The 72,089-nt window shown below is 36.7% G+C and overlaps 2 pseudogenes; both read left to right on the top strand.

Moving 5' to 3' along the window:
* LOC106794776 (kinesin-like protein KIN-14M) overlaps positions 1-3,360 on the top strand; it is a 10,378-nt pseudogene extending 7,018 nt beyond the window's left edge.
* Positions 3,361-47,404: 44,044 nt separating this feature from the next.
* LOC100784328 (kinesin-like protein KIN-14M) lies at positions 47,405-65,206 on the top strand (annotated as a pseudogene).
* Positions 65,207-72,089: the final 6,883 nt, after the last annotated feature.

Raw genomic sequence — 72,089 nt, 5'->3', positions numbered from 1 at the left:
TCAAAGAAGCTACAGAATACGACATAACTGTTCAATATCCTCTACAAAATCAAGAGTCCACTAAAAGAAACTGACAACAGCAACATTCAAACCCCCTATTTTATCCCCACCCATAACAAAAAAAAAACTCCACCCAAGTAAATTGAAATAAGCTCATAACTGAGAAATGCAAACATAAGCAAGAGGAAAATCATGAATAATCCATCATATACAATCCACTTTCTTGCTTTATTTATTTTGACAGAAAGAAAATATTCATTTTTATAAAAGCAAAAGGCAGTTCTTCCAACAAAACCTATGGATCCTCAATGGCAATAACACTTGGTTGTCCTATGTTTAAAAACCCTGAGAAATGACAATGGGAAAAGTTTAATAACCTATAGGGGATAAATTATACAGCATAACTGAAAATAACATTATTTCACAACCAACAATTTCATTAATTCATCCAGTACGCCTTTCTTGTAAAATTTTGCTTGTCATTCCAGTTAATGTCATGCTGTATTTGAATATATAATTGGATTTTAAGTTTTTTTGTCTTAATCACATGTATCTTCCACTTGAGACAATCTTTAATTTCCAACTCAGATGACCATTATTGACAGTAAAACTCTCCCTTCAAGTATTTAAGACAACTATGTACTAGGATTCGAACAAAGTAATTGGATTTTAAGTTGAAGCAATATGTTTGACAATGTTTGCATTGTTGGATAAAATATTGAATTTTACTACTAACAAAACATAAATGATACATCACTTCAAAATTAGTTTTAACCAAGATTGATTTCAAAAAAACCATTTTATCCAAATCATTTTAAAACTTTTATTAATAAACATACAAACACGAGCAAGAATTTAATAACACTTTTCATATATTAAAGAAATTGGAATATTAGTGAAAATAACAGAGAGTAACAAGATGTTACTCCTACAAGACCTGATGCTTTTGGTCTTTCTGCATTATTTTTAGTAGTGGAAAGTGGAAACTATATGATCTTAAGGTATATATGCCCTAAAGATCTCATAAGAATCCTTGTTAAGAAGGATCAAAGAACTGAAAGTGCTAATATCCTGCCAAGTTTAGTTGATTGCAGAGTTTTAAGAGTTGTTGTAATACTTTATTTTATATTGTTTTATCTTAATTTTAGGCACATGTAATTTTTGGTTTTAGATTTAAGATAACTATCTTAATCTTTCAAAACAATTCCGATGACCCCAGTTATTGAACTTGTTTTGCTGTCTTTTTTGTTCTCTTTTATTTCTTACTTATCATGCAGCTGGTATATTACCTAGTTTCCTTGGTTCTTTTATTAGTCTTCTCAAGAGGAGGCTATAAAACAGAAGGATGTCCTGGCTACAGAAGTTTCCTCTCTTAGAGGAGAGTTGCAACAAGTAAGAGATGAGCGAGACTGACAATTATCTCAAGTACAAACTTTAAGTTCTGAATTAGAGAAAGTTAAAGAATCTAGGAAGCACTCCTCCACTGAATTGGACAGCTTGACCTTAAAAGCTAATGATCTGGAGGTAGGTTTGTATACCCTATTTATTTTAATTAAATATCACACCATTCTGTTATTGTGGAGTCATGAGAGGATGAGCTTCCTTCCTCCAGGAAAAATGTTCTTTGAAAGATAATCAGATAAAGGCATTGGAAGAGCAACTAGCAACTGCAGAGAAGAAACTGCAGGTAATCAAGAATTTTTTTTAATAGTTGTATACTACTAGGTATAGAACCATTTGATATATTTGTTAGATAAAGAATGTGAAATTTTACCTAATTGCTTAATTCTTTAGTTGGTCCTTGACATATACATTATGATGATTATTTATCTTATTCATAGATTTTGTTCCTTGTTAGGTGTCTAATATATCTACATACGAGACAAGGACAGAGTACAAAGGACAACAAAAATTTGTGAATGAGTAGCAAAGACGCTTAGCAGATGCAGAATATAAACTTATAGAAGAGGAGAGGCTGAGGAAAAAATTACATAATACCATTTTGGTAATTCCCTGAACCAAAACGTTGATAATAATAATTGACACCTTAATAATCTTCATATTAACAGGAGTAAATAGGGAACATTCATGTATTCTGTCGAGTGAGGCCTTTATTAGCTGATGAAAGTTGTAGCACAGAAGGCAAGATTTTCAGTTATCCAACATCAATGGAAACTTCTGGACGAGCCATTGACCTAGCCCAAAATGGTATATCTGTTGTGATCATGTATTTTAAACAATTCTTATTTCATTTTCCTTGAATTAGATTGTGCTGTAAAAATATCAACTCATGTTGCTCTTGTTTTGTTCTTAGGCCAAAAACATTCTTTTACATTTGATAAAGTTTTTACACCAGAGGCATCACAAGAAGAAGTTTTTGTAGAAATTTCACAGCTTGTACCAAGTGCTCTTGATGGTTACAAGGTAATTTCAAAGTTCTTCTGTCATCTCTAAAGCACTATTCATTTAAAATCGTATATACATATGGATCAACCATTTAATGCACTATTACTAGTCAATTTTGGAAAAGCAGAATTCTAAAACCCTTTATTTTCTATACTCACTTTCATGTTGTATTGTATTTTTTTCCTTCTTTGCCCTATTATTCTTTGGTTCTGACATATTAGTGTTGTGAGACAAATGTCTATCTGTTAGATTTGGTGTTGGATGTTGCCTTTCTAGCATGAATGTTTGTAAATCAATATATATACTATATACATTGATGTCTAATAATATGGTGATGTTTTATCTTTTCCAGGTTTGCATCTTTGCCTGTGGTCAGACAGGGTCAGGGAAAACCTATACAATGATGGGAAGGCCTGGACATCTAGAGGAGAAGGGCTTGATACCTCGTTCATTAGAGCAAATATTTCAAACAAAGCAGTCTCAACAACCTCAAGGCTGGAAATATGAAATGTAGGTAACAGAGTATTTTTCTTAATTTTTCACCATTGCAATGTGTATAAAATTTTAAATATGACACAGAATTGCTGATAAGGTTTTCCTTGCAAAATTTACAGGTGTCAATGTTGGAAATATACAATGAAAGGATCCGTGATCTGATATCTACAACAACACGTATGGAAAATGGTACTCCTGGAAAACAATATACAATCAAACATGACGCAAATGGAAATACACAAGTTTCTGATCTCAAAGTAGTGGATGTTCATAGTGCTAAAGAGGTTGCATTTCTTTTAAATCAACCTGCAAATAGCAGGTAACTAATTTCTAGTGTTTATTCTATTGTCTTGTAAGGTGTAACAAACTAATTTCTAGTGTTTATTCTATTGTCTTGTAAGGTGTAACAAACTATTGCATCTTTTAGCTATATATGAAGGTGATGCTATGCTGTCCTAATTAAGGAGATAATAAATTTTACACTCTTCACAATTTTTCAAGTTGCACACAGAGGCAAATCGCATGCACTAATATAAGATGCCGTTGCCCATTCTCTATGGCTTTCTCTCCCTATTCCAAATTTCCAATAGTTTTTTTGGTCTAGATTAAAGTTATCATTCACTAAGACAATCTTATTGGAATCTAATAAAATGAGTACAAAACCAAATTTCCAATAGCTAACAAGCCACAGTTAACAATGACAGAATCAACATCCAGAATTCTGGATCTATGTTGACACATCTATCATAAAAATACAATATATATTTAAAATTAAAAATATATGAAGATTGGTTTTATTATTAGGAATTGCATACCATAATTTTAATATTATGCAGGCGCTGAAGAACAAAATAACATTATTTCTATGAGTTGACAATTTGAACTAAACACAGGTATGAAATATGAGAATACGAAAAAGTCTGAAGAGAGCCCATATAATAACAACATGGAACCAATAGAAACAGATGCAAAACTGTATTTCAGATTCAGAAGATACGCACCTTTTTGTACTTAGTTTCTATGAGTGACCTTTTCGTACTTAGTTCCAAATAGCAGCCTGCAATTGATAGATGTATACTATAGTAACCTTTTTCACACAATTTATTTTTTTCAAAGGATGGTTATAACAATACATTTTTCCCGAGCAGAGTTTCCCCACGATAAGTGTGAACAACACTAGTACAGTAACATGAACAATGAGTGGAAAGGGATTGCAGCATGTTCGAAAATCACTTTCTCAATATCAGCGTCTTAGAGCATGTTTGGAAATCAAATGGGATACCAATTGGGAAAGAGGGTTTGTAGTTTATGTAAAGGTACAACCACAAACAATTCAAATACTAACAATTAAACACAAAAGGGCACGATTTTCACTTATTTTGCTTCAAATCCTTTTTGCATATTGAACGATGACATTGTCAGGGCAAGTGAACAAGTCGATAATCAGATATTCAAGCATTACCAAAGAACAACTCAAAAACCCTTAATACTATAACATATTGAACCATTACCAAAACAGAACTCAAAAACTTCGACATCCTTACCTTCAGGAACACTCGAAAGGTGGCAACGCCACTCAAAAAGGCACGACTTCGGCTACATGGCGGTGGTGGGAGCAGCAGGTCCACTTCAGCTTCAAGTACTTCACGGCGGGAAACAAAACGTCAGGGTGGTAGCGGGATGGAGTTCACGGCGGGATGAAGTAGTTCAGGCAATAGCGGGGGCGCTAGGTTTTTGGAGGGTACGAGAGAGGGTGTTTACCGCGAGACTATATAAACTACAAAATTTACGACGGTGTTTAATGACATCGACTTTGTATGTGACTATTTCTAGGACGGTGTACCTACAAGCACCGTCTTTTATGACTTCCATCAAAACTACAACGACGGGGTTATAGACAAATGTCATTGTACAACAAACGTGCCACATAAAAACTTATATAATTACGTAAATGCCACCGTGTTGACAACTACGACAGGTTCTTCAACACTGACGTAGAATGTGCGTCGTCAAATCATATTTTTCTAGTAGTGTTGGTTCCTTTATTTTTTCATTGACACTTTTCCCTTCTTTTAAATGGGTGTCATTTTGAAGTGGCAAACTTTGCTTTATCTACTTGTGTGTAGGAATTATTTTAATAACATAGATGCATGTCTTAGCCCCATTTGCAGAACTGTTTGGATAGGGATTCAAGCATTAAGAAGAAAGAAATAATCTTTAAAGGATCTTCAAAATTAATAACGGAGAACTCTCTACTCTGCCCTTGTACAGTTTAGTTGGTGCTATATTTCTGTTTTCATGATTTTTTTTTCTATGTAGTTCTAGACTTCTAGTGATATCTTTTGCCATTATTTTTATTTTAGAATTCTTTTTCTTTATGTTTTTCCCTTTTTGTCAAATGCATGACCATCAGTATCCACCCATTGGATATGTTATTTGTAGTGGTGTAGCTCTTCTCATTCATCAGTATCTACCCAATGAACATTGGCTTAACTTCTTTATGAATCTACAATGCTACCTGGAATTCAGCCTGACTGGCCTGCTAGACTATCACAATGATAAATCAAAAGTTCAATCACAAATAGGTTTTGAGAGCAGCATGTGCATGCACACTTGTGCATGATAAAAAGTAATTTGATAAAGTAAACAACAACAAAATGATATACAGTTAAATGTCTCCTTTTTTCATGGGGCAATAGAAAGTTAACCTGTATTGCCAGCAGTCTAATCAAATGAAACCAATTAGGACTCATTTTTTATGCACTTCATACAACAAGAAGGTACTTGTCAGATCAAACCACAATCATATGCCATGTACTCATGCTTTTCCAAGATTAACATTTTGATTTATAAATAATCAATGCTTACATAATATCAAAACTTTCCAAAGCTCAATTTCAAAGCCATCCATAACTTTCTCTATTTCTCTTACATACACACTCTCTCTCTAAAAATTCTTTAGTGCAATTATTTGTTCTTAAATTCATTAGAAGAGATTTTCTATTGACATCATCGAATAGGCACACATCAAATTGACATTTCATCAAGCAATAATGGACAACAAAGGTGATTTCAGATTCAAGCATTAAATCCTAATTCCAACAAGTTCATGTGATTTATACACAAGAATGAGAGTCAAATAGAAAAGAGGAACAAAAAACTGATATAACAAATCTGAAATAATGAGCGTCGTAATTATGCTTCGCAAACCATGACCATCTTATGTGCGTGCTTTATTACACAATCATGATTACCTAAACGGAAAAGGAAAAAATGATCAAATCAAAATGAAATAAAAAATAACTGAGATCGTGGCAAAGAAAACCCAAATTTCAAACTCGAAATCCAAAATGACAAAAATGCGAGCCATGCAAACGAAATCCAGCAAGCAAAACAACAAACTGTCAAGTAATTATCCAAAAACCGATGATTTTTTTTTTGAAAACTACAATATCAAGAGACAAACATTAAATAAGATATGGGACCCAATAAATTTTTTTTATTTCAAATAACAAAACTTACAAAAGTTTGTGTTTTACATGAGTAGAATTTTTTACCTATTTAATACAAAAGAATGACCCAAATAATACAAGTATAAAATTTTTTAAACAAATGATATATAAAATAATGTACACGTTAAAAAATCTAAACAATGTTTTTTGTTTTTTTTAATACTTTTTTCTACATCTTTAGAAATCTGGGAATCAATTATTTGTATAAGTTTGTTTCTATTTGAAAATATTTCTCTTCGTCAAATACTTAAAAGGTGGATGTACACTCCAACACAATGCAAGCTTATGAATGATATGAGTCGAACTCATTTGTTATATTCAATTTCTAATTATAATTATTATCCATACTTTATTTATTTATTTATTTTATAAAAAAACATTTAATGTGAATTTAATTAATTAAAACACATCACTTAATAAATCATTAAAATTTATACCTGAATTATATTTTTGTATTAAATTAAATAATCTAATAATGAAGGAAAAATCCCTCGAGAAAAACATAATTTGTAGAAATGAACCACTCCTCTCACATTAAAGTTCTACCAACACATGTATGGGGCGTGTACAGATATTGTTTTTATCAAGCGTATGAGAATGGTTCTATAGTACCCTTTTGAGATCCTATCCATTGTTATCCATATTGATGATCCATTTTTGTGTTCAAGAGCTACTCATATTTTTTATACTAGTAATAGGTATAATTTTATTTGTAATAAAATACCCATACAATGTTAAATGGTTTTTTAGAATACTTTTTAATGTTATTAATATAATATTTATAAATAGGTACATCTGTCTTGTTTGTTATTTTATTAAAAAAATAATAAATAAGCTATTTAGAAAAACTAAAAGTCAAACACATATTTAAGAAAGTTAGATTTGAAGAAATGTATTAGTATAATAAAATCTATGGTATGAGCCAATTTTTTTTATTTAATTAAAAATGTAAATGTGTATTTTTTAAAAACATTTTGAAAAACAAAAGTCAAATGTATAAATAAGAATGTTAGATTTGAAAAAATTATTATTAGTATAACAAAATGTATGGTATGACACAATTTTTTTATTTACTTAAATTTAAAGAAATTTAGCTTTAAATCATTTTGAATAAGAAAAATTCAAACATATATAAAATAAATTACATTTAAAAATTATGATTATAACATTTAATTATGTTAGTATAATATATTTAATAACATTGGAGCTAATTTAATCCATCTTTTTCTTCTTTTTCTACATTATACTTGATAATTTATTTTAATTCTTATAGGTACATAGTGAATTTATTGTGATAGATTTTAAAAATTAATCAAATGTTACGGTGGTAACACTACAAGAAAAGGGGCTTATACCGACAATCATAACAAATTGGCTTAAAAATCTTAATTGGACACATATTTTAAAAGTTTTAAGCTGTTTTTAAACTTTTAAATATTTTTCTCTTGCTCTTGTGACCATTGGCCATCGCAAGTAGAAAACAATAAATTGAGACCGATGGTAATGCCACCATGAGCACCGCCACGGACAAGGAATGAAATAGGTTGATATCCTCTACGTAAATTGGTGACAGAAGCATTAACAAGGTACAAAAAAATTCCATCAACTTTCTCCTCTAAACCTTATCCTGATTTTTTTATTTCTCTTCACTTGCTAAAGAATGCAAACACAAGTTACTGTGTTGATTTGATAAAAAAAAATAATGAATTGGGAACTAATCTTTTGCTATCAACTTAATTACTAGAAACATTTAAATTGCTTAAACTAAGAGCAGCATGACAGATTTTTTTTGTTTTGAGCTTTTATTGTTGATAGCTAACAATATTTATTTATGGTTGCAATGTATTTTCATGCTAGATCATTAAATATGTTTCACAATGCAGAATAATTTATTCTTCATAAGAATTGTGATTTTTAAATCACAATTAGATCTAGATTGGTCTCGATTTAGGCACAAATTACGATATTTTCAGGATCAACAAAAATGTTGTTGTTTGGACATTTTTTCTCTGTACATAATATTAATTTATGTATATCTAATTTTTAATATTTATATTCTTTATTGTTATTGTATTTTTCTAATTATCATGTGATGTCTTGGATTTCATTTGTTAGGTTTTTTATCATTCTAATCACATTGATAATGATGTTGATTCAACTATGTTATTTTTTTCTGACCTTTCTCTTAAACAATAGTCAAGATGTACATGTGATTGATAACACCAATTCAATATATACCCTATATTGTATATAAGATTATATTTATTAGACAATATTTGCCTTCATGAAATACTTGATGTTAAATATAAAGTATCCAAAACTACAAATAAAAATAAAAATCCTAACAAAATCGTTGATGTTTTTCTCTCAATCCCTCTTCATCTCCAAAACCACCTTCTCTTTCAACCCTTCTTCATCCCTAACTTCTCATTTTTCCTTGTCAAGATCATTAAAATACCCTTTGCACACTTTTCCATTAAAGCCCTTTGTTTGTTTTATTGTTTGATCCGAAAAACAAAACACTACCTTCTGTAGTTCCTGGGGCTATTGTCCATCGCAAGTTAAAAACAATAAATCATGACTGATGATAATGCCACCTCTAGCACCACCATGGACAAGGTATGAAAAAGGTTGACATCCTCTACTTGAATTGATGATAGGGGTGTTAGCAAGATACAAAAACTATTTCATCATCTTTCTCCTCTAAACCATAACTTGATTTTTTTTTATTTCTCTTCTTTTTGCAAAGGAACACAAGCATGAGTTACTGTGTTGATTTGATAAAATAAATATTGAATTGGGAACAAATCTTCTACTATTAGCTTACCAAAATCATTGAAATTTCTTAAATTAAGAGAAAGTTAACGGTTTCTTTTGTTTTTAGCTTTTATTGTTGATAGCTAACATTTTTTTATCGATGATACCATTGTATTTTTGGGCTAGATCAATGACAATATTTCACCATGCAGAATAATTTCTTCTTTTACAGCTTTGTGATTTTTCAATCACATTTGGATTTAGATAGGTTCTGATTTTGACACAAATTATGATATTTTCTTGATCAACTAAAAGGTTGTTGTTTGTACATCTTTTTGTCTGTATATGATATTAATTTATGTATATCTAATTTTTAATATTTCTATTCTTTATTGTTATTGCATTTTTTTAATTATCATGTGATGTCTTTGATTTCATTTTTTAGGTTTTTTTTATCATTCTAATCACATGGGTAATGATGTTGATTCAACTATGTAATTTTTTTCTGACCTTTCTCTTAAACAATAGTTAAGATGTACTTGTGATTGATACCCACCAATTCAATATATACCCTATATTGTATGTAAGATTGTATTTATTAGACAATATTTGTCTTCATGTTAATTTAACTATGTGATTTTTCTCCTGACATTGTGAAACGATAGTCAAGGGAACCTATGATTGATATGGTTGAATTCAATACATATCCTTTATATATTGTGTATAAGATTGTTTGCATTAGACACTATTTGTCTTCATGAAATACTTGAGTGGTAGATGTACACCTCATCACAATTGTAGCTTATGAATGAGATCCGTTCAGATTGATAGCTATATTCAATTTATAGCTATAATTATTTTACATACTCTTTTATTTACTTATTTAATGTGAAATTTGTTAGAATTTAATTATATGAATTGAATAATATAAAATATATCATTTACTAAATCATTAAATTGTATACATTAATTGTATTTTTGTATTAAATTAAATAATACATTAATGAAGGAAGAGTCCCTAGAGCAAAACGTATCTTTTTGAAATCAACCACTCCTCTCATATTACAAATGCGGGTATGAGGGCGGTTACGTGTATTGCTTATAATGCGAGTATGAGGATGTTTACTATTATACTTTTCCTACCCTACCTATTGATGACCCATTTATGTGTTGTTGCTCATGATGATGATTTCTTTATACTAGTAATGAACATAATTTAGATTTGTAATAAAATACTCATATAGTGTTAAATGATTTTTTTAGAATAGTTTATAAAGTCATTAATATAATACTTGTCTTGGTTATGATTTTATCAAAATTTTAGAAACATTAGTAAATATGTTATTCTGAAAAAGTAAAAGTCAAACAAATATTTAAGAAATTAGATTTGATGAAAGGTATTACTCTAATAAAATCTATGGTATAAAGCCAATTTGTTGTTTGATTAAAATTTTAAATAAATTATTTTATAAAACATTATGAAGAATAAATTTCAAATATACACACACATATATATATATATGAAAAATTTATTTGAAAAAGTATTGGTACGATAAAATGTATGGTATGACACAATTTTGTTATATAATTAAGTTTTTAAGAAAATTAGTTTTAAAATATCAACCATATATAAAAGAAACTTACATTTAGAAATTAAGAATATAATATTTGATACTGGTAATAAAATATATTGAATACTATCATAGCTAATTTAATCTCTCTTTCCCTTTTTTGTACATCATTCTTGATAATTTCATTTACTTCTTATATGAACGTAGTGAGTCTATTCAGAGAGATTTTAAAAAATAATCAAATGTTTTGGTGGTAATACAACAAAAGGGGGCTTGAATCTTTTAAGTGATTTTCTTTTTCTTTTTTGACACATGTCCCAACATTAATGTGAAATTAATTAAAATTAATTATATGAATTTATTAATTAAAATATATCATTAAATTTTATACATTAATTGTGTTTTGTATTAAATTAAATAATACATGAATGGTGGAAAAGTCCTTAGAGCAAAATGTATCTGATTGAAATAAACCATTATAGTCATATATATTTATGTTGAAGGTTACAGGTGTCTGTTGGTGGAGAATCACGCTTTCTAACCTTTTGCTAAAGCTTCTATCGCAACACTTAAGCAAGGTAGGATGGCCAAGAGGTGAATCTAGATAGAATTTTGAAATTATGTTTTCCTTGATTCAAATTCTCATATTTTCTTTTTTGCTTGTTGACCATATCTCTATCTGTCCAAGTAATCTATTTTTGATTTTGTAATTCTTGGTTGGATTTGATAAAGGGTTTTCAAGAGCATCAATCTGAAAATGAGAATGAGAATACCCAAAACTTGGACATTGTAGGTGAGTTAGTCCTTAGCCTCTAATATATAATTATGATGTTTAACTAGCATATTTTAAATATGGTTCTTAGATATAATATGTTGATTTACTTAATTATTTTATGTCATCTTTCCTCTCTTGATATGATTCTTATGCATAATGGAAATCATGAATATGTATATGTTCAAGAAAAAGTGTTCCATATAATTTTTGGCAAGAGGATGTGAAGGAAGAGTAGAAAAATTAAATTTACGATACAAAGAATAGCATAAATTTTGAAATTACATGATTAAAGATGTTGGAATGTCCAGGGAACACTCAATAAAGTGAAAAAAAATATTCAGCCATTCATTTTAAAATGAGTAAATCTACCTGTTACAATAATGCTATGCACAATGGGATACTAGTTAGGCTAAAGGGAAAAACAAAGGTAGGAAATGTTTTGCTTACTCATTTCTTTGTGAAAATATGAAACATGGTAGCATGAAAAGTTCATGTAAAATTGTTTTGACAGTAGAATTCAAATAAAAAAAAATATTTGTTGATTTGAATTCTACTGTCATTGGAGCAAGTGATGCAATTCACAAGAGAATCCTTAATCTAGGTGAATGCTCAAACACTAACATGGATATTGATTCGTATAGAGAAACAATCTTTGGTAGGTAATTAATTGATTTTGATGGACAAACAATGCACCCTAATGATACCTCTAAAAGTTATTGTGGGTTCCATAGAAATCTAGTTGAATTCACTATAAAAGAACTAGGGAATCCCTACATGTTATCCAAATCTTAATCCAAACATTCTCACATATTCCACAGAGCTATTCATGATACTGTTTTTCTTTGTTGCTGTCAAATGTCACCTTTTCTTTCAAGGTACCTTTTTTGTGCGACTCCTATTACGATTCATACTTTCTCTCTCTTCATCTTACATGTCTTATGACTAAAGATGGATAAACCTCCTACAAAGTATACAACCAGAATTTTTCATATATTTTTTTAATGTCTTTCCATTTCTAGGAAATGTTACAAAGAATTTTGGCCATTCTTGCTTTGCACAAAGTATGCTCTCTTTTAGAAGAAGTTGGGTTGGAGATTAGATTTGGTCTTGGTTATCATCTATAACTTAACTGGTCAGGGTTTTAATCTTGCTTCTCCTATGGATCTTATCTTGGTTGTTGGCAAATTAGTTGTTCACCTGCAAGCTAAAGATGTTGTTCTTGCTAGTTTTATCTTTGTGGTTTGGGCGATCTTAAGTTGCCACAATCAAGCCTGCTTTCATAATCTTTTTGTCTCATAGCAGCAAGCAATGATCCTTATGTTTGCTCATATTTTTCTTGTGGGCCGGTTATCTTACTTCAAGCTGTTAGAGATCCTCTTTGAGTGAGTTTCAGGTCATCAAAGCTTTTAACATCAATATTCATGCACCCAAGGCTGGTAAAATCATTTCATGGTTCCCTTCGCTATGGTAGGTTATTTCATTATTACTCTGGTGCTTTCTTAGGAGGATATGTTTTATATGTGGGTATCTTTCTTTCTTTACAACTGAACTAGAGGGAGTTGTTTTGGCTATTTCTATAGCTCATTCCAAAGGTTAGGGCAAGCTTTGGCTGGAGGTGGATTCTCTTTTAGTCCTCAAGGCTTTTAGTGTTATCAATATGGCTCCTTAGGATTTAAGAAATGTCTGGATGAATACTTTATTCTATTGTGGCCCAAATGGAGTTTCGTGTCTCCCATATTTTCTGAGATAGTAATGTATGCGCTAACTATGGTGTAGAATTACTCTATTATGTTGGAAGATAAACTTTGAATTTGGTAGAGGTGTACAAGGGGAGATACTTGGTATTGCAAGGACAGAAAAATAAAGGTAACCTTTGTTATTTGGATGGACAAGCCTTGAAGAGAAACCATGATTGCAAAGTGAAGAAGAAAATGAAGTTTTCTAATATTGTAGAAGTGTTGGGAGATACTTCCGTTGGAGGAGGAGTTTGTTCACTTTCAAATTGATCGAAGGATATTTCTCTTTTGGCTTGAGGGGGAGAATTGTAGTGTTTCAAGCGAAAAAGATAAGGTGCATTTAATACATAGTGGGAATTGAATTTTTATCACAAAGGTTTAGCTGGTTTAAATACAAAGTGAAAGATTGCATTTTACTAGATGAAACGTATTTGATTGGATGAATTGGAAGTTGTTTTTGTTTCAACTTCCTAGAGAACTTATTTATTATAGTCAGTGTCAATCTTCACTATAAATAGAGAAGAGAATTAATGGAGAAGATACGCATCCAGAGAGTGTGTGTGAAAAGAGAGATTGTGAAACAAAGTCACTTTGTTGAGAGAAAAGTGTCTTTGTGTGAGAGTGTTATCATTTCTCGTAACCGTTGAGTGTGGTACTCAGGTTTGTAAAGTGATACACTATTTGAGGTGGATTACAATCTTCTAATCAATTATGTGATAGGAAAATATTGTTGAGACAGTTTCGTGGACGTAGATAAGAGGTGCCGAACCATGTTAAATTATTGTGTTTGTTATTATTTTTCTTCCAATGTAATCATTGTTGTGTTCTCATGATCCTTTGTAGGTGTGAGTAATTTGAGGGAGCGTTGATTATAGAACAAATGTATACCATCCTTTATACATGTTATTTCCCAAATTGTTAATTAAGATAACATCCACATTCCTTTTATATTGGTCTTGCTAAATATTGCTCCTTATTCTAGATAAATTATGATCCTTACAAATTCAATGAATATGGGACCATAATTGATTACTATCTTATAAAGTTTTTATGATATTGAATGTATTACACTTTTAGAATGAGTTAATTTGCTCAGTGAAAATTATTTGGATGTTTTGAATTTGAAGATTTGGAGAAAGATGAGGTTTCAAAAAACAAGGCAAAACAAACAGACATAAACGAGGTTCAAGAAGCATTAAAAACAAGGTATAATTTTTTTTAATAATCCTCCTATTCATTTACTAAGTACTACAAATAAATTTAGTCATTTTTATACTTTTTAGTGTATATTTAATTTCTGATCAACTATATATCTTTAACTTTTGCATTAATAGTTGCAAGAAGACTACTTCAGTAAAAAAGAAAGAGACAGTAGCGGGAGAGAGTTCAACATCTACAACGAAGAAAAGAAAAACTTTACTAATTAGAGCTTCTAATGACATTAATGTATGATAAGCTACTTTTTTATTCTTAATTAGTGTATATTTACTTTTCTATAACCTGAACTTATACTTTACTTCTGAGTTTTAGATACCATGTAATAAATTGTTAATATATCTTGTTTGTAACCAGTGGTCTTGTTTGCTTGTATCCAGGTCATTATGGAGCTGCGTAAGAAACAACGTACGACAAATAAAAGCTCTGGAACTAATTAATATTGACCAATGACGAGACAATCTAAAACTATATAATGGGATGCCTTTAATTGTTGTTTAATTATTATGCCATTTTGATTTTGTTGTTGCCTCAAATTTCTTGTTAAACTTTTCCATATTTTTCAATTCCTCAATTTACAACTAGAATGAGAATCAAACATGTCATAAATGCTTGAACTTTAGATGATAATTTGCAACTACACATTTAGTTGGAATTGGTAATAATTTTTTATTTCAATATTCAATATTCAATTTTGCTATTTCTTTTATCACTAATTGTGAAAGTTTGTTTATAAAATGTGAGATCAACACTTGTAATCATTCTCGCATCATTTTACCAACAATTACATAATGGAGAAAAATTTTATCTGTTAATTTTTACGATTATTGGTATTAATATGGTATTAGTAGTATCATTCACCATATTGACTTGATCTGTTTGTGTCAATTCACTCTCAATCTGCTTCTTCTCTTCAAAGGAAGACTTGAAAGTCATTTTTTCTATATCCTTTCTGTAAACATGGCTTGGTTCTTGCTTCTTAGTCATTGATTAGTGTGAACTACAAGTCTTAACCTGGGATTACATAAATTGGAGCTTTTCCATCCTTCATACATTGTGCTCATTATATAGATCCTTATCTATTCCCAGAACAATGAGGAGCATGCCAACCATTTTCGTTCAAGTCTTCCATTTTCAATGAAGATGCTCATACGAAATTCTAAGATGGTGTTACACCTTTGAGTTGCTCGCTTGGAAGGACTGTGCATTTACACCTTTAAGCCACTTGTTCAAATTAAAGGTGGTCTTACAAAACTTATATCAAACATTGGGAGACTCAATTTTGTAGCTTTACCTTATCGCTGGAAAAGGAAGAAAAGTTAGAGAAGGCAACACAATCCTTGGAAGACTCATCCAAAAAGTGTGTTGAGAATTAAGATTGCATGTGTAAAATTGACAATTTCAACTAAAAATGATGAGTTACAAGCTTACCAGAAGCGCCAATCAGTGGACTTTGTTGTTGGTGATTTTGTCTGAGCTATCATGAATAAAGATCGTTTACCCACTCATTAATACAACTAGCTTATTGCTAGCAAAATCGAGTCATATTCATAGTCCTGATGCTTTCAATGTTAATTTCCTTATTGTGGTAATGCTTCTTCTGATGTTGAGATGGCTTTTGATCTGAGGATGAATCTTCTTCACCCTGAAAAGGATCCTGCAGTGCAAGATTGACCAAAGTTGACCAAAAAAAGTCATCCGTGTCCATTTTTTTACAAAGGAGTACACTTTTTCGAATGGAAACGACCTTCTAAGGAGACTGCATTCCCTACTAGCAATGTGTTGATTGATATTTTAGCCAAATTCTATTGTTAAAGGGTAAAATTTGCAATTTTATCTTTATTGCTTTTTTGGTCAAATTCTATCGTTTAAGAGACCATGAAAATACCCTTTGCACATTGTTCCATTAAAGCCCTCTACTTATTATATTTTTTGATCTGAAAAACAAGACCATACCTTCTCCTACTCTTGTGACTATTGGCCATAATAATTCAAAAACAATAAATCCGGATTGACGACAATGCCACCTTGAGCACCGTCATGTACAAGGTATGAAATAGGTTGATATCTTCTAACTGAATTGGTGACAGGGGTATTAGCAAGGTACAAAATATTTTCCATCATCTTTCTCCTCTAAACCCTAACCTGATTTTTTTTATTTCAATTCACTTGTAAAGGAACACAAACACGAGTTACTTATGAATGTACACCCATCACAATTGAAGATTATGAATGAGATCCATTTATATCAATAGCTATATTCAATCTCTAATTATAATTATTTTACATACTTTTGTATTTACTTATTTTATATAAAAAGTGATTAATGTGAAATTAATAAGAATTTAATTATATGAATTTAATAATATAAAATATATCATTTAATAAATCATTAAAAGAAAACTACATTTGAAAAACTGATTACAATAATTAATACTATTAATATAATATATTTAATACCATTAGAGCTAATTTAATCCCTTTTTTTCCTTTTTTCTACATCATACTTGATAACTCCTTTTAGTGCTTATATGTACGTAGCAAATCTATTGTGAGAGATTTTCAAAATTAATCAAATGTTTTTGTAGTGACACTACAAAAAAGTGGTCCTTTACTTGCAATCACAACCATCTGCCTTAAAAATCTTAATATGAAATATATATTTCAGCAGTTCTATACTATTTGAACATTTTAAATGTTTTTCTTTTTCTTTTTTGACACTTGTCCCAGCTTGTCACTTATGATTCTTATTCTGGTGGCATGTTTTTGTTTATCGTGTCACCTTCATAAATATTAAATATAAAGTATTTGAACTACAAATAAAAATAAAACCCAAAATAAATCCTTGAAAACCGATGTTAATGTATGATAAGTTAACATCGGTTTCTTCTAGAAAACCGATGTTAACGTTAACATCATTTTGTTAACATCGGTTTTTTTTTTATTGAAAACCGATGTTGGACTTACATTTTAAAATATATCAGACGCGAGCCCTAAGATTTTTTCTTCTCTATCTAACCTTCTTCTTCTCCACCAAGGTACATTTCATGACTCTTTCTTCTCTGTAACATGTTCTATTGAATACCTAGGTCTGTTTAGGGAACTTGTTCTCACTGCAAGGTCCTTTGTTTGTTTCTACTGCAAGGATTTGGTTTGTGGAACTAGTGCTCACTTTGCAGTTTCTTTGGGGTGTTCACTCGTGCTCACAGGGTCTCATTTTGATTGAGGTAAGTCGTGCTCACTTTGTAGACCTTTGAATGCTTAATGTCTATTGTAATGTGTATAGCACCATGGCGGCCACTTCTCACTTTGAGTGCGATGTTCCAATACTTGTGACCACTACAGTTTTGGCAGAGTTTCCAAAAGTAGAATAATGGGTAGCATAGTGTAGTGTAGTGTTGTTCATTTTGATTGAGGTAGCGTAGTGCTCCAATAGTTGTGATCAGTGTACTTGGTCTCATTTTGATTGAGGTAGCATAGTGTTTTTCATTGGGGCAGGGCATGAGGAGATTGAATAATGGGTACGTAGTGTTATCACAAAACCCCTAAATACTTCCCTAGATCAGAAGTGAGCAGAAAACCTGATAAATGACTAAGATGTCTTGCTACATGATGGTTCAAGTTATGCATTGTATCTTCTTGAGTCAAAACAATGTTGTGAGTGCATGATTTGTCTCCCAGTGACAAAACTACACTTGCAGGGATCAACCAAGCTTCCTATGTGCACCAGCAAATTAAAAAGGCTATGTGGGTTGGTTGACTGATTAATTATAAGCAACAACTTGTATTCTGAACTTAATTATATATATGTTTTGGTAACATACTATCTTGTTTCATACTAGTAAGTTTTTTTCTTAATTTGTCGCATTTGAAACATAAATACTTTGATGATAAGAGAACAAAAGTTCACTGCTTAATTGACCTCATGTAAATTTGATTTAACAAATCCATATGATCAGTCCCTCCAACTCATTTGTCCATTAGTACTCATTCGATCATTTGAGACTAAATATGTTGATTGTTGAAGAGTGAATGTACTACTTACTTCTGAATAAATGATTTTTCAAACTTCCTTTCTGCATAACTCACAAAGTAGAAGCTTGTTTTTACAATCGGTGCAGTAAACAATAAGTTTGACCATATTTTCATGGTGAAGCTAACCAATCTGTTGGATAAACAGGGAGCTGTAGGATCAGCAAAACCTGCAGATAGGCCCGATCATGAGGTCGATGATCCCCTATATCTAATGACATTAACCATCCCACAGCTTTTTCTGAAGCCATTGCAGGTTATGTGGGATGCTACCGTGTTTGGGGTGTTTAATGAACACTTCCCCTTGTACATAAAGAATGAATATCTGTCTGAAATAGCACACGATGGTCAATGTCTCAGCATATCTATTATACAGTTGTAGATTCTGTAAGTCAATTTAGATTATTGTTAATTACCTAAATTATTGTTTTAAATTCATACATAATTTACTTTGCGTTAACAACAATAGGCATATGACTGAGACAAGTATGCGAGCAGGAAATGACGATGTGTATGGATTCCTTGAGCCACAGTCCATTCAGAGATCTAGGCAATCGTAATTTGAATCAAAAAGTTACATGAAGAACTGGATGTCTACCTAAGAGCCTACCTGAATGGGTAAGTTAAACTGAACAAACGAATTTAAATAATGTATAATACTATAATAACCTATATTGGTATCCACTGCAGTGCACATTGGCAAATGGTCATCATTTTGCCTAAGGAAAATCTTTTCGTTTGGTTTTGTTTATTGCATAATAGGCCAGACAACTACCTGAAAGGAATAATTAACAGGTCAGTGTTATTTTTCAATACATTTGCATTAGCATTAGTCAGGAACATCAATATTTTAATTGTACAATAAGAATCCTTGTTTGTAATCAACAGTGCTTTGAAAGGACTTGACGATACTCCACAACCTAAATCCAAGGCTGGTGCTAGGTGGATTGTTGTTAAAGTAACAATGCTTCTACTTATATTTTATGTATGTGTAGACTAATTTGTAGTTAACGTTGAATATCTAAATTTCATTATGTATTTAGTGTAATAGACAAAAAGGAAGCACTGAGTGTGGATATTCTGGATGTCAATTATAATCTTAGGAAGTTTCAAGAATAATTGGGAAACGATAATTATTTATTTCAAACAAATTTGATTTTGTTATGATTGGTATTATATTATTAACTTATGTTTTATTTTATCATGCAATATTTCAACGATGCTAGACCATTGGAATCATAGAAATTGAAGGTGCTTTGCATCTAGAGGGCAAAGTATTATCTGAAAGTTAGAAATGAAACTTAGGATGTTAGGCAAATTTGTAATTTTAGTTTACTTAGTTTACTAGCTTGCTTTAAATTTTTTACAATCCATGTCTCCTTTTAACATTGAACATTTTTTATTCATAGTTATTAATAAATTTGTCATGGAGTTTTTCTACTAAAAACTGTTTCAAAATATAATTCAAATTATATATGTTATGCTATGTGGTATGATTTAAAATTTGCAAGTTAATTTTTGGGTTTATTGAAAAAATAAACAATATATTAAAAAAAAATTCTTAATAACAACATCGGTTTTTTTTTTTTTAAAAAAAAACCAATGTTAACCTACACAAACAACATCGGTTTTTTAAAAACCCGATGTTTAAACGTTAACATCGGTTATTTAAATAACCGATGTTAACAATAATACTTTCAGCGTTGGTACTTTCAACATGGGTTAGTAACCGATGTTAAAAGCTTACTTTACTGAAAGTTAGCTTACATTGTTTGCTGTACATTTTTACAAAACAACTTACACACAATCTAAATCAACATCTTGAGGAATATGAAGACTTTGGGAGGAGTGGATGACATCTACTATGCCGCCCTCATCAACAAAGTTCTTTTGGAATACTAAGTCTTCCATGTCTTCAAAGGAATGGATGATGACTCCTAGCAGTCCATTATCAACAAGGGCAGCTTCATCACTAGATAACAACACTTCAGTGTTGTAAACCTGAAGGTAATGAAGGTTGACATCAAGAGGAACATACTTATTCCTCTAGTGAACTAGGATGACATTCAGCAAAAGAGGCAGAAGAAACTGGCCAAGGCTATTGCTAATAAAGACAAGGCTTTGGAAACTTTTGGCCTTGCTATGAAGGTTAAAAGGATCCTTAGGGAGTAGAAGGGAAAGGTCCAAACCAAAAAGCCTGCCCATCAACAAAAGGAGGAGGAAAAAATTGTTATAGAGGAGCAACGGATGAAGAAGAAACATGAAGTGCCCAGACCCTCTCTTCCAGAGTAGACTCAGAATTCTACTATGGTTTGGGTCACAAAGATTTTGAATGAACATTAAGAATTTCAATCTCTCTACATTCTACAGCCACTTGAATACAAATGCATGAGATTAGGGAGAGACAACATGGATAGATGGAGCCTACACAAGCTTTCACAAGAACCAAGATTTACTCTTTCAAGTTTTTCTGTATTTGATAAGTCTAGGATCTCAAATTAAGTCTTGGAAGCAATAAAGATCAATTGCCATTCAACATGGAAGGTTTTGTAACAGAAAAAATACATCAGAATACTAAAAAATCATTAAATTCTTACTCGTTACTTTTCTTGAAAAGAGAAACCTAAGCATACAAAAAGCACATCATCCTAGCCACTAGGTGTGGATTTTGTGAATGAGCTACCAGCTACCACATAGAACTCTTTGTCGTACTTTAGACACCAAAATAAAAATGTATTATGTATAGCCCCTTTATATTAAACAAAAATACCGCACCACAAATAAGGTTAGTGTCTGATCTTAGTTGAAAATTGAAAAGAAACACACTATTAAATTGTCAAGGGTGGGAAACATTCATATTAAACAAAAATAATCAATCCACAATAAGTCTATAACCAAATTTGTATTCCTATAAAGAGGGAAAAATCAGAAGAAGAAATAGACAAGTGTTCTGCTTTTTTATTCTTTAATTTGAACATAAAAAGAAAAGCAAATGTGTGCATATTTGACTTGGTTGCGTCATGATTGAAGTGGTATCTTTTTTAATCTTTAATTTAGACCAAGAAAGGTTGTTATCTCTTTATATTGTAGTGCTACTCTAGAGTTGCTAGCTCTGGAAAGTCTGACAAAGAAATTAAGAAGTAAAAAACATGCAGAAGTTTGCTACACATAGTCCCAATCAGCATAAGCATGCATCGATGATACTATATTATATAAAAAAAGGAAGATATGCTAAACCAACCTGGATGTAATCAAGTACATCAATTGTTCCAACCCGTGATCCTCCTTCTTGTTGAAATGATTATCAACTAATAAAGTTTTTCCTGAAATAAGAACACCTCAAAACATCCATGTTAAACTCAATGTTGTTAATTTGATGCAGCAATCAAAATAGTTGACAGTGGTCTTCTCGTAATATTAGCTCAAAGATTTCGATTCACAACTCTAAATTTAAAAATTTAGAAGCAGGGGCTTACAACATTGATAATTTGGTATGAATGGATTTAAAGGAATAACTTCACTCATGACTAAGGCCTATCAAAAAAGTTCAGCACAAGTTCAAAATTAACAGCACAAAAGTAGAATTGTAGTTACGATATACCCCTTAAAGTATTATCTACACCTTTCTCCTGTTTGAAGCAATATTTTCATTGAAACTAATGGCTCCTTGACAAATCTTTTATTAATCAAGCATGGAACCTAAATTATAAGGGTTGGACATGAATCATCTCTAGACCCTAGGCGGCAACAAGGAGAGAGAAAGACACGTGACCTACACTCCATGCCTTTCTCTTTCCTTGTCGTTACACCGTGCAAATGGAGATTAGGGGGTTCAGTTAGTTTATTTTAGAGAATAAGTATATTTTTCTTTTACTAATTTTCTGATATTTGTATATATAATTTTATGATATATCTACACAAAATGAGAAAAGACTTTGTAAATTCTAAATTAGTAAAACCCAAAAATGAATAAAAAAAGACTAAAACTAGATAGTTGGATCACACTATAGAAGTTATGTTACGACACATCATGTTGTTTCATGAATTCTGAAATGTACAAAGCAAAGCAACACTACATCAGTAAAGGCAAATTGTTGTTTCCAAAAGGGGTAAACCTGATCCATCATTCCTACTTAACATATAAGCCTAGCATATTTAGTAATAAGCCTAATTTGAGCCATCCATTCGTTATTTGTTCGTTTCTATAGTATATAATTTTTTTATGTCCATAGTATATATACTCTTTTTTATGGCCAAAGTATTTGTTAGAGTAGAGACATAAATAATCCTCATCCAAAATTATACTTCACATGACATTAATAAATCAAGGCGTAATAGTGGTAGCTGAAAATGGTAGTATGATTTTTTAATAGGTCAATGCAAAAAATTCATTCTCGGTCATATATATTAGAAAAATCCACAAAGGACAAAACTATTAATTATGAAAGCAAAGAATGAACTAAATGAATAGAGGAAAAACAACATTCATAATAGAGGAAAAAAGAGTAAGTTTAGAAAGGAGATCATCCAAAGGGAAATAGTTCTCAGCATCTACCTAGTCTTTTCCTCCATCTATAAGCTAATAAATCCTACTATTAAGTTCAGAGCCATCATTCTCAGCCTACATGATCATTTTCACTTTTTAGCTATGTCTACAATTTGCCTTGAGTTGAAACTATTTTATTAGAGTTATCCACTAAAATTTAGCTTGTTACAAGAAAATTATCATACAAAATTGGTCAAGCTTTTACATCCATTAATCAACAATTTAACACGTATATGAGATCAAATTTCCTTTTCAGAGCTATACTTACTAAAATCTAGAGTTGTCCCTTGTCAGGGTGGACGTGGCCAAGGTAGGCTCTAAGATCTCGCACGTCGAACTGAGAGTAGCCTTTGTTAAAAGGACAAGAGGGGGGACCTGCAAAATAAAGGACTTCGACACTGAAGTAAGTACGAGAGTTAGGTGAGAATAAATTTTGTAAAAGGGTGAGATAGAACCTGGTACTTATAGAGTGGAGTGGAAGCTGCGGGTCCTTATTGGTTGGGATTGTTACGGTGTTGTAACAACCCTTGCAGATAATGACTAGCTTGTAGATAATTGTAGCTTACAGATAATGTGTACCTTGTAGATAATTGAATACCTGCCACGAGAAAAAAAGGTCACAACATATTCAAATAATGGGTACTTAGAGATAACCTATCAGTTTGGGAACCCGCCTACTGAGCGTGGAACGTCCTTGCTCATGTTGTTTTCTGCTCAACAACATTTGTTTCTAGAAGAACCGATGTTGTCGTGCATTCACAACATTGATTTTTCTAAAAACCAATGTTGTTTCTTTGCAATTTTATTTTAATATCTTGTTTGTTTTTTAAATTACCCCAAACTTAAAAATTGAAAAACATAACTAGTCCACATAGTTTTTAGGCAATTCAAATTTTGCCCAAAATAATTGAATAATTAGTATCGGATAAAAGAAATGTTTAAAATAATGAAAACAATAATGTCAATACACACTACTAGAAAAAATGCTTTTAACATCATTTATTTTGGGCATTTAACATCGGTTTTGAACAAAGGTTAAAAGTATTAATGTTAACATCGGTTATAAAAAAACTTATGTTAAAAAAAATCGATATTGTAAAGTAAGAAATAAACTAGAAAAGGTAAAATATGCAAAAACAAACCGATGTTGTGTCAAAAATAACATTGGTTTTAGTGAGATATCCTAGTGAGTTTGATTTAATATAAATAATTCATATATACAAGTCAGTATCATCTTTAAATGCAAGAAAAACCTTCACCTAGTGGTGTACCACAATAGAGTCTTCGATCATTATGTGGTCCACATCTAGTCCTAGTGAGACATCCTCATTGGCATACTTGTGGAGAATGTGCCTCAAACAAAGACATGCACAAATACTTATAGTCATATTACACTAGACACAAACCCGCGTGTTGCGCGGGTTGATAAATAATTAAAGAAATATTTATATAAATCATTTGTTTGATAAATTAAATTTTAAAATATAATTGTGAATTATATTTTATATTATTTTTTTGTTAAAGGAGACAAAAAAAATTATGTATAAATTAAGATATTTTTTATTTATCAATATATTTAGAAGGGAATATTCTAAAATTGGAGGCTGGCCACTCAACAAAAGTTGATTAACCTGAAGATAAAATAAGCATTATGTATAAATTTGATAAGAGCAATATTAGAATAAAGTGAAATTGACATAATAAAGCAGTCTAAGAAATATATTTAATGAAATAAAAAATAGTCAACCACAATGGTAAAAAACATAAAAATGATGTAAATAAACACCAAAAATTGTTCATTTAAATAAACCTTTTGTATTTATTTCCTTTTTCCGGTGACCTATTTTTGAATTTTGTTTTCTTTGGTGTGATCCATTTTAAACTTAAAAGTAAGATTAACTCTTCATCAAAGGATGTCAGACCAACTTGTTTATTCGTCTTTCTCCTTAATGGACTTTCAAAGATTGAATAAACTTCATTTGATGATTAAGATGCATCTTTTGACTTATTGGATGCTTGTAGCTTTGAGCTTTTACTTATCACAAATTGTTTTTTCACACTTTTTAATAGATTTTCTTCTTCTTTTGATGATGAAGATGCATCTTTTAACTTCTTCAATAGTTGTAGCTTTGGACTTTGATTTCTGACCATTTGTTTATTTGCCTTCTTTCCTAATGGACTTTGTGAGATTTGATAAACTTCTTCATTAGATGATGAACATGCACCTTTTGACTTGTTGGATGCTTGTAGCTTTGGGCTTTAACTTATAATTAGTTCTTCACCTGACTCATCCGATGATATTTGTTGTGTTGAAGTGGGTTCCTTTTTTCATAAAAATATTAATTAGTGGATAAAAGTGCTTTTGTAAAAGGTATTTAATATGGGGTATGTTAGCCTTATTTTCATTTCGGGTGAGAAGGAGTTCAAATGCTTTCGTGTTTAGAATTTGTTACACATCTCAATCGAAAATTGTGAATGTTGCTATGTTGGTGTCATCATATACTTTCAATTTTATCTTGAACCAAACAAGATTTCAAAGTTTTTAATATTTATTTAATTATGTTATAAAAAATAATTCATTATATACAAAACATTAAACCTTGTTGGGTACTTGGATGATTGCCTGCATTCTCTGCAAGTGTATTGATTTCCCTCTTTTGTAACTTTCTTTTACCATCTCTCACATGCAACATAATTCAAAATTCAATCGAACCATCGATCTCATTGATTGTTGCATGAATTGTGAACACATTATTCTGTTATTTTATATATGTTAAAACTAAGAAAAAATAAAGTATTATTGAATATTATGAACATGAAGGTCATGATAGGGTTGCATACATGTGATTTTGATACCATCTCATGGATATTATATCTTGCAAAGATCTTCTATTTTTTGACATTCTCTTGTCAAGATCAATGTTAGTAGAATTTGGAGAAGATAGTTCTTTTATTTAATGTTGCTCCATTTTTTCTACAAAGTAGTTATTTAATATGAAATTTATAATTTTTTAGCTACATCAATCAAAGAATTAGAATAAACTAACAATTTTGTTTGTTGAATGTTACAAAATGTGCAATAAAACAAAATAAAAGAAGGAAGTTCATTTTACTCTATCTGAACTTTAATAAATCAGGATTGTCTAGATTGATATTGATCCTTGTACTTGAAGTTGAGTTGATTGAATACTTATCTAAAAAATATTATTAAAATATAATTGTTAGTAAATTAAAATTACTATAGTAAATAAAATATAAGAAAATTATTGTAAGCAGAAAGTATGATATAGACTACATTGAATTGAAATTATTTATTTATTAAATAAGTTTAGTTGAAAATAATACTAAAGAAAGTAAAGAAACATCTAGAATAAATAAATAAATATCAAATTAAATAAACATGAAAATATAAAAATATAGAGATAGGAAATTAGGGATCAATTTTTATTTAAATGTTATTTAGAGATTATATATATATATATATATATATATATATATATATATATATATATATATATATATATATATATATATATATATATATATATATATATATATAGATGTATGTATGTATATAGATAATTCAGCCAAAAAAATATGGATAACTAAATAAATGGATGGTTAAATTATACTGATTATTTTATTATTTATTTTGCTTTTTTTTAGTTTAATTGAGGTTACAGCGTGAACGATCGGTTAGATTTTGTTTTAAAAGTGATTAAATGATATTACAACACAAATCATAGGTTGAAATTCATTTTATCATTTATTAGGTGAGAAAGCGACTTAAATAAACGGTAAAAGCGCGATAAAGACGAAAGAAAAGAAAACCGAAAATAATTTTCTTCACGGAAACATCTCGGAAGCATTACGGAAGCACCTCGGCTTGGATTTTCTTCATGGAAATAATTTTTTCCACCAAAAACAGATGAAATACATAGCTAGGGGGCTGAGGGATCCTTAGAACAACCCCCTTCAGACTATTTATAGGAAAAAGGGGGAGGAGGTTGCCGCCCAGCTCGCCCAAGCGAGCTGGGTTACTTCCTCCAGAAGCAATCCAGCTTTGAAAAATACTCTGGAAGACCCACTTGAAAATTTCAAAATTGCTATTCGCACCCTCCATTTTGATATGTTCACCCCTTTCTTTCGTAATTTACGGAAAAGTTATGAAAGCCTAGAGGACATGATTTTTTTTTCTTTTTTCTCTTCCTTCTCACCCATATTAAGTGAAATATGCTTATTTAGGGTTATGGGAATTTTACGAAAGCATTACGGGTGTCCCGGAAGCCCATTTTTTAACAAAACAGGGGAGGTGGTTGCCACCTAGCTCGCCCAGGCGAGCTCAGCTAGCCTAGGCAAGCTAGGGTGATTCCACCTTAAGCAAGAAAATGCCCAGAAACCTCTAGAAGGGCCCAAATTTGAAAATTACTATTTGCACCCCTATTTTACTAAATACACTCCCTTTGCCCCTTTTTTGCTGATTCTTTTTCCGTAACGTTACGGAACCTCACGAATTACGTAACGATACTTGTTTTCTTTTTGTAATGTCACGAAACTTTACGGATTACGCAACCATCCCCTCTTCGGCTTCTAGAATGTCACAGAACTTTACGGATTGCGCAATAATGTTCTTTCAACTCCTGACATGTCGCGAAACTTCACGGATTGCCTAACGATGAGCGTCAAGGATCTCGAAGTGATCAAGAGAGGGTCGCATCCCAACAAACAGATGGTCCCCGAATGAAATTAGGGTATGACAGCACGTGTATTAATTGTTTCTATGTTCCCATCCTTTTGGCTGGTTTTCCTTATTAAATAAAGTTGCTTGATTTTTGCATTGGATTACTTCTGTTTTGTTGTCTAAAAGTTGTGAAAACATGTTAATCAACTTCAGTTTGAGCAATGATTGTTGTTGATCCTCAACAATTTGGGCTAAAACCCCAGTGTAGTAAACACTGTGGTGTATCAAGAAGAAGTAGCAGAATATGAACGAAAGGAAGGGAACATGGGGAATTATCATTAAGTTCTACTGAGAGAGACACATAATGAGAGGTAGCCAAGCTTCAAATATTTGAAGTTCTAGCTAGTACACATGAATTATTATCTTTTTTCTTAAGCTCCTTTACCTCTGCCTGGTAGTGGCTGGGGTTGAGTAGGCTTATGTGACAGGGCAGCAGAGATTGAGAAGTTAATTTATGGTTTTGGGTTGCAGATGAGTGATTTCAGTGATAAGCTAATGATAAAGTTTCTGTGGGGATGTAACTGTGTTTAGATGTTTTGAAGGTATTTCTATATTAAAGGTTAACATTCATAAGACCTAAACCTTGCCGACAAGATGAAAATGGTTATGGGGAGGCAAACTTGCAGAAAGAATTTTAAGTGTCATGATTTGTTGGCTCTAGCTATTTGCTTGGAGCCAACTATGTAATTGGATTTTTGGATGTTACTATTATTCATCAATTAGTTACCATTGTCTGCAACGTTTTCAGTTTAGAGTGGAGGCATGCAGACAAGCATGTGAGTATGACTATGTACTATGTAGTGCATATATAGGTCATGGGAGAAAAGCCTATTGGCAAATGACTGAATTGATCTTTCTCCCAAAAGAAATGACAGGAATACACTCTTTTAAGCAAACTCCTTCTCCGCATCTTCTGTTGGTCAAAGAAAAGGCATGAGTGGAATCTTAATAATAAAGGCACTCTCTAAATGATAATGTTCTTCTTCTTTCTATGATAGTACATGATAATGGTAGAGGACGTAGCTACTTGTTACAATACAACTACCGTGGTACTCCAGTCAAGGGAAATTCGATAAAGTAATAGTAGTAAAATTGTGCACATCTGATTAAGTGGAGTCTTTGTTTTTTACAGTATGGGAAGCGTGTTAAGTACACACATCTCCCCCAACATTTTCACATCAAAGAACCAAAGTAACTAAAAGCAACAAATAATTGCTTCCTAGAATATATGTATTATTTTTCCATTAAATTAAGACTTTGATCATGTATGGTTATTAGTATTAGAGTAAATTACTCTAACATGTCTTTAAAAAAGATTATAACCATGAGTTTTTGTGAAATTATATATTTTTTTTTTTACATTTATACTAATTTTCTTAATTATTTAAAAAACTGTCATACCCTAATTTCGTCCGGGGACTATTGCTTGATGGCATGCAACCTTTGATTGACCGCTTTGAAGTACTTGGCACCTTTTGTTGCACAATATGTGAAGTCCCGAGATGCGCCGGAAATCAAAAGGAAGCGTGGTTACGCCATCCGTGAAATTCCGTAATTTGACGGAAACCAAAAGGAAGTATTGTTACACAATCCGTGAGTTTTCGTAACTTTTTCGAAAGCTAAAATACATGATCCGTAAGGTTACGTAACCTTATGGAAAGAAAATAAGTGTCGTTACGAAATTCGTAAAGTTTGGTAACGTTACGGAAAAAGAATCATCAAAAAAGTAAAGGAGGGTGTATTTAGTAAAAAAGGGGGTGTAAATAGCAACCAGACCCACTTGGGCCTTCCAGATTTTTCCTCCAGAAGGCGGTTGCTTCTAGAGGAAGCAACCTGGCTCGCCAGGGCGAGCTGAGCTCGCCTGGGCGAGCTGGGTGGCAAGCTCCTCCCCTATTTTGCTATAAATAGGGGGAGGAATGAAGAAGGAAGGGGTTCAGCCTTCTGGGCACTTCGTATTCTCTTGAAATTGCTGAGGAAAATTGTTTCCGTGAAGAAAATCCAAGCCGAGGCGCTTCCGTAACGTTTCCGTGGGTAATTACGCGAAGATTTTCAACCGTTCTTCGACATTCATCGTTCGTTCTTCGTTTTTCTTCGGTCTTCAACCGGTAACTACCCCAAACCGAGCTTTTCAATTCATTCTATGTACTCGTTGTGGTCCCCATTTGTTTCGTGTACTTTTATTTCTCGTTTCATTTACTTTCCGTACCCTCTTTTGACGTGCTTCAGTCATTTATTTAAGTCATTTCTCGCCTAATAAAAAAATAAAATAAATTTTCATCGATCATTTGATTTGTAATATCCGTTAATTTCTGTTAAAATGAAATCCGACCGTTCGGTCGTGCCGTAACCACGTTGGAAATCAAAAAAGAGGTAAAATAATAATATAATAATCAAAAAATACCTTTTAGTAAAATAAAGCAAAAAAAATCAATCGGACGTTTTTCTTTGGGATTTCTCTTTTTTAATTGAATTGACTAATAACTAAAGTGAAACTAAGGCTAAAATCAACCCGCAAAGTCAAGCTTGTCCACAAAAAATCATTAAAAAAGGATTTGAAAGTTTATTATCTCAATTTTTCTTACCAAGTAAATGGATCATTTTTAAGGTCCAACGCCTTAAAATGATCACCTTCCAAGTAAAAAGAATCGCTTGATTCACCCTTAAAGAAGAACTACGTAGGTCTGATTTCCTCTTCGATGGAGGGCACGTAGGAGCAAGAGCCCCACTTTTGTCGACCTCAAAAATAAAAAAAATAAAGGTAAGATAACACAATTTCACAATTCTAAAAAATAGGCTGTTGTCCTTTGAGGCAAACGTGAGAGGTGCTAATACCTTCCTCAAACGTAAATACAACTCCCGAACTTGGAATTTTCTTTTTGACCGGTTTCCTTCGGTTTTTTCGACGTTTTCCACAAATAAAAGTTGGTGGTGACTCTGCGCATCTTTCCTCCCTTGGAAAGCGCACCCGTGACCCTCGCCTCGCTCGCCCGCAAACGGGCATGTTGCGACAGTTGGCGACTCCACTAGGGACTATTTTTGTGTGTTAGGCCTATTTTAGGAAATTGTGGAATTGTGAAAGTTTGTGTGTGCATTTTTGAACTGTGTAAATATAATAACTGCTATCTTTTCCGCATTTTTACACTGCATTCTAAGCACCCATGGGTTTGAGTAAAAAAGGGGTCCTATACCCGGGTTCATGGGAATCTAAGGAGTGGAGGTGAATCTATGATCATGCTAGGTCTCCGACTTGCTTGATAATAGTGAAACCTCATCTAGAGCTTTCTCTCTTTATAATATGTTGTCACCGGTATTCCATACCGCCACAATATTATTATATTGAGTGATGATACCTCTAGAAAACGGTCATGTGAGTTATGAATTGTTGGGAGTAGTTATTAGAGACCCCTAGATATTGTCCTATAGGTTCCCAAATAGGGGCATGGAGCGAACACGCTCCGTGCCATTTGTCCTCATGCATTTTTCTTCGAATAGCACGTAAATTATAGTTTTGCTAGTGATATTTTGTTTCTCTAGAGCAATACATCACTTTTTAATACACACATTGAGGTGCCATAATGCCTAAAACGTAGTATTAAAAAGATGGATCTTTTTGATCTCGTATATGTAAATTACCCCTTTGTTGTGTTTTCTTTCCGTTTCATGCATGCGCATTGCATCATTCATATCGGAGTCTTGATCCACCCCTTTTTTAGGTAAATGATGGGGACAAATCAAAACGGAAAAAGATTTTATCAAGTCAAGATTAAGGGTCTAGATGTCACCAGTCTCAAGGAGTTGGGACGATTGATGGGACCTCTCCAAAGGCAAGCCTTCCGCAAAGTGTATGGAAAGATTTTAGATTTGACCGTAGCGGAGGTATTTACGGAAGCTGTTGTATCCCTCGCCCAATACTATGACCAGCTGTTGAGATGCTTCACGTTTGGGGACTTCCAAATGGTACCGACTATTGAAGAGTTTGAGGAGATATTAGGATGCCCTCTTGGGGGAAGAAAACCGTATCTTTTCTCCAGGTTTCTTCCCTCCATGAGTAAGATTGCAGCTGTGGTCGGAGATTCGGCAAGAGAGTTGGATCGCATGAAGCAAACTCGAAACGGCGTAGTGGGCCTACCGCGGAAATACTTGGAAGGCAAGGGAAGGGATATGGCAAGTCAAGAGAAGTAGGTCCCGTTTGCGGATATACTAGCTTTTCTGATCTTTGGGGTTGTCCTCTTTCCGAACGTGGATGGTTTGGTGGACCTAGCCGCAATTGATGCTTTCCTTGTATATCACCATAGCAAGGAAAGCCCAGTGGTGGCTATCTTGGTGGACTTATTCGATACATTTGACCAAAGGTGCGAGAAGAACAGCGCACGGATCGTCTGCTACTTGCCCGCTCTATGTGTGTGGTTGGTTTCACACCTATTCCAACAAGACATAAGACACCCGTGTCCGCTTCAAAGTTATCGCTCGTGCGTCGAAAAAAGAAGAGTCGATTGGGACCAACACTTGGCTGGGATAGAAGGCAGCACAATTAATTGGTTTCCTTGATGGAAGGAAGGAAAGGAGGGAGTTCTCTTCTCATGTGGGGACTACCCTAATGTTCCGTTGATAGGGACGAGGGGTTGTATTAACTATAATCCCGCACTTGCCATAAGACAGCTAGGGTACCCCATGAGGGGAGCGCCAATGGAAGAGAACCTCTCGCCTTTCCTTGTGAGAGATTTCGGCGCGCAAAGTCTCGAGGTTGTACAAAGAGTCCACAAGGCGTGGAGAAGTCCGTTGAGGAAAGATAAAGAACTTAGGGGCATCCGTAATGGCGTCATCGGTGGTTCTCATGAATGGCTAAGAGCTCATACGCGAGGGTTAGATTGGCTCTCCAAGTTGAAATTTATCGATGAGAAGAACTTCGAAGCTCCAAAGGAAGATGAAGAAGTCCAAGCTCTAAAATTAGAGCTAGGGAAGGCAAGACTCGCCAAAGAAAAATTCAAGACAGCCGCAACAAACATCCGGAAAGAGTGCACCGAGTTACGAGAGGAAAATGCGGCCACTGCAAGAGCCCTTGAACAAGAAACCAAAAGGGCCCGCAAGGAGGAACATGGCCAAGATAAATTACGGGAGCTTTGTGGGGCAGCAACAATGAGCTCAAGCTCCGGAGAGAGGAAAGGGACAAGTCACGGGTGCATGGCATGATCTTAAAGGAAGAGTTAGCTGCTTGCTCTAGATCCAAAAGGAGTTTGGCTCAACACTTGGAAGCCACGGAGCAAAGCATGCTAGCTATCATAGGGCAATACAAGGAAGAGTTAAACCAGTCGTTGACCCATGAACAAAAGCTAGTAGAGGACTTCGCACAAGCGTACGCCGAGAATGAAGCAAGAGGGAGGGTGATTGATGCATTGCATCAAGAAGCGACCATGTGGATGGATAGGTTCGCCTTGACCTTGAATGGAAGTCAAGACCTCCCGCAACTATTAGCCAAAGCAAAGGCCATCGCTGAAGTGTGTACAGCCCCTGAGGAAATTCATGAGCTAATCAACTACTGTCAACACATGATAGATTTGATGGCCCATATAATTAGAAACCGTTAGGTTTTGTTGTAACACTTTTGTATGATCTTGGCTAGATAAAAGCTTTGTTCCTTTTTATAAAACGAGAAGTTCTGAAACTCATCACGTTATCTAAAAATCTTGAGGTGGATCCAAGTGCTCCGATAATTCATTAGCATATTCATGTTTTGGTGGCATACTCACCATTGTTTGTTTCTTTAGGGAACTCACAATAACTAAGAAAGTGCAGAGGCACCCCTATAACACTCGATCCAGAAAAATGGATAATGAAGAGGGAGTGCAAGAACAGATGAAGGCCGACCTATCGACCTTTAAAGATCAAATGGCTTCTATCACGGAGGTCATGCTAAAGCTTCAGAAAACTATAGAGGATAATGCCACGGCGACCACCTCCAATACAGCTAGGGAAGCGGAACCGGTGCTACAGCCCGCAATAAACTTAGGCCGAGATAGAAACACGACGGTGTTCGGTCGGAGGTATAGTCCTCAAGCTTACCCTTATGGCTTGCCTCCAGACTTCACTCCCCGTACCGCTCCGGACGATTTGAACCAAGCCCCTACCTTCGAGGGGCAACTCCCTCCTTATGCCGATTATCCCCTGCAAGAAGACGATGAAGAAGATGCCCGTCTAGGCCCTCTACTGCCCCTCAAGGATCCGGCCCCCCATGAATTGCCCCAACCAAACATAGTCCGCCATGTCCCGTCTCCACCCGCACCCGTTAAAGAATCCGTTCCCTTTGCAAAAGATAAGGGAAAGATTGATTTACTTGAAGAGAGGCTGAGGGCGCTAGAAGGCCTCGGCAACTACCCGTTCTCAGATTTGGCGGATCTGTGTTTGGTACCTGACATCGTCATCCCTCCCAAGTTCAAAGTACCAGATTTTGATAAATACAAAGGGACGACATGTCCAAAAGGACATCTTCGGATGTATTGCCGAAAGATGGGGGCATATTCTACGGACGAAAAGTTGTTGATGCATTTCTTTCAAGACAGCTTAGCCGGAGCAGCAGTGGCATGGTATACCAATCTGGAAGCTTCTTAGGTCTGGTCATGGAAAGACTTGGCAACTGCCTTCATTAGGCAGTACCAATACAACACGGATATGGCTCCTGATCAGAACCAGCTTCAGAGCATGACCAAGCGAGAACATGAGTCCATTAAAGAATATGCCCAAAGGTGGAGAAACCTTGCAACCCAAGTCGTCCCGCCCATGACTGAGAGGGAGATGATCACAATTATGGTAGATACGTTGCCTACGTTCTACTATGAGAAGCAGATAGGGTACATGCCAGCTAACTTTGCGGACCTCGTCTTCTCCGGAGAAAGGATCGAGTCCAGGCTGAGAAAAGGCAAGTTTGAATATGCCTCCAACATGGCCCCCAACAACAACAGAAGAGCCCCAGTGGTCGGCACGAGGAAAAAAGAAGGAGATACCCACGCGGTCACCACCGCCCCAACATGGATGAAAGCACCCCAAAATATCCAAAACTCATACCAGCCCAGCCCCCCGAACTTTTCAATCCGAGCTGGGAGCTCCCTCCCAACTCAAGTAAAAGGACCACCCACAATAGAAAGAACGCCTGCCCAACACACAGCTCCAGCCACACCCCGGCCAGCCAATAATACAAGTCCTGGCGCGAGCTATAATAATGCACGGCGCACCCCGCCCCCCCCACCCCCCCCCCCCCCCCCGAGAGATGATTTCTCTCCTATTCCCATGGCATACTCCAAGTTGTGGCCTTCATTATTGGAAAATCATTTGGTGGTGGCCATACCCGGGAAGGTCTTCCAGCCACCATACCCCAAGGGGTACAACTCGGATGCCAAGTGTGCATACCATAGTGGAGCCCCCTGACATAACATTGACTCCTGCCTGCCGTTCAAATATAAGGTGCAACACCTAATTAATGCCGGTTGGCCATCATTCCAAGAGGAGGGCCCCAACGTTAAAACCAACCCACTAGCCAGTCATGGAGGGGCTAGCGTAAATGCCATTGAAGAGCATGGCCCATCGGGGGCAAAGAGATTAGAAGATGTGGCTACATCTAGAAGCTTCATCTACCAGTCACTGCAAGCGGCATGCATGGTCTCCCGCGGCGGAGACGAAAGGGACGAATGTTTGTTTCACCTCAGGGAGTCACATGACATGGAAACCTGTCCCGCGGTGGAAGAATTGCTTCAACGGCTCATGGACTGGGGGCAGCTCGAAGTGTCCAAAGGAGGGAGGGAAGAACCATAGATTTGCATGCAGTCGGAAGAAAAGAAGGTTCCCCCAACCCCCAAAGCCCTAGTAATATGTTTCACTAGGAAAGGGACCGGCTCCACACCCAAGTACCCCCGGACAGCGCCTAAGCCGACGTCGTTTGCATATCAAAGCAATAAGGCCATTCCGTGGAAGTATACCCCTCCCGCTTTTGGAGAAAGAGTTGCAACCGAAGTTGCCATCCAAGGGGAAAGCGCCCATGGTCCAAGAGCCCACAGACATAGCCGCCCCCTCAAAAGAAGTAGATCCTTCGGTGGTAAAGGGAGCTGAGAAGAAAGAAGGTCTTCAAGGAAAGACAGTGACTTTGGAAGAGGCTCATGAGTTCCTTCGTCTCATCCAACAAAGCGAGTTTAAAGTAGTTGAGCAACTGAATAAAACTCCGATGAGAATCTCTTTACTCGAATTGCTCATAAACTCTGAGCCTCATTGTGCACTGTTGATAAAAGTCCTCAACGAAGCCCATGTAGCACACGACATCTCAGTTGAGGGTTTTGAAGGCATTGTTAATCATATAACCACCAATAATTATATCGCGTTTGCGGAAGAAGAAATTCCCATTGAGGGGAGAGGGCACAACAAGGCTCTACATGTGTCAGTCAGATGTATGGACCATGTCGTCGCGAAGGTACTCAACGACAATGGTTCAAGTTTAAATGTGATGCCAAAGACCACCTTGGAGAAGCTTCCTTTTAGTGCGTCACGTTTAAAACCAAGTTCAATGGTGGTTCGAGGCTTCGACGGTAGTCAGCGGGAAGTGATGGGGGAAATCGACATCCCCATTCAGATAGGCCCCCACACTTGCAATGTGGTTTTTCAAGTGATGGACATAAATCCCGCCTACAGCTGCCTCTTGGGAAGTCCTTGGATTCATGCGCTGGGAGTGGTCCCTTCGACGCTTCACTAGAAATTGAAGTTCACGGTTGGTGGACTTTTGGTGATAGTGTCAGGCGAAGAGGATATGTTGGTGAGCTGCCCCTCCTCCGCACCATATGTAGAAGCAGCAGTAGAATCTTTGGAAACAGCTTTCCAATCCTTCGAGGTGGTGAGTTGTGCCTCTGTGGAAACGAGCCCGTTGCTACCTTCTCTCTCCAATGCGGCCATAATGGTGGCACGGGTGATGCTCAAGCACGGATATGAGCCCGGAATGGGTCTGGGCAAGGACGGCCTCGGGAATGCCGACGTGGTCGATATTAGAGGAAACCCGAACAAATATGAGTTGGGGTATGAACCCGGGATGCTAGGAAGGAGAAATGCGCCATCAAGATTCCGGGCGGATAGGGATGGCCCGACCATGTTAGCCAATGTTTCACCAGTGCTGGAATAATGTCCGAGGAAGAGGTGGCAGCAGTAGGAGAGGAGTTCCCTCAAGACCCGCCAAATTTCGTGCAACCATGCCATCCCGATTCCCAAGTGGGGAACTGGCGCGTGATAAGCCAGTCAAAGGTCTATACCGCTGATTCAATGTAATTAGAGGCTATAGATTCCTTTCTCTTTTGTTTTGTGAAACCTACCTTATTAAATAAACAAAGAGATCTTGTTTCATCTGTTCTTGCAGTTCCATCTTTTCTCATATCATTTTGCATGTTTTTGTTTCTTTTGTCTTGATTGGTATAGATATGAGGGTCGATTCTTTGAGGATCCTAACAATGAGGGTTTGACAATTGATTTCGACCGAGATGTAAGCCAAACGATGAACGAAGAAGAGGAAGAGGACGCCCTCTCACCAGAGTTGGAGAGGTTGATCGCTCAGGAAGAACGCGAAATGAAGCCTCACCAAGAGGAAACCAAACTGGTAAACTTAGGGACCGGAGAGGGAAAGAAAGAAGTAAAAGTAGGAACCAGTATGACCGCACCTATCTTCCAAGGCTTGATAACCCTTCTTGAAGAATATCAAGACGTCTTTGCATGGTCCTACCAAGACATGCCCGGTCCGGACTCCGACATTGTGCAGCATAAGTTGCCATTGAATCCTGGGTCTTCCCCGGTTAAGCAAAAGCTACGAAGGATGAGACCCGAAATGTCTTTAAAAATCAAAGAAGAAGTGAGAAAGCAGTTCGATGCAGGTTTCTTAGTTGTAGCTCGATACCCGGACTGGGTGGCCAACATTGTCCCTGTCCCGAAAAAGGATGGCAAGGTGCGAATGTGTGTAGACTAGCGGGAGTTAAACCGAGCCAGTCCTAAAGACAATTTTCCCCTGCCACACATTGATATATTGGTAGATAATACAGCCAAGTTCGCCCTTTTCTCTTTTATGGATGGTTTCTCAGGGTATAATTAGATAAAGATGGCACCCGAAGATGTGGAGAAGACTACTTTCCTCACCTTATGGGGAACGTTCTGCTATAAAGTGATGGCCTTGGGGCTGAAAAATGCTAGGGCAACCTATCAGCGTGCCAGGGTAGCGTTGTTCCATGACATGATGCATAAGGAGATAGAGGTCTACGTAGATGACATGATTGCCAAATCTTGAACTGAGGACGAACACCTCGTCAATCTGCGTAAGCTGTTTGGAAGGTTGCGGAAATACCAACTAAAGCTAAACCCAACCAAGTGCACCTTCGGGGTAAAGTCGGGGAAGTTGCTGGGATTCATCGTAAGTCAGAAAGGGATAGAGATAGATCCCGAGAAAGTGAAGGCCATTCTTGAAATGCTGGAACCATGCACGAAGAAGCAGGTTCGAGGTTTTTTGGGCAGGTTGAATTACATCGCGAGATTTATCTCGCAACTCACCCCTACATGTGAGCCCATTTTTAAGCTATTACGTAAGAACCTGGCGGTCCTGGGGAACAGCGACTGCCAAGAGACCTTCGAGAAGATCAAACAGAGCCTCGCAAACCCCCCAGTGCTCATGCCACCTATAACAGGAAGACCTCTTTTCCTGTACATGGCTGTGTTAGACGAGTCTATGGGGTGCGTGTTGGGTCAGCACGATGATTCTGGGAAAAAGGAACAAGCCATTTACTATCTAAGCAAGATGTTTACCGCATGTGAGATGAATTACTCAATGCTGGAAAGGATGTGCTGCACCCTGGTATGGGCGTCACATCGGCTTAGGCAGTACATGCTCAGTCATACCACGTGGCTTATTTCCAAAATGGATCCCGTGAAATACATCTTTGAGAAACCGGCCCTCACGGGACGAATCGCTAGGTGGCAGGTACTACTATCTGAATTCGATATTGTGTACGTCACCCAAAAGGAGGTAAAGGGAAGCGCCTTGGCAGATTATTTGGCCCAGCAACCCCTCCAGGATTATCGGCCGATGCACCCTGAGTTCTTAGATGAAGACATCATGGCCCTGTTCGAAGAGAAGCGGACGCATGAGAACATAGAAAAATGGATTGTCTGGTTCGATGGGGCATCTAATGCTTTGGGCCATGGAGTAGGGGCAGTCCTTGTGTCCCCGGATGATCAGTGTATTCCTTTCACGGCCAGGCTGGGTTTCGATTGTACCAACAATATGGCCGAATATGAAGCGTGCGCCCTTGGGATTCATGCGGCCATTGATTTTGATGTAAAGCTACTCAAAGTGTATGGAGACTCGGCTTTGGTAATACGCCAGTTGAGAGGAAAATGGGAAACTAGGGATCCGAAGTTGATACTCTATCAAACTCACATCTTGAAGTTAGCCGAATGCTTTGACGACATTTCTTTCCACCACATACCTCAGGAAGAGAACCAAATGGCCGATGCACTAGCCACCCTGGCATCCATGTTTCAACTTGCCCACACGGGGATCTGCCGTACATCGAATTCAGATCTCAGGGCAAGCCGGCACATTGTTGTGCGATAGAGGAAGAGCGGGATGGGAAACCGTGGTACTTCGACATCAAACAATATGTTGAGAACAAAGAATATCCACCAGGGATTTCCGACAATGACAAAAGAACGTTAAGGAGATTGGCTACTAGTTTCTTTGTGAGTGGTACCATCCTGTACAAACGAAACCATGACATGACCCTCCTACGATGCGTAGATGCCAAAGAGGCGAACTACATGATTGAGGAAATCCACGGGGGTTCATTTGGGACACATGCCAATGGGCATGCTATGGCCAGGAAGATCCTTAGAGCCGGTTATTACTGGCTCACTATGGAAAGCGATTGCTGGGCCCATGTAAGGAAATGTCATAAATGTCAAGCATACGCGAACAATGTCAATGTTCCGCCACATCCTCTGAATGTTATGTCCGCCCCTTGGCCTTTTTCCATGCGGGGAATAGATGTCATTGGGGCCATCGAACCCAAAGCTTCGAACGGTCATCGCTTCATTCTTGTGGCGATAGATTACTTCACCAAATGGGTCGAAGCGGCTTCTTATACTAATGTCACGAGAAGTGTGGTGGTCAGATTCATAAAGAGGGAGCTAATTTGTTGATATGGACTCCCTAAGAAGATCAGTACTGACCATGGCACCAATCTGAACAACAAAATGATGCAGGAAATGTGCGAGGATTTCAAGATCCAGCATCATAACTCCACCCCTTATCGGCCAAAGATGAATGGGGCTGTAGAGGCTGCAAATAAGAATATTAAGAAGATTGTTCAGAAGATGACGGTGTCATACAAAGATTGGCATAAGATGTTGCCTTTCGCCCTACACGGATATAGAACCTCGGTACGAACTTCTACTGGGGCAACGCCATATTCCTTGGTTTATGGGATGGAAGCGGTACTCCCATTTGAGGTAGAGGTCCCCTCCCAGAAGATAATAGTGGAATCAGGCCTAGGAGAGTCAGAGTGGGCTCAAACACGATGCGACCAACTCAACCTTATTGAAGGTAAGCGTTTGACGACCATGAGCCATGGGCGCCTGTATCAACAAAGGATAAAGAACGCGTTCGACAAGAAGGTACGCCCGCGCAAGTTCAACGAGGGGGACCTTGTGCTAAAAAAGATATCCCACGCTGTTAAGGATAATCGAGGGAAGTGGGCCCCGAATTCAACGAGGGGGACCTTATTTTCTGAGTTTTTTGTTCTTCTTGGTTTCCTCCAGGGATTCCCATCCGCTGTAATTGTCTCGTCACGTTTCTTTAAAAGAAGAGAAGATGGGTTGAGGCTTCAGTCCTCACTTTGGTTTTAAACATTGTGTTAGTTTGTAATAACTTGAGTCCTTTTCGCTCAGTTCATGGGGTGCCCCAAACGCTTATTTAAAAATGAACCTAACCAGCTTTCACTAAGAAGATCATTGCATTGAAAACATTCATGCATGCACATACACATGCATATTTTGTGATAACAGGGGCAGAATCATCTTAGGCCATGGTCAGAAGTCAAGACAAAGTTGACGGCAGAAATCAACCAAGGTAAGACGATGGCCCGGTCACGATTTGCTGCGCATTGTTTGCTTCCTACTTTCAGGTACTTATGGACGGATGCAAATGGAGGATAGGGTCACGACCGACAGGTCGTCGTCCCTTCCCGGTGCTGGACAAGCAGAAAACATCGCTGCAAGGCAGCCCAGTATCCTTTGAATTTACATTAATTATTACTATTTGTTGTTTAAAATAAGTAATGAATGCCTGATCTAACTTAAGTAGGGGGGGCCATGGTTGTGTTTCCCCTAAAAAAAAAAATTTGGCAGGTTAGCTCGCCTGGGTGAGCTGAGCTCACCTAGGTGAGCAACCCCTGCACCAGATTATAAAAAAGGAGGGAGGGGAACGTTTTCTGCACCCAAAAACTTCCCCCCCCCCCCTTCATTCAAAAAGAGAGAACTCACGAGGCTTGCGGTTTTTGCTTCCCCAAGCCACTTTTGGTTGCATTTTGCTTTCATTTTTGGTATTCCTACTCACTCCAGCAAGTAAGTATTCAATCCTTGAGTTTTTAGCTTTCCATTGGTGCCTTTTGTTCATCTTTTAGTGCTCTAAATTTTGAGAATGTACTCATATTTGTGGGGCAGTTTTGGATTGCTTTTTATGCTTGATTTGTTTGAATTGAGGGGTTGTAGGGAATGGCCTTAGGCCTATGTTGTATTTTGAAGCAATGGGGCATGCCACATTGCCCCCATTCTCTTGCAATTTATGCCTAAACATGCGCCCACCAAGTGCTCGGTGAAATGCCTCAATGACATATGAATATGGTTTTGTAAGATTGGGATTGTGGGATTGTTTTATATACATAGGGACAACATAGAGGATTCAGAATAGGTGCCCAAATGCAGTTCTAAGCTTAGAAACCCAAGCTCTTAGCTTCAATGCAAGGAAACATGGCTTATGTCTAAAAATCTAAATTTTTGTTTTGAAAGTGGAAAAACATGAAAATTAGGACATGCTTGAGAGGGTTTTCTACTAAGAATTTGGCTGCCCCCATGAGGGATACTTTGCATCTAGGAAACATGGAAAATACCTTTCAATGGTATGGATATATGGTGTGGAATTATCCCTCAAATGTATATAGATGGCATGGAATTTCCTTTTCAAATGCAAGTATGCGCATGACGTAATTAGCTTTCCAATGTGCATATAAAAAAATGTGAGTGAAACAACATAAATTTGTATGTTAAATACTTCAAATATGTATAGGTAGTTTGTGATAGCAGAATATTTAGGATGTGATTAGGTGTAAATTTTGACACAATGCCTTGAGCACGAGAATGTGTGTTCTTTTCAAAGATGTATATATATATGTGTGGTAACTAGAATGTGTTGAATGTTCTTGTATGTTGACATAAATAGTAGGATATTTTACACATACGCATGTTCATAAATGTGCTACATTAATGTGTGCATGAGTTTGTTCTAAATCGGAAAGATTAGCATATCATTTTTGTGTTAAAATAAGCATTATCCTGTAGACTAACTTTCCAAATGTTTGTCTTCATAGGAAATGGCCCCGAGGAAGCTTGCCTCAAAGAGATCTAGGAAGGACGCCGCGGCCAAAGGGACTAGTGCCGCTCCCGAGTTCGATAGCCATCGTTTCAGGAGCGCTGAGCACCAGCAGCATTTCAAAGCCATCAAGGGATGGTCCTTCCACCGAGAGAGACGCGTCCAGCTCAGGGACGACGAGTACACAGATTTTCAGGAGGAGATAGCTCGCCGGCGTTGGATGTTGCTGGTCATGCCCATGGTCAAGTTTGATCCGGATATAGTTCTCGAGTTTTACGCCAATGCTTGGCCTACAGAGGAGGGCGTACGGGCCCTCCGGTCATGGGTAAGGGGCCAGTGGATTCCTTTCGATGCAGACGCCCTCAGTGTGACATCCTGGAAATTTCTACCTGAAATTTTTGGAAACGATGTATTTTGAATGATTATATATATATATATATATATATATATATATATATATATATATATATATATATATATAAGTATTAATCAGTGTATATGCATACATGTTCTTGATAGAAGTAGGAATAGTGGGGGCAAGATATGCGGGTTAGGCTAATTAAGGAAGAGAAATCCATAACTGGGAGGTTATGGGTTAATTCTTAATTAATTAGTCTAAAAATCATCGTTTTGTGTGCGACTTAAAATTTAACGAAACCAACCTCTGAACCACGCTCGGGGTTTTATTCTGAGCGTTTTGATATATATATTGCTTGCTTTCGAAAACTGGCCCCGACGGACGCAGAGAAGCGCGAGGAACTGGAACCAGAGAAATGGCACGCAAACCGAGGCAGGATTTTAGCGTTTCAAAGGTCAGGTTTTTCTCACTTTTTGTGGCTGAGTATGGGTCACAATCAAAAGAGAAAGTGGGCCCTTTTTGCTCCACTCAAATGGGGACATGTGGCATAGCTTAAATAAAATAATAGAAAAAGAGAAAACCCTTTATTTAAAACCCAAAAGCTGTATTCTCTCTCCTCACTCAGCCCAGAAATTTCAGACAGCTCTTTCTCCCTCTCCCTCACGTTGCTTTTCTCCTTCTTCTTCATCCACCATTGTTGCCCAACAAAGCTTCAACCTTTGGTGCCCATTTCTGCTCCAAATCGCGAAAGGAGGGCATTTTCGGAGTCGTGAAGCGTGTCTCTACGTGTGGGACTTCGAAATTTCAGGTTTGGGTGGACTTCTTTCTCTCTTGATTTTCGTGGGTATGGGGTTTTGGGAGATATGATGGGTAGTTTTGCTAGTTTTCTGCTTCATGATAGTTATTTGTGAAGAAATTTGTTGAAAGCATGTTGAACTTGCCATGTTTGGATGAGTTAAGCTTACCCATTCAGTTTTAGGGTTCTTATGATGATGCTTGTGATGTTTATGTGCTGAAATTGCTTATGGAAAACTGTTAGAGATGAAGGGTAGAGTTAACCTAGGGTTAGAAAGTGAGAATGTGGTGTTATGAGTGGAAAAAGAGTGAGGCCTTGAGAGTAGGAAGGTTAAATCTGGATTCTGTGGTAAATGGAGGTTAAAGTGAGTTAATCCTAGCTTGAAATGTCATTTAGGACTTATGAGAAAGCTTGGACTGTGCTAGAGAGAATAACAAATGACCAAAGTGAACCAAGAGCCATTTCTAGGGCAAAATTGGGTGTGGAGGAGTCAAATTTTGATTCGGTGGAATTTTAGGTGTAAATCCAGTTTGAGCAAGTTTAGATTGATGTTATAGACTTGTGTGAGGTGAGAGTTTGCTTCAAATTTACCTCATTCTCAATTTCACTTCTCAAACCTAGAAAATCTATTAAATTGAGGGGTATGGGACACCTAGATTTTGTGTTGCTGTGTTTTGAAGCTTGACTTTGGTTTAGACATGATTGATACATGATTTGGGACTTGTAGGATTTTATTTGAGCAAGATTGGATGAGGGGAAGTGTGGTTTTCGAAATCTGCACTTTATGCAGAATTTTGCTGTGAAATTGTGCAGCAGAATTTTGCATAAGTGCAGAAGAAAATGCTATGTATTTTCTGGTTGTGGAAAGAGTGATGCAGAATGAGTTCTGGGTGCTTACTAGTAGATCCCAACGGTCAAAATGTAGGTTTATGTACTAGAGACTTCCAGTGAAATTTTTGAGCCGATCCAACGGTTAACGAACTAGAACGAAGGAATTGTTACTGGGGTCTTTAAGTGAGAAAAGCTGTGATTTTGGTTGGTGTTTTGGGCAGAGTTTTCTGCCTTTGCCCTGTTTTCTTGGCTGTGATAGTTTGTGTTGTTTGAATGTTGAATTACTTGGATGTTGGGGAAGCTTGGGAGGATTGATGGGGACCCGGTGTTGAGAGAAACGAGGATTTGGGCTACATGGGAGTACATGAGCTCAGTTGGAGGTGGGCAACAGGGGATGGTAGGTTTATGCGCGATTTGTGGATGTGGAAAATTTGTTGTGCACCATCGCCCGACCGCCACCTAGTACCACATGTGATGGGTACCCCATAATCCTACAAGCTTGAGATGAGGAAGTGTAGAAGGGTGAAACTTCCTGCTTTTATTCGTTGACCACAGAGTGGTACCTGGAGATATGTTGTGGGGGTCAGGAGACCTTGGGGACGTCAGGTGGGGTGCTATTGCCCAAAACCAAGCTTGACCAATCCCGACCCAACCCGGGCATAGTCAGTCAGTGAGAACCTTTGATGTACCTAAGCAGGCAAGCTCCTGGCAGTCAACAGATAAAAGGAACAAAGACCACAAAGCAAGGAGGCCTCTGGTAATCGATTACCAGTCTGTGTAATCGATTACATAGAGGAATAGGTCACTGGTAATCGATTACCAGGTATGTGTAATATATTACACAGTGCCTATTTCAGGTTTTCATGTTCTGAAGCTGTGTGATTCAAGTTTGGCCTCTGGTAATCGATTACCAAGGTTGTGTAATCGATTACCAGAGATGAAAAGCCTTAAGATACCCCTTTTTCTTGCATGTAGTGGCTATGAGACGAATTGTGTTGCGGCATAGTTAGATTCTTGTGAAAGAGTCTACCCCTATCTTTTCTTCCTTGTAGATCGTGATGGCGGCGCAGCTAATCCATGATCGAGTAGAGATGGAGTGCCTAGAGGGAGCCTGGGAGACCCTCGAAGGCAACACGAGGTGCCGATTTCGGGGCACTATTCGATTTACGGCGACTTCTTTGGTGCATCCAGATGAACCCGTGCGCACGCTTCAGCGCACTGTGGAGTGGATACTACCCACACCTACACCATACTGTCTAGCGGAGCCAGTCCAAGTGATCGAGGTGACGTCAACCGAGGAAGACCCTGAGGAGGATCCCGAGGAGCTACCTCCTGATCCTGCTGTGGATGCTTTTGACTTTGTAGAGGGTGATGAGGACCCAATTCCAGAGGTGGATTCTTCCGAGGAAGTCATGTTGGCATCTGAGGCAGACTCTATGGAGGATAGTGGCCCGAGAGAGATGGCGACCAGTGGAGGCTCTTCATCATAGTGGACAGTTCCATGGACTAGTTTTATATGCTTTTTGAGGGTGGGTGTATCTAGGACTGACTGTTAGGTTTACTCTTTTGTTTTTGTATGGGTAGACCTATTGTATAGGAATTTGATGATTGTATACATGTAGCTGAAGCCACCACTGTGGACACCTTTGCTCTGGAAGACACTATGTATTTTGTAAAACTCCCATATTTTGGACAGCTTTAAATGATGAATGCATTTATGTTTAATCTTGTTATTTGAAAGGAAAGCATTAGCAAACTTTATTTGTAAAAGAGTTTATCGACCGTATTTCATCCTTTTATTTTCACGTGACGACCTAAAGTAATGGCTGGTACATTATTCCTTTTTTAAACAACAAATAGTTTAGAGATTTCGAGTGTTAAGAAAGAAATGACTCCAAATAGAGTTGTGAACTGGCCATTCAGGACTCTATAGTGAGGATTTTCCTTCTAAACCTAATCATTGTGAAAAGAGAAAGAAATGAAAAAGAAAAAGAAGAAAAAAAAATTTACCATGGTTTTCGTTATTTAAATCATTATTATTAAACCAGTCATTAATTTAGGGACGCCACAATTGGTGGTATCAGAGCAAAAGTTGGATTCTAGTGAACCTGTTTATGGTCTTGCTGTGTGAATGCTGTGTATCTCTGAAACTTGGAAGTAGGTTTCGGGGAGTGACGTTAAGTCACACATTGTGTGCATTTCTGCCTTCTTGTCTCAAGCATGAATGTGTGACTGATTCATAGGATTGTTATGTGTATAAGTATGTATAAAGAGAGGGATGTTGTTATAACTGTCATAGCCTGTGTGGTACACTCTCTCATTAGGATTTCTTGGGTACTAATAGTTTCACTACAGGTTAGGTATGGCAGGACGTGGTAGGGATCAGAACCGTGATGTCCTCGACCGCATCACCGCTGTGCTGGAAACTCTAGTGCAGGAACGTGATGTGGAGCCGGCAGAGTATCGGGGACTCATGGCTTTCCGTAAGAACTACCCGCCAAAGTTCAGTGGAGACTATGATCCGGAAGGTGCTAGGTTGTGGTTAGCTCAGACGGAGAAGATTTTCGAGGCGATGGGTTGCCGTGAGGAGCATAAGGTCCTTTATGCGACATTTATGCTCCAAGGGGAGGCCGAGAATTGGTGGAAGTTCGTGAAGCCTTCATTTGTTGCACCTGGGGGCGTGATTCCTTGGAATGCCTTCAAGGACAAATTCTTGGAGAATTACTTCCCGTGAGATCTCAGGAAGCGGAAGGCGAGGGAGTTTCTGGATTTGAAGCAAGGAAACATGTCTGTTGGGGAGTACACGGCTAAGTTTAATGAGCTTCTGCAGTATTGGCCTCAATACCAAGATGCTCGGAATGAGGAAGATCTATGTGCTCAGTTTGAGAATGGGCTTCGGTTGGAGATCCAACAGGCGGTTAGTTATATGCAGATCACGGATTTTAATCAGTTGGTGAAAAAGTGCAGGATTTTTGAGGACAAGATGAAGGAGAGGCAAGCTAGAGGCGTTGGAGGACCTCAGAGAAACCATCCTTTTAGAGGAAATAGTAATAAGAGGATGAAGCCGTATGCTAGCAACAATGGGAAGCAACCTATGGCTACCTCCAACATAAGCCAGTCAAGGGGGACTGGGGTGCAATGCTTTCAGTGTGGGGGACCGCATCTTAAGAGGAATTGCCCACAGCTCCAGCAGACACAGGAGAACCGTTGCTATGTTTGTGGCAAGGTGGGCCATTATGCTCGAGAATGTAGGGTGACCGGAAGACCGACGGTAACTGCCAATTCCAACACCGTCAATCGTGGACCTGCTAATTCCACAAGGAGCGGTAATGTTAGCAACAACAACACTAGTGGTGGAAGACCAAAAGTACCCTCTCAAGTATTTGCTATGAGTGGTTCAGAAGCGGCTGCCTCCAACGATTTGATACGGGGTAAGTGTTTGATTGCTGATAAACTACTAGATGTACTTTATGATTCGAGTGCCACGCATTCTTTCATATCTCATGCATGTGTGGAGAGGTTGGGGTTATGTGCGACGGAGTTACCATATGATATGGTGGTGTCTACTCCGACGAGCGAGCCTGTAACCACCTCTCGGATGTGTTTGAAGTGTCCTATAATTGTTGAGGGTCGATCTTTTACGGCGGATTTGATTTGCCTACCTTTAGCTCATCTAGATGTGATCTTGGGGATGGATTGGTTATCTACTAACCATATTTTTCTATACTGTAAGGAGAAGATGTTAGTGTTTGGTGGAGATGTAGTTCCAAGTGAATCTTTGAAAGGGGATGCGGCCAACGAAGGAACGGGGGATGTTCGAACTTACATGGTGTTGTTCTCTATGTATGTGGAAGAGGACGTTGAAGTTAATAGTATACCGGTTGTGTCGGAATTTCCAGAAGTTTTTCCTGACGACATTTGTGAATTGCCACCTAAGAGAGAAGTGGAATTCATTATTGACTTGGTGCCTGGGGCAAATCCAGTGTCGATCGCGCCTTATAGAATGTCTCCGGTAGAACTAGTAGAGGTGAAGGCACAAGTGCAGGATCTTTTGAGCAAACAATTTGTTCGTCCAAGCGCATCACCGTGGGGAGCGCCGATATTGTTGGTTAAAAAGAAGGATGGAAGTATGAGGATGTGTGTAGACTACCGGCAGTTAAACAAGGTCACTATCAAGAACAAATATCCTCTACCAAGGATAGATGATTTGATTGACCAATTGAGGGGAGCGACGGTATTTTCGAAGATAGATTTGCGATCGGGGTATCATCAAATCCGAGTTAAGAAGGAAGATATCCCAAAGACTGCGTTTCGGACTCGGTATGGGCACTACAAGTATTTAGTCATGCCATTTGGAGTGACTAATGCTCCGGCTATTTTCATGGACTATATGAACTGTATATTCCATGATTACTTGGATCAGTTTGTGGTTGTGTTCATTGATGATATCCTAGTGTATTCGAGGGATAAGGAAGAGCATGAGAAGCACTTGAGGATTGTGTTGCATATCCTGAGGGATAGGAAATTGTTCGCCAAATTGTCGAAATGTGAATTTTGGTTGGAGAAAGTGCAGTTCTTGGGGCACGTGATTTCTAAGGACGGGGTCGCGGTGGATCCGAACAAGGTGGAGTCGGTTATGGAGTGGCAACAACCGACAACTCCAATGGAGGTTCGAAGCTTCTTGGGGTTGGCTGGCTATTATAGAAAATTCATTGAGGGATTTTCTAAATTGGCATTGCCCCTAACTAAGTTGACTCGTAAGAATGAGAAGTTTGTCTGGAATGAGAAGTGTAATCAAAGTTTCCAAGAGTTGAAGAGGCGGTTGACGACAGCTCCAGTGTTAATTTTGCCCGACCCTAAGAGACCATTTGAAGTGTATTGCGATGCAAGCGGGCAAGGCTTGGGGTGTGTGTTGATGCAAATGGGAAGAGTAGTGGCATATGCTTCACGTCAATTACGTCCTCATGAAGTTAACTATCCGACCCATGACTTGGAACTAGCAGCGGTGGTCTTTGCTTTAAAGATTTGGAGGCATTATTTATACGGTACTCGTTTTGAAGTTTTCAGTGACCACAAGAGTCTCAAATACTTGTTCGATCAGAAGGAACTCAATATGAGGCAACGAAGATGGATGGAGTTCCTCAAGGATTATGATTTTGGTCTTTCCTACCATCCCGGAAAGGCTAATGTAGTAGCCGATGCGCTAAGCCGAAAATCTTTACATGTGGCGACTATGATGAGTTTGGAGCAGAGATTGATAGAGGAGTTCCGAGATTTGAATCTAGCAATCGAGGTACGACCCAAGAGCTTATTTGTGGGAGCATTGCGGATCACCAATGAATTCGTAGATCACATACGCGAAGCTCAAGAGGATGACCCGTTTTTGCAAGGCAAGGTATTAGATGTAATGGGGGATAAGGATGTGGAGTTTGAGAAGGACACAACCGGGTTAATTAGATTCAAGGGGAGGATATGTGTGCCATCTTTAGATGATTTGAAAGTTAAGATTTTGGATGAAGCGCATAAAAGTCGTCTTAGTTTCCATCCAGGAATGACTAAGATGTACCAAGATTTGAAGAGAAGTTTTTGGTGGCATGGCATGAAGAAAGATGTAGCTGAATATGTAGCAAGATGTTTGACATGTCAAAAGGCTAAGGCTGAGCACCAGCGACCATCAGGAGAATTGAAGCCATTGGAAATTCCGGAATGGAAATGGGAGAGCATATCTATGGATTTTGTATCTAGTTTACCCAAGACTAGTCGTGGACATGATGCTGTGTGGGTCATAGTAGATCGACTCACCAAATCTGCTCATTTTATCCCGGTGAATATGAAGTATAGAATGGAGAAGCTAGTGGAGTTGTACATCAAGGAAGTAGTAAGGTTGCATGGAATTCCTTCTAGTATTGTATCTGACAGGGATCCGAGGTTCACTTCGCGATTTTGGACAAGTCTACACGAAGCCTTGGGGACAAAGCTGAAACTTAGTTCAGCTTATCATCCTCAAACAGATGGTCAGACTGAACGAACTATTTAGACTCTAGAAGATCTACTTCGGGCGTGTATTATAGAGCAACAAGGTAGCTGGATGGATTGTTTGCCATTGATTGAGTTTACTTACAACAATAGCTACCAAGCCAGTATTGGTATGGCTCCTTTCGAAGCTCTATATGGACGAAAGTGCAAAACTCCTATTTGTTGGTACGATGATGGAGAAGCAGTACTTCTTGGACCTGAAATGCTACAACAGATTAACGAACAAGTGAAATTGATTCGAGAGAAGATAAAAGCATCTCAGGATAGGCAGAAGAGCTATTATGATAGAAGGAGGAAGCCACTAGATTTTCAGGAAGGGGAACATGTGTTTTTGAAGGTTTCTCCCGTAAACGGGGTCGGAAGAGCTCTCAAATCTAGGAAGTTGACGCCCAAGTATCTAGGTCCATATCAGATTTTGAAGAAGGTTGGGCCTGTAGCTTATCATATCGCCTTACCTCCGAGTTTATCGAATTTGCATCCTGTGTTTCATGTCTCTCAAATGAGACGGTACAACCCAGATCCATCACATATACTTGCAGTGGACGAGGTACAAGTGAAGGATAACCTCACCTATAAAGCACAACCTCAGAAGATCACTGACCGAAGAATGAAGTCGTTGAGAGGAAAGGAGATCGCGTTGGTGAAGGTGCAGTGGGGAACCGATGAGGGTGATTCTACATGGGAGTTGGAGGATAGGATGAGAGAATTGCACCCAAGTTTGTTCATAGAGTAGTTAATTTCGGGGACGAAATTCCTAAAAGGGTGGGAGTATTGTGTCATCCAGGAAATTTCTACCCGAAATTTTTGGAAACGATGTATTTTGAATGATTATATATATATAAGTATTATTCAGTGTATATGCATACATGTTCTTGATAGAAGTAGGAATAGTGGGGGCAAGATATGCGGGTTAGGCTAATTAAGGAAGAGAAATCCATAACTGGGAGGTTATGGGTTAATTCTTAATTAATTAGTCTAAAAATCATCGTTTTGCATGCGACTTAAAATTTAACGAAACCAACCTCTGAACCACGCTCGGGGTTTTATTCTGAGCGTTTTGATATATATATTGCTTGCTTTCGAAAACTGGCCCCGACGGATGCAGAGAAGCGCGAGGAACTGGAACCAGAGAAATGGCACGCAAACCGAGGCAGGATTTTAGCGTTTCAAAGGTCAGGTTTTTCTCACTTTTTGTGGCTGAGTATGGGTCACAATCAAAAGAGAAAGTGGGCCCTTTTTGCTCCACTCAAATGGGGACATGTGGCATAGCTTAAATAAAATAATAGAAAAAGAGAAAACCCTTTATTTAAAACCAAAAAGCTGTATTCTCTTTCCTCACTCAGCCCAGAAATTTCAGACAGCTCTCTCTCCCTCTCCCTCACGTTGCTTTTCTCCTTTTTCTTCATCCACCATTGTTGCCCAACAAAGCTTCAACCTTTGGTGCCCATTTCTGCTCCAAATCGCGAAAGGAGGGCATTTTCGGAGTCGTGAAGCACGTCTCTACGTGTGGGACTTCGAAATTTCAGGTTTGGGTGGACTTCTTTCTCTCTTGATTTTCGTGGGTATGGGGTTTTGGGAGATATGATGGGTAGTTTTGCTAGTTTTCTGCTTCATGATAGTTATTTGTGAAGAAATTTGTTGAAAGCATGTTGAACTTGCCATGTTTGGATGAGTTAAGCTTACCCATTCAGTTTTAGGGTTCTTATGATGATGCTTGTGATGTTTATGTGCTGAAATTGCTAATGGAAAACTGTTAGAGATGAAGGGTAGAGTTAACCTAGGGTTAGAAAGTGAGAATGTGGTGTTATGAGTGGAAAAAGAGTGAGGCCTTGAGAGTTGGAAGGTTAAATCTGGATTCTGTGGTAAATGGAGGTTAAAGTGAGTTAATCCTAGCTTGAAATGTCATTTAGGACTTATGAGAAAGCTTGGACTGTGCTAGAGAGAAAAACAAATGACCAAAGTGAACCAAGAGCCATTTCTAGGGCAAAATTGGGTGTGGAGGAGTCAAATTTTGATTCGGTGGAATTTTAGGTGTAAATCCAGTTTGAGCAAGTTTAGATTGATGTTATGGACTTGTGTGAGGTGAGAGTTTGCTTCAAATTTACCTCATTCTCAATTTCACTTCTCAAACCTAGAAAATCCATTAAATTGAGGGGTATGGGACACCTAGATTTTGTGTTGCTGTGTTTTGAAGCTTGACTTTGGTTTAGACATGATTGATACATGATTTGGGACTTGAAGGATTTGATTTGAGCAAGATTGGATGAGGGGAAGTGTGGTTTTCGAAATCTGCACTTTATGCAGAATTTTGCTGTGAAATTGTGCAGCAGAATTTTGCATAAGTGCAGAAAAAAATGCTATGTATTTGCTGGTTGTGGAAAGAGTGATGCAGAATGAGTTATGGGTGTTTTCTAGTAGATCCCAACGGTCAAAATGTAGGTTTATGTACAAGAGACTTCCAGTGAAATTTTTGAGTCGATCCAACGGTTAACAAACTGGAACGAAGGAATTGTTACTGGGGTCTTTAAGTGAGAAAAGCTGTGATTTTGGTTGGTGTTTTGGGCAGAGTTTTCTACCTTTGCCCTGTTTTCTTGGCTGTGATAGTTTGTGTTGTTTGAATGTTGAATTACTTGGATGTTGGGGAAGCTTGGGAGGATTGATGGGGACTCGGTGTTGAGAGAAACGAGGATATGGGCTACTTGGGAGTACATGAGCTCAGTTGGAGGTGGGCAACAGGGGATGGTGGGTTTATGCGCGATTTGTGGATGTGGAAAATTTGTTGTGCACCATCGCCCGACCGCCACCTAGTACCACATGTGATGGGTACCCCATAATCCTACAAGCTTGAGATGAGGAAGTGTAGAAGGGTGAAACTTCCTGCTTTTATTCGTTGACCACAGAGTGGTACCTGGAGATATGTCGCGGGGGTCAGGAGACCTTGGGGACGTCAGGTCGGGTGCTATTGCCCAAAACCAAGCTTGACCAACCCCGACCCAACCCGGGCATAGTCAGTCAGTGAGAACCTGTGATGTACCTAAGCAGGCGAGCTCCTGGCAGTCAACAGATAAAAGGAACAAAGACCACAAAGCAAGGAGGCTTGTGTGGTGGCTGGCCAGCTGTGAATCTTGTGTGATATATGGGTTATGGCCTCTGGTAATCGATTACTAAGGGTGGGTAATCGATTACAAGGCTTAAAAATGAAGACAGGAGGCTAAGATGGTCTCTGGTAATCGATTACCAGGCTTGAAAACGAGGTCAGGAAGCTATGGGGGCTTCTGGTAATCGATTACCAAGGGGGTGTAATTGATTACCAAGCTTAGAATTGAAGGCAGCAGGTTGTAGAGGCCTCTGGTAATTGATTACCAGTCTGTGTAATCGATTACACAGAGGAATGGGTCATTGGTAATCGATTACCAGGTATGTGTAATCGATTACACAGTGCCTATTTCAGGTTTTCATGTTCTGAAGCTGTGTGATTCAAGTTTGGCCTCTGGTAATCGATTACCAAGGCTGTGTAATCGATTACCAGAGATGAAAAGCCTTAAGATACCCCTTTTTCTTGCATGTAGTGGCTATGAGACGAATTGTGTTGCGGCATAGTTAGATTCTTGTGAAAGAGTCTACCCCTTTCTTTTCTTCCTTGTAGATCGTGATGGCGGCGCAGCTAATCCATGATCGAGTAGAGATGGAGTGCCTAGAGGGAGCCTGGGAGACCCTCGAAGGCAACACGAGGTGCCGATTTTGGGGCACTATTCGATTTACGGCGACTTCTTTGGTGCATCCAGATGAACCCGTGCGCACGCTTCAGCACATTGTGGAGTGGATACTACCCACGCCTACACCATACCTTCTAGCGAAGCCAGTCCAAGTGATCGAGGTGACGTCATCTGAGGAAGACCCTAAGGAGGATCCCGAGGAGCTACCTCCTCAGCCTGCTGTGGATGCTCTTGACTTTCTAGAGGGTGATGAGGACCCACTTCTTGAGGTGGATTCTCCCGAGGAAGTCATGTCGGCATCTGAGGCAGACTCTACGGAGGATAGTGGCCCGAGAGAGATGGCGACCAGTGGAGGCCCTTCATCATAGTGGACAGTTCCATGGACTAGTTTTATATGCTTTTTGAGGGTGGGTGTATCTAGGACTGACTGTTAGGTTTACTCTTTTGTTTTTGTATGGGTAGACCTATTGTATAGGAATTTGAAGATTGTATACATGTGGCTGAAGCCACCACTGTGGACACCTTTGCTCTGGATGACACTATGTATTTTGTAAAACTCCCATATTTTGGATAGCTTTAAATGATGAATGCATTTATGTTTAATCTTGTTATTTGAAAGGAAAGCATTAGCAAACTTTATTTGTAAAAGAGTTTATCGACCGTATTTCATCCTTTTATTTTCACGTGACGACCTAAAGTAATGGCTGGTACATTATTCCTTTTTTAAACAACAAATAGTTTAGAGATTTCGAGTGGTAAGAAAGAAATGACTCCGAATAGAGTTGTGAACTGGCCATTCAGGACTCTATAGTGAGGATTTTCCTTCTAAACCTAATCATTGTGAAAAGAGAAAGAAATGAAAAAGAAAAAGAAGAAAAAAAAATTTACCATGGTTTTTGTTATTTAAATCATTACTATTAAACCAGTCATTAATTTAGGGACACCACACTCAGTCAGTTCCTGGGATATCCGCTAGTATTGGAGGAGGGCTAGGAGTGCGAATACGGCCAGAGGAGGAACCAGGCCAATGGATTTGATGAGGAGGCCATCGCTCAGCTGCTATGCATACCAGGTCAAGATTTTGCCTGGACCGCTGTCGGGAGACGGGTGCGAATCATACGCACCAACATGACTACCTTGACCCAGACATGGATGGCGTTGCTGCTCAGCAACATCCTGCCCAGCGATCATAATTCCGACCTCCCTCTGCCGAAGTGTCAGCTGGTGTATGCCATCCTGACACGGATGAACATTCATGTGGCTCAACTGATCGCTGATGCCATTTATTTATTTGTAGGTATGCCACCTACCAGGCACCTTCTAGATCCAGATAAGTCTAACAGGGCCCTGGGTTTTTCAACATTGATCACGGGTCTCTGCCAGTCGTTCAGGGTTCCTGTCACACCTAGTAAGGTGATTCGACTGCCGATCACCCGGGCTTTCATAGAGAAGTATTACACGCCCAGACAGGCGCAGGGTGGCGACCCGCAGGCCCCAGATGCACCGCCGCCACCTCCTCAGGCTGACCCAGCTGGGTCATTTGACACGGAGCGGTATTTACGGCATTTGGTTTGCCAGCAGGCGGCCATCCACAGGGCGCACTTGCAGACCCATGACTGCCTCTACCAGCTCAACCTTAGCCTGCAGAGCCAGGGTTTCCCTCCTTTTCCATGCCCTACTCCGGATCAGTTCAGGGCAGAGGTCGCATGGCCCGGGGATTGGCCTGAGGCCCAGGCAGGGGAGGCACCCGCAGAGGCTCCCGGCGATGCAAATGAGGCCCGCATGGACGAGGAGATGACCGATTTGCTCGATTTCTTGGGAGGGAGCGAAGCCACATGATCGGGAGGTCCCTAGATGCATATTCTCTTTTTATGTTTCCTTTTTTATCTGTTATGTATCATTTTGTTTTTTGTATAAACCGAGGGACTAATGTTTGTTTCCTTTTGATTGACTCTTGTTTTGTGCATACATGTCATTTAAACTGATACGTTAGTGCTTACTTCGTTGTTGTCAATAGTGTTTGTTAAAATTCCGGAACCGTGTAGAGTTTTTCATTTAGGAACGTCGTCCTAAAAATAAGATGAACCAAAAATCCTGATAAAAAGAAAGAAGCGTTGTGAACAAATGTCGTGTCTATGTATATAAAGAAAAGAAAATAGTTTTTTATATATGTAAAAGAAAATAGAAGGATTTTGTGTGTGTAAATAATGTGTGAAAAGAAATTTTTGTGTATATGAACGACAAGTGTATGTAAAGAATTTTTTGTATAAACTACGGGTGTGTGTTGGAAAAAATGAAAAAAGGAGATCTTTGAACATAAATAGGGTTTGTATATAGACCGTGTTGACATAAAGAGAAAGGGTTTTAATGCGTGTGTGCACAGAAAAAGTTCGTTATGTATAGGAATGTAGGTGTACAAAGGAAAGTTGTTCTCATAGAGGGCAATGGATGTATAGTTTTTTGTGAATATAAAAAAAAAGAGAAAAGAAAAAAACAAAAAGGAAAAAGAAAGAAAGACCTCGAAGGTCGGCATGTTATGGCTAGGAAGCATAAATCATTCGTAGAGAGCAAACATATCTTCTGGAAACAAGGGACTGACGCTAAGAGTTTATTTTCCTGAATAACCGAGATAAGAATGGATGGATTCATTGAACTGATGAAAGGACATAATTTGGAAACGTTGGGTCTGTTTGTGTAAATTCCCAACTGTAGTATCACAATGCCATAAACGGGATGCTTGAGTGCCCACCTGGCTGTGGCCATGACTAATTTTGCACATTGTTTCCAAATCATCATTGTTGTGCGTGCCTTGTGGAATAATATGGAAGTTCGGCCCGAGACCGACACCTTGACACACGAATTTGTTTTGCCCTAGATATCATGATCGGGCTCCCACAATAAAAGACCCCATTGAGACACAACCTTAGACTATTTTGAACCTTGGCCTATAAAAAGAATCCTCATCCTTTCCCCCGAAGCAAAGGACAGCGGAATCTCCTCAAGGGAGAGCAAATAGATTGCTAAAACCCGATCTCCCAAAGAGAGAAATGGAGAGGGAGGAATGAAAAGAAAGAAAAGGAAGAAATGAAAAGAAGGAAAATAAAAAATGAAAAGAAAGGAAAAGAAGGATTCCCGATCAAAAGATTGGAAGAAAGTAAAAAGGAAAGATCGGAGGAAAACAGAGTAATTCCCAATCAATGAAAGAAAGAGAACAGAAAATCTTCAGACCAGATAAATTTTCGGCAAGGTAAGTGACTGCCGGCAAAGGAAAACCCATTTTTTAGTGGTTCTTCCTTTCGGATTTCCATTCAAAGTCATTCTCGACTGGCGATATCCCGCCCCACATAAACAAATAGGAAAAGACCGAAACACCCAGCTTCCTCTTCGAAAACACTACCCTTGAGAAAATCCTATTGATCCGTGATCGCACGTGTGATCTTTGATTCGATAGGAAATCGTGTGCAAAATAAAGTCATGGTGCAGTTATGGTTTGGGGTTAGGGTAAAACACTTGCCTGTGTGAGTTTGTATACACTATGAGTGATTTATTCCCAGTTTCAGCTTAACCCGATGTTTCCCCTGAATGTTCATTTAAAAGCTAAATGTTGACGTCCTGCCCTTCATTTACGGTTACAAGGAAGATTACCCTTGGCATGGGTATATTGCTTCTCTAAGATATGGTGCTCTCGCGAATGATTTATTTTTCTTTGCAAAAAGCATGTTTGCCTTTTTAGGTGGAAAAAAACCCGATAGACCATTCGGTCCTGCCAACAAATTTTATTCGGAGCCCCATGAATTGATTGTCATTCATGCATCCTCCACCAACGAGTCTGAAGCCCCGCGAATTGATTACCTAGCGCTGTTCGCCAATTCTCCATTCTCCACTTTTATTCGGAGCCCCATGAATTGATTGTCATTCATGCATCCTCCACCAACGAGTCTGGAGCCCCGCGAATTGATTGCCTAGCGCTGTTCGCCTATCCTCCATTCTCCACTTTTATTCGGAGCCCCATGAATTGATTTTCATTCATGCATCCTCCACCATCGAGTCTGGAGCCCCGCGAATTGATTGCCTAGCGCTGTTCGCCTATCCTCCATTCTCCACTTTTATTCGGAGCCCCATGAATTGATTTTCATTCATGCATCCTCCACCATCGAGTCTGGAGCCCCGCGAATTGATTGCCTAGCGCTGTTCGCTTATCCTCCACCCTCGAAATCTTGTTCGGAGACCCATGAATTGATTTCCTAGCGCTATTCATGCGTCCTCCACCATCAGGTGCGGAGCCTCCGGTGATTGGGAAATGTGGTTTTTGTTATTTTCCCGATCGTTTCCTTCGCCAAACATGTGTATATATGTATATTATGTTATTGGTGTTTTTGTTGTTTGTGTTTTGTTTTGTGTTGTGCAGAAAAAAGAAGAAGAAGGAGAGACGGGAGTCATCATAGACTAATCATGGAAAGGGCAAAGACGGACGAAATCAGTGTTTTATCTTTGCTTTCCTCTTATCTCCGATAAAAGGTAAGTAAAGAGGGGCAACTGTCATACCCAAATTTCGTCTGGGGACTATTGCTTGATGGCATGCAACCTTTGATTGACCGCTTCGAAGTACTTGGCACCTTTTGTTGCACAATATGTGAAGTCCCAAGATGCGCCGGAAATCAAAAGGAAGCGTGGTTACGCCATCCGTGAAATTCTGTAATTTGACGGAAACCAAAAGGAAGTATTGTTACGCAATCCGTGAGTTTCTGTAACTTTTTCGAAAGCTAAAATACATGATCCGTAAGGATCTGTAACCTTACGGAAAGAAAATAAGTGTCGTTACGAAATTCGTAAAGTTCCGTAACGTTACGGAAAAAGAATCACCAAAAAAGTAAAGGGGGTGTATTTAGTAAAAAAAGGGTGTAAATAGCAACCAGGCCCAGTTGGGCCTTCCAGATTCTTCCTCCAGAAGGCGGTTGCTTCTGGAGGAAGCAACCTGGCTCGCCTGGGCGAGCTGGGTGGCAAGCTCCTCCCCTATTTTGCTATAAATAGGGGGAGGAATGAAGAAGGAAGGGGTTCAGCCTTCTTGGCACTTCGTATTCTCTTGAAATTGCTGAGGAAAATTGTTTCCGTGAGGAAAATCCAAGCCGAGGCACTTCCGTAACATTTCTGTAACGTTTCCGTGGGTAATTACGCGAAGATTTTCAACCGTTCTTCTACATTCATCGTTCGTTCTTTGTTTTTCTTCGGTCTTCAACCGGTAACTACCCCAAACCGAGCTTTTCAATTCATTCTATGTACCCGTGGTGGTCCCCATTTGTTTCGTGTACTTTTATTTCTCGTTTCATTTACTTTCCGTACCCTCTTTTGACTTGCTTCAGTCATTTATTTAAGTCATTTCTCGCCTAATCAAAAAATAAAATAAATTTCCACCGATCATTTGATTTGTAATATCCGTTAATTTCTGTTAAAATGAAATCCGACCGTTCGGTCGTGCTGTAACCACGTTGGAAATAAAAAAAGAGGTAAAATAATAATATAATAATAAAAAAATACCTTTTAGTAAAATAAAGCAAAAAAAAATCAATCGGACGTTTCTCTTTGGGATTTCTCTTTCTTAATTGAATTGACTAATAACTAAAGTGAAACTAAGGCTAAAATCAACCCGCAAAGTCAAGCTCGTCCACAAAAAATCATTAAGAAAGGATTTGAAAGTTTATTATCTCAATTTTTCTTACCAAGTAAATGGATCATTTTTAAGGTCCAACGCCTTAAGATGATCACCTTCCAAGTAAAAAGAATCGCTTGATTCACCCTTAAAGAAGAACTACGTAGGTCTGATTTCCTCTTCGATGGAGGGTACGTAGGAGCAAGAGCTCCGCTTTTGTCGACCTCAAAAAATAAAAAGAAATAAAAGTTAAGGTAACACAATTTCCACAATTCTAAAAAATAAGGTTGTTGTCCTTTGAGACAAACGTGAGAGGTGCTAATACCTTCCTCAAACGCAAATACAACTTCCGAACTTGGAATTTTCTTTTTGACCGGTTTCCTTCGGTTTTTCTGACATTTTCTACAAATAAATGTTGGTGGCGACTCCACGCATCTTTCCTCCCTTGGAAAGCGCACCTGTGACCCTCGCCTCGCTCGCCCGCAAACGGGCATGTTGCGACAAAAACATTAGACCTACACTTCTTCTATATTACACTAATTCCTCAAACCCTATGTTGAAAGAACCAGCACAAGGACAAGGACAAGCGTGAATTATAATAGAAGCAGAGGAAATAAGGGGGGACACAGAGGATGGGATTTTTGTGCTTTTGTGGAAACTTAAGATACCACCTAAGGCAGCGGTATTTACATGGCGGCTTATCAAAGACCGCTTACCAATGAAGATGAATCTAAGAGGGAGACAAGTAGAGATAAGTGACCCAATGTTCCCGTTATGCAACAATTCGGAGGAGGTTGCAGCACACCTTTTCTTCAATTGCAGTAAGGTCCTCCCCTTGTGGTGGGAGTCACTCTCATGGGTTAATTCAGTGGGTGCTTTCCCGAAAGAACAAAAAGATCATTTCATGCAGCACAGCAGAAGGAATGCTACACGAACAAAAGATATAAGATGGAGCTATTGGTGGATAGCCCTCACAAGGACCATATGGCAACATAGAAATAAGGTGGTCTTTGATAACCAAACTTTTAATGCAAGCAAGCTGATGGACGAAGCGCTTCTTCTAGTCTAGTCCTGGCTTAAAGCTATGGAGAAAGATTTCGATACACATTTTAATCAGTGGTCTTCCAATTTGACAGATGCCTTTGTGTAATTAGAAAGGGAGCGTACATGCTGAGACCTCTTCCAAGAATTGAATGGATCATACGTCTTGATCCTATATGTCACAAAGGGTCATTTTAGAAGACCACGAAAATAACATGTTATGCAACCCCTTAAAATCGCATGTCAGCTATTTCCATTAGTAATTGTATGATATTGCGACAAAAGGACATAATAAAGATCATAGTAGAGGGCTCAAAAGAACAATTACATGCCATGAATAAAAAGGAAAAACGCATACATGTTTTCAGGCATCATACATGTTTGTCATTTGTGGAATTTGAAAAACATTTTTAAAACTATTATAATAAATATCAATTACTAGAAAAAATAAACAAACCTGCAAATAATTAAAGGAGTTCTTCCCAATGTGATTCTTTGGTGCCTGATTCAGCCAGAAAAATAATAAAACTTTAGTCAATCAACCACATCTATGACAAAAATTTGCCTAATATGTACAAAATAATTTGTGCCAATCAACTTCATATTATAAAAAAATAAATTGCAAGGCATTTACTAAAGAAAGTAGTGAAGACAGAGTTCCAAGACTATTCAACCCCAGCTTAGATAATCTGTCGTAGACTACCCTAGTATGAATAGTTTTTCCTAGAATTTTGGTTCCCAAATATCTCCAATTTCCACTTTTAATATATTCCTTGGTAAAATATTCAGCAACTGCTCCAAAATAGCATGGGACTAGTGACTTTGGAAATGGAAATAGTGACTCCAAATATTCTGTTTTTGAAAAATCAGAAAGACCAAATAAAGAGAGAAAGGTTGTGGAAGAATGCAACTGACAGAACAAGTATGACTAAAAGGAAAATTATCAAATATCCTGTAGCTTGGAAAGAGAAGCAAAAGAGATTCAAAGAAGCTACAAAATACGACATAACTGTTCAATATCCTCTACAAAATCAAGAGTCCACTAAAAGAAACTGACAACAGCAACATTCAAACCCCCTATTTTATCCCCACCCATAACAAAAAAAAAACTCCACCCAAGTAAATTGAAATAAGCTCATAACTGAGAAATGCAAACATAAGCAAGAGGAAAATCATGAATAATCCATCATATACAATCCACTTTCTTGCTTTATTTATTTTGACAGAAAGAAAATATTCATTTTTGTAAAAGCAAAAGGCAGTTCTTCCAACAAAACCTATGGATCCTCAATGGCAATAACACTTAGTTGTCCTATGTTTAAAAACCCTGAGAAATGACAATGGGAAAAGTTTAATAACCTATAGGGGATAAATTATACAGCATAACTGAAAATAACATTATTTCACAACCAACAATTTCATTTATTCATCCAGTACGCCTGTCTTGTAAAATTTTGCTTGTCATTCCAGTTAATGTCATGCTGTATTTGAATATATAATTGGATTTTAAGTTTTTTTGTCTTAATCTAATGTATCTTCCACTTGAGACAATCTTTAATTTCCAACTCAGATGACCATTATTGACAGTAAAACTCTCCCTTCAAGTATTTAAGACAACTATGTACTAGGATTCGAACAAAGTAATTGGATTTTAAGTTGAAGCAATATGTTTGACAATGTTTGCATTGTTGGATAAAATATTGAATTTTACTAGTAACAAAACATAAATGATACATCACTTCAAAATTAGTTTTAACCAAGATTGATTTCAAAAAAACCATTTTATCCAAATCATTTTAAAACTTTTATTAATAAACATACAAACACGAGCAAGAATTTAATAACACTTTTCATATATTAAAGAAATTGGAATATTAGTGAAAATAACAGAGAGTAACAAGATGTTACTCCTACAAGACCTGATGCTTTTGGTCTTTCTGCATTATTTTTAGTAGTGGAAAGTGGAAACTATATGATCTTAAGGTATATATGCCCTAAAGATCTCATAAGAATCCTTGTTAAGAAAGATCAAAGAACTGAAAGTGCTAATATCCTGCCAAGTTTAGTTGATTGCAGAGTTTTAAGAGTTGTTGTAATACTTTATTTTATATTGTTTTATCTTAATTTTAGGCACATGTAATTTTTGGTTTTAGATTTAAGATAACTATCTTAATCTTTCAAAAAAATTCCGATGACCCTAGTTATTGAACTTGTTTTGCTGTCTTTTTTGTTCTCTTTTATTTCTTACTTATCATGCAGCTGGTATATTACCTAGTTTCCTTGGTTCTTTTATTAGTCTTCTCAAGAGGAGGCTATAAAACAGAAGGATGTCCTGGCTACAGAAGTTTCCTCTCTTAGAGGAGAGTTGCAACAAGTAAGAGATGAGCGAGACTGACAATTATCTCAAGTACAAACTTTAAGTTCTGAATTAGAGAAAGTTAAAGAATATAGGAAGCACTCCTCCACTGAATTGGACAGCTTGACCTTAAAAGCTAATGATCTGGAGGTAGGTTTGTATACCCTATTTGTTTTAATTAAATATCACACCATTCTGTTATTGTGGAGTCATGAGAGGATGAGCTTCCTTCCTCCAGGAAAAATGTTCTTTGAAAGATAATCAGATAAAGGCATTGGAAGAGCAACTAGCAACTACAGAGAAGAAACTACAGGTAATCAAGAATTTTTTTTAATAGTTGTATACTACTAGGTATAGAACCATTTGATATATTTGTTAGATAAAGAATGTGAAATTTTACCTAATTGCTTAATTCTTTAGTTGGTCCTTGACATATACATTATGATGATTATTTATCTTATTCATAGATTTTGTTCCTTGTTAGGTGTCTAATATATCTGCATACGAGACAAGGACAGAGTACAAAGGACAACAAAAATTTGTGAATGAGTAGCAAAGACGCTTAGCAGATGCAGAATATAAACTTATAGAAGAGGAGAGGCTGAGGAAAAAATTACATAATACCATTTTGGTAATTCCCTGAACCAAAACGTTGATAATAATAATTGACACCTTAATAATCTTCATATTAACAGGAGTTAAAAGGGAACATTCGTGTATTCTGTCGAGTGAGGCCTTTATTAGCTGATGAAAGTTGTAGCACAGAAGGCAAGATTTTCAGTTATCCAACCTCAATGGAAACTTCTGGATGAGCCATTGACCTAGCCCAAAATGGTATATTTGTTGTGATGATGTATTTTAAACAATTCTTATTTCATTTTCCTTGAATTAGATTGTGCTGTAAAAATATCAACTCATGTTGCTCTTGTTTTGTTCTTAGGCCAAAAACATTCTTTTACATTTGATAAAGTTTTTACACCAGAGGCATCACAAGAAGAAGTTTTTGTAGAAATTTCACAGCTTGTACCAAGTGCTTTTGATGGTTACAAGGTAATTTCAAAGTTCTTCTGTCATCTCTAAAGCACTATTCATTTAAAATCGTATATACATATGGATCAACCATTTAATGCACTATTACTAGTCAATTTTGGAAAAGCAGAATTCTAAAACCCTTTATTTTCTATACTCACTTTCATGTTGTATTGTATTTTTGCCCTTCTTTGCCCTATTATTCTTTGGTTCTGACATATCAGTGTTGTGAGACAAATGTCTATCTGTTAGATTTGGTGTTGGATGTTGCCTTTCTAGCATGAATGTTTGTAAATCAATATATATACTATATACATTGATGTCTAATAATATGGTGATGTTTTTTCTTTTCCAGGTTTGCATCTTTGCCTGTGGTCAGACAGGGTCAGGGAAAACCTATACAATGATGGGAAGGCCTGGACATCTAGAGGAGAAGGGCTTGATACCTCGTTCATTAGAGCAAATATTTCAAACAAAGCAGTCTCAACAACCTCAAGGCTGGAAATATGAAATGTAGGTAACAGAGTATTTTTCTTCTTAATTTTTCACCATTGCAATGTGTATAAAATTTTAAATATGACACAGAATTGCTGATAAGGTTTTCCTTGCAAAATTTACAGGTGTCAATGTTGGAAATATACAATGAAAGGATCCGTGATCTGATATCTACAACAACACGCATGGAAAATGGTACTCCTGGAAAACAATATACAATCAAACATGACGCAAATGGAAATACACAAGTTTCTGATCTCAAAGTAGTGGATGTTCATAGTGCTAAAGAGGTTGCATTTCTTTTAAATCAACCTGCAAATAGCAGGTAACTAATTTCTAGTGTTTATTCTATTGTCTTGTAAGGTGTAATAAACTAATTTCTAGTGTTTATTCTATTGTCTTGTAAGGTGTAACAAACTATTGCATCTTTTAGCTATATATGAAGGTGATGCTATGCTGTCCTAATTAAGGAGATAATAAATTTTACACTCTTCACAATTTTTCAAGTTGGACACAGAGGCAAATCGCATGCACTAATATAAGATGTCGTTGCCCATTCTCTATGGCTTTCTTTCCCTATTCCAAATTTCCAATAGTTTTTTTGGTCTAGATTAAAGTTATCATTCACTAAGACAATCTTATTGGAATCTAATAAAATGAGTACAAAACCAAATTTCCAATAGCTAACAAGCCACAGTTAACAATGACAGAATCAACATCCAGAATTCTGCATCTATGTTGACACATCTATCATAAAAATACAATATCTATTTAAAATTAAAAATATATGAAGATTGGTTTTATTATTAGGAATTGCATACCATAATTTTAATATTATGCAGGCGCTGAAGAACAAAATAACATTATTTCTATGAGTTGACAATTTGAACTAAACACAGGTATGAAATATGAGAATACGAAAAAGTCTGAAGAGAGCCCATATAATAACAACCTGGAACCAATAGAAACAGATGCAAAACTGTATTTCAGATTCAGAAGATACGCACCTTTTTGTACTTAGTTTCTATGAGTGACCTTTTCGTACTTAGTTCCAAATAGCAGCCTGCAGTTGATAGATGTATACTATAGTAACTTGTTTCACACAATTTATTTTTTTCAAAGGATGGTTATAACAATACATTTTTCCCGAGCAGAGTTTCCCCACGATAAGTGTGAACAACACTAGTACAGTAACATGAACAATGAGTGGAAAGGGATTGCAGCATGTTCGGAAATCACTTTCTCAATATCAGCGTCTTAGAGCATGTTTGGAAATCAAATGGGATACCAATTGGGAAAGAGGGTTTGTAGTTTATGTAAAGGTACAACCACAAACAATTCAAATACTAACAATTAAACACAAAAGGGCACGATTTTCACTTATTTTGCTTCAAATCCTTTTTGCATATTGAACGATGACATTGTCAGGGCAAGTGAACAAGTCGATAATCAGTTATTCAAGCATTACCAAAGAACAACTCAAAAACCCTTAATACTATAACATATTGAACCATTACCAAAACAGAACTCAAAAACTTCGACATCCTTACCTTCAGGAACACTTGAAAGGTGGCAACGCCACTCAAAAAGGCACGACTTCGGCTACATGGCGGTGGTGGGAGCAGCAGGTCCACTTCGGCTTCAAGTACTTCACGGCGGGAAACAAAACGTCAGGGTGGTAGCGGGATGGAGTTCACGGCGGGATGAAGTAGTTCAGGCAATAGCGGGGGCGCTAGGTTTTTGGAGGGTACGAGAGAGGGTGTTTACCGTGAGACTATATAAACTACAAAATTTACGACGGTGTTTAATGACATCGACTTTGTATGTGACTATTTCTAGGACGGTGTACCTACAAGCACCGTCTTTTATGACTTCCATCAAAACTACAACGACGGGGTTATAGACAAATGTCGTTGTACAACAAACGGGCCACATAAAAACTTATATAATTACGTAAATGCCACCGTGTTGACAACTACGACAGGTTCTTCAACACTGACGTAGAATGTGCGTCGTCAAATCATATTTTTCTAGTAGTGTTGGTTCCTTTATTTTTTCATTGAAACTTTTCCCTTCTTTTAAATGGGTGTCATTTTGAAGTGGCAAACTTTGCTTTATCTACTTGTGTGTAGGAATTATTTTAATAACATAGATGCATGTCTTAGCCCCATTTGCAGAACTGTTTGGATAGGGATTCAAACATTAAGAAGAAAGAAATAATCTTTAAAGGATCTTCAAAATTAATAACGGAGAACTCTCTACTCTGCCCTTGTACAGTTTAGTTGGTGCTATATTTCTGTTTTCATGATTTTTTTTTCTATGTAGTTCTAGACTTCTAGTGATATCTTTTGCCATTATTTTTATTTTAGAATTCTTTTTCTTTATGTTTTTTCCTTTTTGTCAAATGCATGACCATCAGTATCTACCCATTGGATATGTTATTTGTAGTGGTGTAGCTCTTCTCATTCATCAGCATCTACCCAATGAACATTGGCTCAACTTCTTTATGAATCTACAATGCTACCTGGAATTCAGCCTGACTGGCCTTGTAGACTATCACAATGATAAATCAAAAGTTCAATCACAAATAGGTTTTGAGAGCAACATGTGCATGCACACTTGTGCATGATAAAAAGTAATTTGATAAAGTAAACAACAACAAAATGATATACAGTTAAATGTCTCCTTTTTTCATGGGGCAATAGAAAGTTAACCTGTATTGCCAGCAGTCTAATCAAATGAAACCAATTAGGACTCATTTTTTATGCACTTCATACAACAAGAAGGTACTTGTCAGATCAAACCACAATCATATGCCATGTACTCATGCTTTTCCAAGATTAACATTTTGATTTATAAATGATCAATGCTTACATAATATCAAAACTTTCCAAAGCTCAATTTCAAAGCCATCCATAACTTTCTCTATTTCTCTTACATACACACACTCTCTCTAAAAATTCTTTAGTGCAATTATTTGTTCTTAAATTCATTAGAAGAGATTTTCTATTGACATCATCGAATAGGCACACATCAAATTGACATTTCATCAAGCAATAATGGACAACAAAGGTGATTTCAGATTCAAGCATTAAATCCTAATTCCAACAAGTTCATGTGATTTATACACAAGAATGAGAGTCAAATAGAAAAGAGGAACAAAATATTGATATAACAAATCTGAAATAATGAGCGTCGTAATTATGCTTCGCAAACCATGACCATCTTATGTGCGTGCTTTATTACACAATCATGATTACCTAAACGGAAAAGGAAAAAAATGATCAAATCAAAATGAAATAAAAAATAACTGAGATCGTGGCAAAGAAAACCCAAATTTCAAACTCGAAATCCAAAATCACAAAAATGCGAGCCATGCAAACGAAATCCAGCAAGCAAAACAACAAACTATCAAGTAATTATCCAAAAACCGATGATTTTTTTTTAAAACTACAATATCAAGAGACAAACATTAAATGAGATATGGGACCCAATAAATTTTTTTATTTCAAATAACAAAACTTACAAAAGTTTGTGTTTTACATGAGTAGAATTTTTTACCTATTTAATACAAAAAAATGACCCAAATAATACAAGTATAAAATTTTTTAAACAAATGATATATAAAATAATGTACACGTTAAAAAATCTAAACAATGTTTTTTGTTTTTTTTAATACTTTTTTCTACATCTTTAGAAATCTGGGAATCAATTATTTGTATAAGTTTGTTTCTATTTGAAAATATTTCTCTTCGTCAAATACTTAAAAGGTGGATGTACACTCCAACACAATGCAAGCTTATGAATGATATGAGTCGAACTCATTTGCTATATTCAATTTCTATTTATAATTATTATCCATACTTTATTTATTTATTTATTTTATAAAAAAACATTTAATGTGAATTTAATTGATTAAAACACATCACTTAATAAATCATTAAAATTTATACATTAATTATATTTTTGTATTAAATTAAATAATATAATAATGAAGGAAAAATCCCTCGAGAAAAACATAATTTGTAGAAATGAACCACTCCTCTCACATTAAAGTTCTACCAACACATGTATGGGGCGTGTACAGATATTGTTTTTATCAGGCGTATGAGAATGGTTCTATAGTACCCTTTTGAGATCCTATCCATTGTTATCCATATTGATGATCCAACTTTGTGTTCAAGAGCTACTCATATTTTTTATACTAGTAATAGGTATAATTTTATTTGTAATAAAATACTCATACAATGTTAAATGGTTTTTTAGAATACTTTTTAATGTTATTAATATAATATTTATAAATAGGTACATTTGTCTTGTTTGTTATTATATTAAAAAAATAATAAATAAGCTATTTAGAAAAACTAAAAGTCTAACACATATTTAAGAAAGTTAGATTTGAAGAAATGTATTAGTATAATAAAATCTATGGTATGAGCCAATTTTTTTTATTTAATTAAAAATGTAAATATGTATTTTTTAAAAACATTTTGAAAAACAAAAGTCAAATGTATAAATAAGAATGTTAGATTTGAAAAAATTATTATTAGTATAACAAAATGTATGGTATGACACAATTTTTTTATTTACTTAAATTTAAAGAAATTTAGCTTTAAATCATTTTGAATAAGAAAAATTCAAACATATATAAAATAAATTACATTTAAAAATTATGACTATAACATTTAATTATGTCAGTATAATATATTTAATAACATTGGAGCTAATTTAATCCATCTTTTTCTTCTTTTTCTACATTATACTTGATAATTTATTTTAATTCTTATAGGTACATAGTGAATTTATTGTGATAGATTTTAAAAATTAATCAAATGTTACGGTGGTAACACTTCAAGAAAAGGGGCTTATACCGACAATCATAACAAATTGGCTTAAAAATCTTAATTGGACATATATTTTAGAAGTTTTAAGCTGTTTTTAAACTTTTAAATATTTTTCTCTTGCTCTTGTGACCATTGGCCATCGCAAGTAGAAAACAATAAATTGAGACCGATGGTAATGCCACCATGAGCACCGCCACGGACAAGGAATGAAATAGGTTGATATCCTCTACGTAAATTGGTGACAGAAGCATTAACAAGGTACAAAAAAATTTCATCAACTTTCTCCTCTAAACCTTATCTTGATTTTTTTTATTTCTCTTCACTTGCTAAAGAATGCAAACACAAGTTACTGTGTTGATTTGATATAAAAAAAATAATGAATTGGGAACTAATCTTTTGCTATCAACTTAATTACTAGAAACATTTAAATTGCTTAAACTAAGAGCAGCATGACAGATTTTTTTTGTTTTGAGCTTTTATTGTTGATAGCTAACAATATTTATTTATGGTTGCAATGTATTTTCATGCTAGATCATTAAATATGTTTCACAATGCAGAATAATTTATTCTTCATAAGAATTGTGATTTTTAAATCACAATTAGATCTAGATTGGTCTCGATTTAGGCACAAATTACGATATTTTCAGGATCAACAAAAATGTTGTTGTTTGGACATTTTTTCTCTGTACATAATATTAATTTATGTATATCTAATTTTTAATATTTCTATTCTTTATTGTTATTGTATTTTTCTAATTATCATGTGATGTCTTGGATTTCATTTGTTAGGCTTTTTATCATTCTAATCACATTGATAATGATGTTGATTCAACTATGTTATTTTTTTCTGACCTTTCTCTTAAACAATAGTCAAGATGTACATGTGATTGATAACACCAATTCAATATATACCCTATATTGTATATAAGATTATATTTATTAGACAATATTTGCCTTCATGAAATACTTGATGTTAAATATAAAGTATCCAAAACTACAAATAAAAATAAAAATCCTAACAAAATCGTTGATGTTTTTCTCTCAATCCCTCTTCATCTCCAAAACCACCTTCTCTTTCAACCCTTCTTCATCCCTAACTTCTCATTTTTCCTTGTCAAGATCATTAAAATACCCTTTGCACACTTTTCCATTAAAGCCCTTTGTTTGTTTTATTGTTTGATCCGAAAAACAAAACACTACCTTCTGTAGTTCCTGGGGCTATTGTCCATCGCAAGTTAAAAACAATAAATCATGACTGATGATAATGCCACCTCTAGCACCACCATGGACAAGGTATGAAAAAGGTTGACATCCTCTACTTGAATTGATGATAGGGGTGTTAGCAAGATACAAAAACTATTTCATCATCTTTCTCCTCTAAACCATAACTTGATTTTTTTTTTATTTCTCTTTTTTTTGCAAAGGAACACAAGCATGAGTTACTGTGTTGATTTGATAAAATAAATATTGAATTGGGAACAAATCTTCTACTATTAGCTTACCAAAATCATTGAAATTTCTTAAATTAAGAGAAAGTTAACGGTTTCTTTTGTTTTTAGCTTTTATTGTTGATAGCTAACATTTATTTATCGATGATACCATTGTATTTTTGGGCTAGATCATTGACAATATTTCACCATGCAGAATAATTTCTTCTTTTACAGCTTTGTGATTTTTCAATCACATTTGGATTTAGATAGGTTCTGATTTTGACACAAATTATGATATTTTCTTGATCAACTAAAAGGTTGTTGTTTGTACATCTTTTTGTCTGTATATGATATTAATTTATGTATATCTAATTTTTAATATTTCTATTCTTTATTGTTATTGTATTTTTTTAATTATCATGTCATGTCTTTGATTTCATTTTTTAGGTTTTGTTTATCATTCTAATCACATGGGTAATGATGTTGATTCAACTATGTAATTTTTTTCTGACCTTTCTCTTAAACAATAGTTAAGATGTACTTGTGATTGATACACACCAATTCAATATATACCCTATATTGTATGTAAGATTGTATTTATTAGACAATATTTATCTTCATGTTAATTTAACTATGTGATTTTTCTCCTGACATTGTGAAACGATAGTCAAGGGAACCTATGATTGATACGATTGAATTCAATACATATCCTTTATATATTGTGTATAAGATTGTTTGCATTAGACACTATTTGTCTTCATGAAATACTTGAGTGGTAGATGTACACCTCATCACAATTGTAGCTTATGAATGAGATCCGTTCAGATTGATAGCTATATTCAATTTATAACTATAATTATTTTACATACTCTTTTATTTACTTATTTAATGTGAAATTTGTTAGAATTTAATTATATGAATTGAATAATATAAAATATATCATTTACTAAATCATTAAATTGTATACATTAATTGTATTTTTGTATTAAATTAAATAATACATTAATGAAGGAAAAGTCCCTAGAGCAAAACGTATCTTTTTGAAATCAACCACTCCTCTCATATTACAAATGC

Source organism: Glycine max, chromosome 10 (genome assembly GCF_000004515.6).
Source record: "Glycine max cultivar Williams 82 chromosome 10, Glycine_max_v4.0, whole genome shotgun sequence".
NCBI lineage: Eukaryota > Viridiplantae > Streptophyta > Magnoliopsida > Fabales > Fabaceae > Glycine > Glycine max.
The sequence above is the reverse complement of the archived record's forward strand: the minus strand, read 5'-3'. Positions and strand labels throughout refer to the sequence as shown.